Genomic DNA, 70,599 nt, shown 5'->3' on the forward strand with positions numbered 1-70,599 from the left:
CTCCAAAATATGCAAGCATCATTAGCAATTTAAAGTCAACTTGCACAACAAGCGCCAGAGGTGGTGTAAAAAACTTCCTTCACCATTTTACAGCAACAGTTGGCATTTCCACCTACGATCCTCCACTATTCTAAAATGTGGTACTTTAACCTAAACTATTTTCCACCTTTGCCCCAAAACCCCAGGAAAAAAGCAGAGAATGAGAAACCAGGAAATTATAAAATATGGAAATGCATGATTAGGCCATATTTTTGGAAATTTACCAGCAGTTAATTTCATTAGCTCCTCATCTACTTCCCTTTCATGTGCTAGCACATGTGCCTGCACACACCTTTTTGCTACAGAATTCACAACGAATTATAGATTAGGAATCATGTCATGATCACATTTTGGTTACATGAATCAGAATTGCTGAAAAATTTGGTGGCTTGTATATCGGAGATTGTAAATGTGGTCATCTCCCACCCTCAACTGTGCAAAATCCCCAATGAATCTGCTCACTGTCACCTTTCGTCTACCCTACTCACCTTTGGAGGTCACAGAAGCTACTAAAAAAAGAAAAACCTGTGTGCTGTACTTACTAAGAAACAATAGTACTACTGCATTTTTTTTTTTTCCTAACAGGAGTAGAAAAAAACTCAGGCAAATCAGAATTAACTTTCTTAAAGTCACAGAACTGAAAAGTTAAGTCGTCATGGGAAATATCTGCCAATCTACTTTCCGGCATAAACATTTGGAAGGCATGGCGACAGCAGGAGAAAAGAGCATCATACTATTTAGTGAACTTCTCCCCATTTCCTCTAAAGTGTAATTATATAAAATATGCTTTTAATTACTTATACTGGCTTATAACCTTCCTTTGTTTTAAATATTTAAAAGTCTACTCCCTCATTCTCTTAAAATGAACAAATGCAATATTCAGCATACACTTCCTCAAATCATTTATCTTCCTTTGAAATCCCAAAAGGGAGCAGTCCTCTATTACAACTAAATGAGTTCATGTTTGTTATGAAAACCTACAAGCAACAACTGAAAATAGCGCAGTCAGCACAGGGAATTCCTGGAAGGATGATGGTGCATCAAAAAGCTAGAAAGAAACTCTGTTCTGACAGAATAAAAACCATTTAAAGGACTGTAAATTCAGCATCAATGGCGTTTCCGGTAGGAAAACATTTCTAAAATTCCACCTCCAGTTTATTTCTTCAATGACATAGACCAAAAGACCTCCTATCTAGATAGTTGTCTTTTGAAATAGTTCATACAAAACAGAAATCCACCCCTAGGATTAAAAAGAGATAATTCATTTATTTTCTGCTTAGAATAAGCAGTTTCTTTTTTTTTTTTTTTTTTTGGAGAAAAACGTTAATTAGGAAGCAAAAAAGGAAAAATGTGTTCCATTGTTCCAAAAGCAAACTTAAAATTTTTGGCAATCTTCTGCGAGCACGTTTATTTCATAAGTGCTAATGAACATAAATTGTAAAACATTGCACAATGCTAGTCTTTACACTGAAAAATATCCCACAACAGTCTAGCGTGTCTCGTGTATTTTAAGCCCATCATGCTGCCAAAAGTTCCCATTGTATTTTCAGCAAAAAGAAAACATCTGTACCACTAAGACTACTGTAAAATATTAAAGCCACCTTAGCTTAAATGGAGTGCTCGATAACATTCTTTCAAATGGTCCTGACCAATTGAGGAAATGAGACTAGGAATGGGAAATCTGATTAAGAGTTAAAATTACCATTGAGTTCTTTAAAATGTACTAATGAATAATTAATAACAAATGCAGTTCTTAGGTTTCTCTTACAACATTATTCTCAAATAGGACTGAAAGTAGTATCTGCAGTAAAATCCGTCATCTACATTATAGGCACAGGTGTACAGAAGTATTACATAGGGAGGCATTATGGAAACATACACGCTAATATGGGATATAAGATAGGTTAGGGCATGGATTAAAAAAAAAAAAATCAGCATTCGAAATTTTAGATCAGGATTTACAACATTCACAAATTAATACCAAACCAAATCTCCACACAAACTAGCTTAAAAAGTCAAAGGCATTAAAGAAATCCTTTGTTCCTATGATACTGCCTCCTTCTACCCTAACTGGATTCCAGCTTTTCCCTTTGTGACACGGAATTTTATTGATCTCCAACATGTTCACATTCAGAAATTAGTTGCCAGCCACAGCTCACGGGACGGCCAGCCACCTAGAAAACACACATCATACACACATTTGAAAAAAAAAAAAAAAAAAAAAAAAAAAAAAAGCTTTGAAAAACATCACTATTTTTGATCAGCAACATCAAGTGAGGTTAACCAAGCTCTCTTCTACACGAACTTTTCAGTAAAAACACCAGATCTCCTAAACAAAATGTTTGACGAGTTAATAAACGTATGAAGGCACACATCCAACCTAAGATTTCCACCCTCCGTAGCTACTCACTCATTCAACAACTGAGCGCCTAAGTGACCTATTTTCAGGTTACTTTCCTCACACCAGCCAGGTCACTGTCCTGATTGAGAAACTTCTTGGTGAAGCAGTTAATTTTTAGTGCCTCCTAACTGTCCCGGGTGTTTGCATTCAATTTGAAATCTGTTACTTGTTAGACACTGTTCGGTCCTAGATCTTTCAGAGAATTGCGAGTTTATGGCGCAGCGAGGGGAGGGGGCACGGATCTCTGAGAGCCTCCTTTTATTCGGAAATGAGGAGATGTGAAAGGTGGAAAACAGGGCAAATAAATAAATAAATCGGGTTTGCAGCCGGAGCGTTTGCCGGCCGGTGCGAGCACCCTTTGTAATGCAGGCCTCCCGGGGCGATCGCCTGCGCTAATTGCTCCAGGGCGCTTTCCAAGTTCAAAAGTTCACCTTTTACGACCTCACAAAAGCTCCTAACACGTTACCAATAAAAACATTCCGCGGCAAACACCGAGGGGGAAAATATCAAACAGATACAAATAAAACACCCCGCAGGAGGAGGGAGCGGGGGGAGGAGGGCGAGGAAGCCTGGAGGAACCTGAAGACCTGGTCCGGGAGAGGAGCGAGCTGTAGGAAGGGCCGGGCCAGGTGAGGGATTCTCAGCGCCCAGGGTCCCGGATCGGGACAAGGAAGAGGAGAACTGAGACCAAGAGGTGGGGACGGGGACCTGCCGGGCAGAAACCGGGAGTAGGCAGGTGTCCGAGGCCCGGGGACGGGCTGGAGCCCTCGGCCAGGGAAAGCCTTTGCCTTTCGGAGAGAGGGGCCGAGCAGGGGCGGAGGCCGACCAGAGAGCGCGGGGCGTTGGGGAAGGTGAGGCGCGAGGCGGTCCGAAAAAGAAAACTACTGGGAGATGTCTAGCGAACAGGGTTTCGGCAGAGGCGGGGGACTCCTAGTATTCAAGAGGGCACGCGCGGGGCTGCGGAGGAGGAAAACGCTCTATGAAGCTGAACGGTACCAGGGTGCTGTGGAGTCGGGTCGGCAGAGTGAGAAGGGAGCGCCCTCGGTGGGACGAGGAACCCCGGTGAGGGAAAAGAGAGGCTGTGCGCGAAGGGGACCCGAGTAAGAGGGGATGCCCCCACTGACGGACCGCGGGGGGGACTTCCACGCTGAGGGGGTACGGGAGGAGGAGAGGGTTCGATGCTGGGAAGACAAGGGGAGGGGACCCGGGGGGAGGAGCGAAGATTGGTGCTGAGGGGACGGGGGGAGGGGAGGTCTGTGCGGAGGGGACGGGGGGAGGGGGAAATGAAGCTCGGTGCCCAGGGACCCAGGCAGGGGGAGGGTCCGCGCGGAAGGGAACGGGGACGAAGGGGGAGGGTCCAGCCTGAGCGAGACGGGGGAGGAGAGGAAGAGTGCGCCGAGGGGGACGGGGGTGAAGGTCCACGCTAAGGGGCTGAGGGGCCGCGGGGCCGCTGCGGCTTCCAGGGGCGAGGGTCGGCTGGGGGGGGGGGGGAATCCCTGGAGGAGGCTCAGGAGGCCGGTTCCTGTCTAGCTGGGCGTCGCAGGCCCCTCACCCACCATTGCGCGGCGGCGGAGGGAGCGCGGCGGGCGGCTCCAGGAACCCCGCCGAGCCCCCGCCGCCTCCCCCTCCGCTAGGCGGCCGTTCGTCCCGCTCCATGCGGTGGTGCCTAGGGTCCGCGCCGGGTTCGCTGCTCCGCCATGACCGGCGCCCTCGTCGCCGTGGTCGTCGTCCGCCGAGGGGAGGAGGCTGTCAGGGGCCCGCGGGCTCCCGGCCGCGGCGCTCTCTGGGCCCCTAGCCGCCCGGCTCCTCGCCGCTCCGCACCCCTCCGCGCCGCGCCCCCTCAGCACTGGCCAGCTCCCTCCCCTGACGTCACGCGCCGCTGCCGCGCACCGCCCGGCGGGGCACGCTGGGAGTTAGAGTCCGCTCAGCGAGGCCGGCCACGCCGACCTCACCAACTGGAGGGGTAGAAGGAGGGATAGGAAGGCCTGAGAAGGGAAAGCTAAAGTCTGTCAATATCAAGAACCATGAAAAAGGGTTTGATATCTATGTAGTAAGCGGATACTTCCGGGCCTTCTCTTGATTTTGATATGTCCGTGGTCAAAATTCTTTAAGAGTCCTCGTAACCCCCCACCCCAACAATGAGTCTTCCCAAGGAGGCGGATCGTGAGGGAGCCGGGTGAGCACGTGCAACGAAGCCCAGCCCTGTGGGCGGGGTCCTGGAGGTGGGGCTTGGAGATACTCACGAGGGCCTCTCGCTGCCGCTGCAGGACAAATTGGACCGGAGATTAAAGGACCGGAGTTTAACTGGAGGTGACTGCGTTCGTATGCAAATGGAATCTATAAAACTCTACTTTCCGGGGTAGCCTTTAAAGCCTTTTTACCTCCGGGTGGGCGGGAAAGACTAAAGTTTCCCCTCCTCCTCTTTCATTTTACCCCTGCCCATGGAACAGATGGGCAAACTAAGCTCCCGGCCGTTGGGGCCAATAAAGAAGGCCCTTGACGCCAGGTGTCTTGAAACCTTCTGTTTAAGAGGAATCCCTTACCCAGCCTTGTTCTCCTTCCCCTTTAGTCAGTTTCCCTATCTGTAAAAGAAGGTTGGAATAAGGACGGGGTCCAGCTGGAAGATCCCGAACCCCTGCACCTTGCACCTCAGTTTCCCAAAGCTTTCCGGAAGCAAAATCCCGAATTTTGCAGCGGCTCTGCGGCCCCCGGCAGAAGCCACCCGCTGCGGCCACCAGGTGGCGCGCGGCCACTGGTCACTGGGCCCGCCGAGGTGTCCGCCTTCGGCGACCCCTTCGGGAAAGGTCTTCGCGGCTGCCGCCCCGGGTCTAAACCCTACCTGGCCCGCTGGAAGACAAAGAACGAGAACGTTGGTGCTTTGCTCGCCTCTGCTTCGCCGGGTCATGCTGCAGCTTCCTCGCTGGCCGCTCATTCGCCCTCTCCGGTCTCCATCCGCCCCACACTAATCCCTTAGCTCTTTTATGTCATTTTTGCCTAATTTTAAGTCCTCGTCCTGGCATTCGCATCCCTGCTTGGCCTAACCCTTGCCCATATTTCTCACCACACACCTTCCCTCACCTGCTACGCAGGTTGCAGCTGCACTTGCGGACAGCTGGACCTTACCAACACTGGTGAACCTTTATTTCATTCTTACCCGTGCCCACCACTGTTCCGGGAGACTTACGCTAACGCTCTGCCGTTTAAACCCCATACTTCCTCTATGAGGCACCAACAATGTTGTCCCTATCCAACACTGATGAAGTCCACCAGGAGTGATGGGGATTCCAGCTCCATTTTGTCACACACCAGAACCTGAACCCTGTGCTTCTTCAAGCTGGAACGCGGCTGACTTCATCCGACCCACTCCCAAACTCCTATTCATCTTTCAAGATCCTGTTCAAATAATTCTTCAGTAGCGTTTTCCTTAATTCCTTCCACCAGGGGACAACTAGATCCCCTCTGCTAGGTAGCAGTGTTTCAGGAGCCAACCCTGTGACTAAGAGAGGATGGCCTGCCATTTCCTCAGCTGTGGGTTTTAAAATATGTCAGGACCGTCTGGCCTTTCTTGGGAACCCCCCTTTTTGTCACAGGCTCTGGAGGTGGTGAGTTCTGTCTCTGGAGATGCAATCGGAGTCTAAGTGGCACTGCAGGAACGTACAGCCCTGGACTTTCTGTAGTTGATGAAGATTCTAAGTCAACCCTCTTAGATGGGCAGAAGAGTTCAGCCAAATGCTCAACCCCTGGAAACAACTCCAATCCTTCAGACTACAGCTCTGTTGTCCCTTCCACAAACCTTCCCACAACCGCCTGACTAGTCACATCCCTTTATTCTCACTCATAACCCCAATTGCTGAATACCGATCTGGCACACAGTAGGCTCTCTATAAATAATTACTGACTAGGTGAAAGAATGAAGAAAAACAGATAACTGGCTGGGTGCAGTGGCTCACGCCTGTAATCCCAGCACTTTGGGGGGCCGAGGTGGGTGGGTCACGAGACCAGCCTGACCAACATGGAGAAACCCCATCTCTACCAAAAATGCAAACTTAGGCGGGCGTGGTGGCGGCATGCCTGTTATCCCAGCTACTCTGGAGGCTGAGGCAGGAGAATCACTTGAATCTGAAAGACGGAGGTTGCAGTGAGCCGAGATTGTGCCATTGTACTCCAGCTTGGGCAACAAGAGCGAAACTCAGTCTCAAAAACAACAAAAACAGCTAGCCTTGGGTGAGAGAATTCTGAGCGTCTATTTCCTGTTTTCTAAGAGGGGATGGTAATAATGATAGTTGCTACCTAGCAGGAATGCTATGAGAATTAAACGACGCGTGCAAAGCAATTAAAGGTCTGGCCTAATAAATGGAACCTGTTACTAATGTTATTTAAAGAGTGATCCTAAATCTCAGATGCATGTCTCTGAAAGCACCTCTGGGAAGAGTTAAGTACCACACAACTGAGAAAAGCACAGGAAATGACTGTGCTGAGACCCTAGCCACTGTCCTAACCATAGAGGGCCTACGAAGTAAGCACCCACTATGAGTCCAGCACCTGCCTTTTCTTTAATTTCTCTACATTTCTTCCAACAATCCTAAGAAATCAATACTTTCCCCCCAGTTTACAAATGTGGGCACAGGCTCAGAAAGACAGATGAAAAAGACTCTTCTACCACCTGCAGGACTCAAGGCAAAAGATCTGGATCCAAAGGAATGTATCTAAGGATAAGGAGGGATCTTAGGGGGCGTGGTCCTGAGGCCAGCAGCAGCAGACAGGACCAGACAGGGACAGCTAAGAACGAGGCAGGAATGGCCGGGCATGGTGGCTGACACCTGTAATCCTAGCACTTTGGGAGGCCACGAGACTTTCAGGTGGAAGGAATAGCATGTGCCAAGATCCCAAGGCGAGATCAGGGTTTGTCCCATTTGAGGAGCTGAGGCACCTGTGGTGACCAGAGTTCACTGAGGGAGAGAAGAGTGAGGAGGAGGCAGCCAGAGATCATCAGGTAATGTGGGGGAACGGCCAGCAGGGGGCAGAGTCCCTCTAGCGACAGTAGCCTTGCTCTTGTCCTCCCTAGAATCAGAGCCAGGCCGCATTCAGAGAAAGGGCTGGGGTAGGGAATCCCTACCTGCTTTGTTTAAGTACATTTTGTCTATTTTTTTGAATAGATAGGACACGCACATTACAAAATCCACAGGATGCAAACAAATACAGGCATTCAATGAAAACTCTTACTCCCTGGATCTCCTCCTTAGAACCACCATGCCGACTTCTTGCATTTTTTTCAGATAGTCTATGTCCATAAGAACATACACTTTTTTTTTTTTTCTTTTTTTTTTTTTTTTTTTTGAGATGGAGTCTCACTCTGTTGCCCGTACTGGAGTGCAATGACGTGATCTTGGCTCACTGCAATCTCTGCCTTCCAGGTTCAAGCAATTCTCCCTCCCCAGCCCCCCGAGTAGCTGGAACTACAGGCAAGTGCCACCACACCTAGCTAATTTTTGTATTTTTAGTAGAAACGGTTTCACCACGTTAGCCAGGATGGTCTCCATCTCCTGACCTCCTGATCCACCCACCTCAGCCTCCCAAAGTGCTGGGATTACAGGTGTGAGCCATTGAGCCCGGCCAAGAGTTGGCATTTCTAACAAGTTCTCAGGTGATGCGGAGGCTGCGGGTCCAAGGACCACACCTTGAGAACTGCTGAGCTCTATCAAGGAGAGAAACTAAGAATGTGCCCTGGGAAGTCATGCTCCAACACAAGGGAACATATCAACAAGAAAGACAGTCCCACTGAGTGACAAATTCTGTGAAGAAAATGAGACCAGGCATGGTGGTACACACTTAAAATCCCAACACTTTGAGAGCCCAGGTGGCTGGATTGCTTGAGCTCAGGAGTTTGAGACCAGCCTGGGCAACATAGGAGACCCCATCTCTACAAAAAATACAGAAATTAGCCAGCGTGGTGGCACGCATCTGTAGTCCCAGTTCCTCAGGAGTCTGAGGCAGAAGGATAGTTTGAGCTGGAGAGGTTGAGGCTGCAGTGAGACATATTTGCAACACTCCACTCAAGCCTGGGTGACGGAGGAAGACCCAATCACAAAAAAAGGGAAAGGCTGGGTAATCTCATGCCTGTAATTTCAACACTTTGGGAGGCCAAGGTGGGAGGATTGCTTGAGCCCAGGAGTTCCAGACTAGTCTAGGCAACAGAGTGAGACCCCCGTCTCTCCGGAAATGGTGGTATAGGACAGCGCAAAGGCTCACATGCCTTGAGAACATCCATCTCTCATGCGAACTTTGCCACCACTCCAAAAGGAAAGCACAAGTCCCCCATCTTACAGATGAGGAAGCTGAGGCACACAGAGGTAGAGGGACACGCCCAAGGTCCCACGGCTGTCGGAACAGGACCTGCGTCCATGCGGGGAGCTCACACGCCTCCCCCTGGCCCTGCTCCTGCGGGAGCAGGAGATCCTCCCTGGGGCGCGGGCAGGGGTACCGTTCGGAGAGTCACCCGACGGCGGGAAGGCCCAGCGGACGGCGGGCGGGGTGGGGCGGGTTGCACCCCCCGCCCTAGCTCCGCCCCCGGCGGCGCTGGAGGGGGCGCGAGGCGGGCAGCAGGGGGCAGGCAGGGGGCTCGGGGCAGGCAGAGCGGGCGGTGGCGCTGAGCTCGCAGTGTGGCCCGAGCTTCCCAGCGTCCGTGCCCGCCGTCCCCGTGGCGCCATGGCCGCGTCCGCCCTCCCGCCCCGGCCGCTGCTCCTGCTGCCGCTGCTGCCGCTGCTGCTGCTGAGCGCCCGCCCCGCACGCGCCGACAGTAAGGTACGCGCGCCCCTCGAACCCGCGCGGCTCGACGGGGAGCGGGGCACGAGGGGGCGCTGTGGCGGGGTTGCGGCCGGGAAGGGGGCCCGGGGCCGGGGCGGAGGAGCCGGGAGCCGGGAGCCGGGAAGACCGGACCTGAGACTTATCACGGAAGCCGCAGTGGCAGGGGCTGGGAGAGAGGAGCGCGTGGGGGAAGAAGCGCTGGAAATGTAGGGATGCTGCGGACGGGGCCTCGGGAAGGGGCGCTGGGACCGGGTCTGATTCCCGGAGGGGCCGGGGGATTCCCCAGAGTGCTGGCCAGACTTGAGGTTCGTGGGGGGAGGCCCCTGGCAACTGTTACCCAGAGACTCCCAGGCTTGCAGCAGGCCTGCGCCACGGCTTTCAGGGCCGGCTGGGGACTCAGAGTCCTCTATGCCCCACGAATGCAGCGGGGTTGGCCACTCGCCGGGCCTCTGATGTTCTTGCCAGGGACCAGGTGCACCCCCTGGAGGACTAGGTAGCTCCAGAAGTGACCTGAGCTGTTCTCTGCCGTGCTCTGGTGTCAAGCCGACCTGATTCAATCTCACATCCACTTCGCGGCCGGTGCCATCACCTCTCTGAGCCTCCATCTATTCACCTGTAGATACAGGAAGAATCCTGGGACCCACTCCCTGCAGTTCATGCCTATAAAATACTTAGCACCACAGCACTTGGGGTGTTCTGGAAGTAACTCCCTGATGGCCAGGCGCGGTGGCTCACATCTGTATTCCCAGCACTGTGGGAGGCCGAGGCGGGTAGATCACGTGAAGTCAGGAATTTAGGACCAGCCTGGCCAATACGGTGAAACCCGGTAGCCAGCCTGGTGGCACGCGCCTGTAGTCCCAGTTACTCTAAATAACTCTAGTAAAAGTACAAAAATTAGCTGGGCGCCGTGGCAGGCACCTGTAATCCCAGCTACTGGGGAGGCTGAGGCAGGAGAATCACTTGAACCCAGGAGGCGGAGTTTGCAGTGAGACAAGATTTCGCCAAAAAAAGAAATGACTCCCTGAAGGCAGGCCTCTGGGAGAGTGAGGAGCAGTATGAGAGCCCTGGTCACAGAGCATCAGGGCAAAAGAGAGGCTTCTTCCGATATCTCTGCAGCCTCTTTCCTAGTGCAACATGCGTGTCCTGCCCATGAGCAGTTAAAAGACAGAAGCCAGTAGCCACATGGTGAGTATATGAGCAATGGGCACTGGCCAACCCTCTGCCTGATTCAGCTCAGGGTATGAAAGCACCCACGTGCAATGCTGGCCGTGTACTCCAGAGACAAGGAGGGAATGAGTATTGTTTCACTTTACAGGTGGGAAAATGAGGGTTTAGAGGCAGCTGGCTTACAGTCTGGCCTTCCTCTGCTATTGTTTTGCTGTGTGACCTTGGGAAAATCACTGTCTGTCTCTGGGCTTCAGTTTCTTCATCTGAGAAATGTCTCCCCAACCTTCCTTCCATATTGGGGCCCTCTGGGATTCCCTGATCTGGCTCAGGTACAAGGACAAGTGAGCAGAAAATCCCAGATAACCTGATTGGTGCCTTGTGACCGCTGGGATCTCTGGCTGGGAGGGATATTTGGTCTTGGGCATCCTCTGTGCAGAGAGCTGTAGAGCTTGTGGGGGAGGGCTCACATTCAAAACAAAGCAAAGACAAAGAAAACCCAACACCCTGTTTATGTAGTGAGTCAGCCAAACACTTGCTAGATTGTGTGTGTGTTTGGTGGGGTGGGGGGTGTAGTGTTTAACTGTCCTCGGACAAGCTGGGGCTGGTGGGGTGGAGAGACACAACCTAGAGCTTGGAGGATGAACAGCTGGGGGCCTCAGCACAGCCCTCCCCCAGACACCTCCCACTCCCACACCATTGCAGCCAGCTGGGAAAAATAAAAATCAAGTGATGGGTGAATTTACTCTGCATTCCTTAGCTCAGCCAGACTCCTGCTGGCTCTACAGAGAGAGCTGTTTTCATTATCACCCGCTCCCTCCCCCTGTCACACCCCCTCCCTTCCTCTCCAAGCTCATTCCGTTTTCCCTGGGGTGGAGGATGAGCCCTTCAGAGAGCCAGCCTGGGACCTGAAGTCAATGTAGGGCCCCAAAGGGTTAATTGGCCCCTCCTCAGGCTTCCTGTTCCTGGGGGCTCCAGTCTTCCCTGTGGCCCAGTACATCTAGGGACCCAGGGCAGCTCACCCCCAGGACTCTGTCGGTCTCCTCAGCCAGCTCCTTGCTCAACGTGTGTTCATTTCATGTTTATAACTAGGTCTCTCCTAAACTGGATTTTGAGTTTCCATCTAAGGAAGTGCTTTCTCAGGGCTGGGAGTAGGAGGGGGGCCCCACAGCTTCCCTGGTATTTCTGAAGGGCTGCCCAGCACAGAGATTGGAATGGACGGACAGGTAACCACATGACACCCAGGCAGGGCACCACAGACTTCTGGGAGGCTGCTTCTTGCTGTGCGTTCTTAGAATGTGGCTGAGAATTTTCCATCTCTACCTCAGTTTCCCCATCTGTGAAAAGGTTGCTAGTGCCTCACTTCCTCTAGTATCAAGGGGTGGGAAGGAGGTCTTTGGTCAGCCTGCTGATCAGGGGCCCAAGGACAGAGGGAAGGCCAAGGGTGTGGGAACACAGCCAGGGGAGCAGGAGGGGCTAGAGCAGGCAGGCGGTGGTGTCCGGGGCTGGATCAGATGTTCCAGGCCAGGCCAGGCCAGTCCCGGGGGTTTAGGTGTTGCTTCGCCTCCGCTCCGGGAGTTTCCGCCTGTGGGTGTAATTGGAAACAGGCTCTCAGGCAGGCGAGGGCTACATAGTAATGGAGTCCTCCTACACATCACGACTGTGAGGCCAGGACAAGCCCCACTGGGTCTCTCTGCAAGGAAGGTCTCAAACCAGCACTCCCTTTGGCTGGGGCATCTGGGGCAGAGCCTTGAGGAGCATCGTGTGTGCCAAGCCATGTGTCAAGCACTTACATGCAGAATCTTACACATCCCTTCTGCCAACACTCTGAGGCTTCAGTGGCCCCTCCCCATTTGATGGTCGTGAACACTGAGGCTCAAAGAGTCGGACTGGGGCTTGTTCAAAAATCCTAGACAGAGAGAGCCTGAGTAGTTGGAACTCTGGAGCCTCTAGGAAGCATCCAAGTAGCCTGGGGAGCCAGAAGCCGTCTGAATCATAGGGTTGGAGGAGGGCCCAGGCACCTGCAGCTCCCAGGTACACCCCCAGGCAATGCTGAAGCATGGCCCCCTGTCCAGAACTCGTCCAGGTAATGGGGATCCATGGACGTTTGTGGAGCAAAAGTAACGTAGATTACCAAAGAGGAGCTTTTGGGAGATTCATCCAACAGATGAAGCTGCTATATTGTCCAGGCAGCAGTTAATGTGGCCTCAACTTGGGCTGTGGCTGTAGAGTGGAGAGCAGGAGGCAAAGGTCAGAGACATTTAGGATGAAGGGTCAGAAGAGCACGACTACTGTCCAGGGTAAGAGGGAGGCTCAGAGATCCAGGTTAGGCAGGAAGGTAGGTGACATGGGGCTGGGAGAAGATGCTGGGTCCGGTCTTGCATGGATTGAGTTTGGGGTACCTCTGGGCATCCAAGGGGAGGTGCCCAAGTGGCACTGTGCTCTCAGGGAGGTCTTTGCCTCATGGTGAGTCTGGGCTGGCTGTGAGGAAAGAGGGCAGACCTAACCTCAAGATGACACAAGATGGCCAGGCATGGTGGCTCACGCCTGTAATCCCAGCACTTTGGGAGGCTGAGGCAGGCGGATCACCTGAGGTCAGGAGTTTGAGACCAGCCTGGCCAACATGGTGAAACCCCATCTCTACTAAAAATAAAAGAATTAGTCAGGCATGCTGGCGGGCGCCTGTAATCCCAGCTACTCGGGAGGCTGAGGCAAGAGAATCACTTGAACCCTGGAGAACGAGGTTGCAGTGAGCTGAGATCGCGCCATTACACTCCAGCCTGGGCGACACAGCAAGAGTCCGTCTCAAAAAAAAAAAAAAAAGTGACACAAGTTCACAAGTTGAGCCTGTTCAGTTGCTGGAACATTTCACAGCTTGAATGCCCTCTCCTCCACTCCAGCCAGACTCATCCATCTCTCTGCAGAAAAATCTCGAGTACACCTTCATCTCACTGTGGAATTTCCTTGCAAATACCTGGGTACTTTTTTAAGCACAAACCACTCCTAGTTCTGGGGGCTTTGGCATCCGTGTGTGCTGAGCAAGGCTGCAGGGAGAGATGAGGGCCGAGGCAGGTACTTTCCTGCTTGGCACAACTCCAGCCTTCATGGCAAGGTCAGGGTGGGCTGGGCCCAGTAGGAGCCCCAGGTTCTAAACCCCCCAGGGCCCAGTCCAGGGTCCCCTCTGTAGAGACTCATCTGTTCCAGCTCAGTTGCTCAGGAGGAGCCCCTACCTGGTGACTGTGGGTGGGCATGGGAGGGGCAACATGTAAACCAAGTTTTGGAGTCGGGCCATGCTGTGTGACCCTGGGCAAGCCCCTAGTCTTTTCTGATGCTCAGCTTTCTTCTCTCTAAGATGGGGTCATGATGAGTGCACAGAGAGGTAGAAAATAATGAGCAAATGGCAGGGAGTGTTATCAGCATTGATTTTGATGGCAGGTACCCCTTAGAGAGCAGCTGTTCTGTGCCAGGTTCCATGCGAAGGCCCTACATGCATTGTCTCTGTTCAGACTCACCATGAGCTTATGACCAAGGGACTGTGGTTCTCCTATTTTACCAAGGAGGAAGCTGAGGCTCAGAGGGATCAAGGCCAAGCAGGGAGGAGGTGTGGGAGCTGGGACTTGAGCCTGGGTCTAGCTCTTCCCCCTGGTGCTCTGCTGCTCTCCAGCCAAGCACTGGATGTAGCAGTCACAGGAAGGAGGACCTTGCGTGGGTGCCTGGCAGCCAGCGCTGGGAGTACAGGCCTTATTCCAACTCCTGGCCCATGTCAGGGCCTTGGCTGCCCCCATCAGGAGGTAGCACCTCATCTGAGGAGGGAAGGAATGTCACAGTCCGATGTGGAGGCAGTTGCTGGTATGGGTGGGTGTTGGGAGTATGGGTGGCTCCCCAGGAGGAGGCTTCCTTGGCCTGGCCACACAGAACACACCCACATCTTCTTGCTAGGCTCTTGACCCCATCTGGGGGAGTGGGTAGAGTGGCAAGGGGTCCCAGCAGAGCAGGGAAGGGAACCCAGGAGTGTTGAAGGACAGGCAGAGTTAGGGCGCTAACAGAGGCCAAGGAATGTACAGGACCCTGAGCCTGACTGTCGGTGTTCACAGGCAGAGGGGAAATGGCCCAGAGTACACTTCACCCACTGAGAGCCCAGGACACAGCCTCCACCCAGAGCCACTCTCCTCCCACCCTCCCCACCCTTCCCACCTCTCACTTTCCCCTGTGCCTCCACAGACTGCAGAAAAAGCAGTGGGGGCAGGCACAGTAACTCACACTGGTAATCCCAGCACTTTGGGAGGCTAAGGTGGGAGGATCGCTTGAGCCCAGGAGTTTGAGACCACCCTGACCAACATGGTGAAACCCCATCTTTACAAAAAATACAAAATTAGCTGGATATGGTAGCAAATGCCTGTAGTCTCAGCTACTTGGGAGGCTGAGGCGGGAGGATCGCCTAATCCCAGGAGGTCAAGGCTGCAGTGGCTGTGATGAGGCCACTGTACTCCAGCCTGGGTAACAGAGCAAGACCCTGTCTCAAAATAATAATAATAATAGTTCATGCTTAAGGTGCATTCAATATGTGCTGGGCCCTGTTCTTTATTTGTATCAACCCATTTAATCTTTACAACAACCTCATGATTCCGAAGCCCATTTTACAGATGAGGAAACAGAGGCACAGAAATATTAAGTTGCCTACAGTCTCATTGAGGCTCCAGATGCCATGCTCTTAACCTTGTGCTCTAGCATGTTTGCAAAATGCAGGCTCATTTATTCAACAGATATTTACAGAGCACCTACTGCAGGCCAGGCAGGCACTATTATGAAGATATAGGAGGAAACTAGACAAAGTCCCTCCCTCTAGTGATACCTGTGGCATGGGAGAGACAGAATGTACACAAAAACAGGTCTCACGTTTCAGGTGGTAATAGATGCAGTAAAGAAAACCAGGCTACTAAATGAATGGATAAAGAGTAACAGGAGGTGGGCAGTCAGGGCAGGCTTCTCAGAGGAGGTGACATGTGAGCAGAGAACTAAGTGATATAAGGGAGTGAGCCATGGAAATCTCAGGGGTTAGGAGTTTCTGGGGAGGGTATGGCATATGCAAAAACCCTGAGGCTGGAGTGGAGAGAGTCACTGACAGGGAAGGGCATTAAGGAGCAGTTCAAGGGAGAGTATTGACTCACATGAGCCTTGAAGGCCATGATAAAGGCTTTGAAGGTCATAACACCTCCCTAACACACACACAGAGGTAGTTTTTTCTTCTTCTTCTTCTTCTTCTTTTCTTTTTTCCTGAAACAGAGTCTTGCTCTGTTACCCAGGCTAGAGTGCAGTGGCACGATCTCCACTCACTGCCATCTCCGCCTCCCGGGTTCAAGCGATTCTCTTGCCTCCCGAGTAGCTGGGACTGCAGGCGCCCACCACCACACTCAGCTAATTTTTGTATTTTTAGTAGAGATGAGAGTTCACTATGTTGGCCAGGCGGGCCTCGAACTCCTGACCTCAGGTGATCTACCCACCTCGGCCTCCCAAAGTGCTGGGATTACAGGTGTGGGTCACTGCTCCCGGCCAGAGGTATCATTTAAAAGTATAATGCATGTGAAACCTGGGATGTAGGTGCTCAATAAAAGGTCTTCATAATTTTTATCATAGTAAAACAAACATAACAAAAATTATTAATTTTAAGTATACACTTCAGTGTCATTAGTATATTCACAGTATCATGCAACCATCACTACTATCTATTAATAATTCCAGAACATCTTTGTCACCCCAGAAGGAAACCACATGCCATCTAAGCAGCACACCCCATTTCCCTCTCCCTCTAACTCCGGGAAGCCCCTAGTCTGTTTGCTGTCTCTATGGACTTGCCTCTCCTGCATACAGCGTTTCATATCAATAGAATCATACAATATGTGGCCTTCTGTGTCTGGCTTCTCTCACTTAACATATATTTCAAGATTTATCCATGTTGTACCATGAATCAGTACTGCATTCTTTTTTTTTTTTTTTTTTTTTTTGAGTTGGAGTCTCACTCTGTCACCCAGGCTGGAGTGCAGTGGCACAATCTCGGCTCACTGCAACCTCTGCCTCCCAGGTTCAAGTGATTCTCCTGTCTCAGCCTCCCAAATAGTTGGGATTACAGGCATGTGCCACCACACCCACCTAATTTTTGTATTTTTAGGAGAGATGTGGTTTCACCTTTTTGGCCAGGCTGGTCTTGAACTCCTGACCTCAAGTGATCTGCCCACCTCAGCCTCCCAAAGTGCTGGAATTACAGGCATGAGCCACCATGCCCAGCCCTACATTCCTTTTTGTGGCTGTATAATATTTTTCTATTCAGCTGATGCACATTTGGGTTGTTTCTACCTCGTGGCTACCTCGAATAATGCTGCTATGCACATTCATTTCCAAGTCTTTGTTTGGTTACCCGTTTTCCATTCTCTTGCGTATATACCCAGGAGTAGGATTACTGGATCTTCTGGGAATTTTATGTTTAACTTATTGAGGAATCTCCAAACTTTTTCATAGGGCCATTAATATTTAAATTGCCAAGCCAGGTGAGGCTGCTCATATTGTAATCCCAGAACTTGCTCTTTTGCCTAGGCAGGAGGATCACTTGTGGCCAGGAGTTCAAGACCAGCCTGGGCAACATAGTGAGACCACATTTCTACAAAAAATTTAAAAATTAGCTGAGGGTGGTGTTATGCACCTATAATCTCAGCTACCTGGGAGGCTGATGTGGGAGGATTGCTTGAGCCCAGGAGTTTGAGGTTACAGTGAGCTATAATCCCACCACATTGTTCCAACTTGGGCAAAACAGCAAGACCCTCTGTCTACAAAAAAAAACAAGTCAAAACAAAAAGATGGCATAGTGGCTCATGCCTGTAATCCTAGCACTTTGGGAAATGGAAAGGGGAGAATCACTTGAGCCCAGGAGCTCAAGACTAACCTGAGAAACCCCATCTTTACGAAATTATATGGACATGGTGGTGCATGCCTGTAGTCCTGGCTACTAGGGAGGCTAAGGTGGGAGGGTCACTTAAGCCTGGGAGGTCAAGGCTGCAGTGAGCCATGATCAGGCCACTGCACTCCAGCCTGGGCAATAGAGAGAGACCCTGTCTTTAAAAATACACACACCCGCACACACACACACAGAGTTATTATTATAAGGCCTCCACCACCTCTAATTGCACCCCCTCCCACCCACCAAACACCCTCATCCAAAGGCTGGCTGGCTAGCTGGCTTCTGCCATCTCTCCCTTCCTCCCTGCCATAGGACTACCCAGCAACTCACTGGAGCCCCCTTGCCACCCCCAACAGGTGTTTGGGGACCTGGACCAGGTGAGGATGACCTCGGAGGGCTCTGACTGCCGCTGCAAGTGCATCATGCGGCCCCTGAGCAAGGACGCGTGCAGCCGGGTGCGCAGCGGGCGGGCGCGCGTGGAGGACTTCTACACGGTGGAGACCGTGAGCTCGGGCACTGACTGCCGCTGCTCCTGTACTGCACCTCCCTCCTCGCTCAACCCCTGTGAGAACGAGTGGAAGATGGAGAAACTCAAAAAGCAGGCGCCCGAACTCCTCAAGGTAGATATGGTGGGGTGATGGAGGGAGTAAGGGCCGATCATGAGCTGGAGACTGCTGTCCTGCCAATGAAAATTCCACATACTTGGTGAGGCGGGTGCTGTGACCACCCCATTTCACAGGTAAGGAAGCTGAGGCTCTCTGAGGGGAAGCCACTTCTTGCCAGTGACAGAGGCAGGATTTTTCTGCTAGTTTATCACCTATTCCAGTCTCCTTTATTTTACCTAAACCAATTCAACCGTCGACACCTAGCTGTATTTTAAATTTAAATTTTGTGGCAGTACTTTGTTTTGATTTTATTTTGTTTTTTTAATTTATTTTTGAGACAGAATCTCACTCTGTTGCCCAGTCTGGAGTGAAGTGGCACAATCTCAGCTCACTGCTACCTCTGCCCCCCCCCACAGGGTTCAAGCAATTCTCCTGCCCCAGCCTCCCGAGTGGCTGGGACTACAGACATGCACCACCACACCCAGCTAACTTTCTTTGTATTTTTAGTAGAGACAGGGTTTCATCATATTGGCCAGGCTGATCTTGAACTCCTGACCTCAAGTGACCCACCCACCTTGGCCTCCCAAAGTGCTAGGATTACAAGTGTGACCCACCATGCCTGGCTTTCTCTGAGTTCTTTTTGTTTTTTTCTCTTTGAGACTTGCTCTGTCTCCCAGACTGGAGTGCGATCTCAGCTCACTGTAACCTCCACATCCCGAATTAAGGTGATTCTCCTGCCTCAGCCTCCCGAGTAGCTGGGACTACAGGTGCCAACCACCACACCTGGCTAATTTTTTTTTGTATTTTTAGTAGAGATGGGGTTTCACCATATTGGCCAGGCTGGTCTCGAACTACTGACCTTGTGTTCCACCCGCCTCGGCCTCCCAGAGTGCTGGGATTATAGGCGAGAGCCACCACGCCTGGCCTTCTCTGAGTTCTGAAACCATTCTGTGAAATATAGGATCATCTCCTCATGGGGAGGTGAGAAAACTGAAGCTGCTAGAACTTAGGTAACTTACCCAACCTCACATAATGACAGGCACCCTCCAATCTATGCCATACTTTTGGGCAAATTAGAAACCCTCAGCCAGGCGTGGTGGCTCACACCCATAATCCCAGCACTTTGGGAGGCTGAGGCAGGTGGATCACCCAAGGTCAGGAGTTTGACACCAGCCTGGCCAACATGGTAAAACCCTGTCTCTACTAAAAATACAAACAAGTATCTAGGTGTGGTAGCAGGTACCTATAATCCCAGCTACTCAGGAAGCCGAGGCAGGAGAATTGCTTGAACCTGGGAGGCAGAAGTTGCAGTGAGCTGAGATCGTGCCACTGCACTCCAGCCTGGACAGCAGAGCAAGACTTGGTCTCAAAAAACAAACAAACAAACAAACAAAACAAGAGGGTCTGGGCATAGTGGCTCATGCCTGTAACCCCAGCACTTGGGAGGCCGAGGCAGGTAGATCACGAAGTCAAGTGATCGAGCCCATGCTGGTCAACATGGTGAAACCCCACCTCTATTAAAAATACAAAAATTAGCTGGTTATGGTGGCGTGTGCCTGTAGTCCCAGCTACTCGGGAGGCTGAGGCAGGAGAATTGCTTAAACCCAGGAGGCAGAGGTTGCAGTGAGCCAGGATCGTGCCATTGCACTCCAGCCTGGGCAACAAGAGCAAAACTCCATCTCAAAAAAACAAAAAAAGGAAATAAGAAACCCTCAGCCCCCCCCCATAGGAAGATGAGAAGAGGTACTATCTCTGAGCAACACACACCCATACTGGGGCCCCCACCAGGACCCATGCCTTGGTCTCAAAAAAAAAAAAAAAGAAAACAAGAAACTCTCAGTCCCCCATAGGAAGATGAGAAGAGGCACCACCTCTGGGCAAAACATCCCCATACCAGGGCCTCCCTACCAGGACCCATGGCTTGGTCAGACATGTCTGGGATAGACCTCAGTCCCCACAGCCAGTGGGCACCTTCATGCCATTTGTACTATGCTCAGCTAGGTGCTCAGTGGGTCTGGTGGAGCTAAGATTTGAACCCAGGTCCTGGGTGTCCAGAGCATGAGTTCTAAACCACCTTGCTTTCCTGCCTTCCTTTTTGTAAAGAACCAGATTATTTGGTGTCTTTTTGTTTTGGGTATTTTTTTTTTTTTTTTTTTTTTGAGGCAGGGTCTTGCTCTGTTACCCAGGCTGGAGTGCAGTGGTGCAAACACAGCTCACTGCAACCTCAACCTCCTAGGCTCAAGCAATCCTCCCACCTCAGCCTCCCAAGTAGCTGGGACTGCAGGTGCACACCACCAGACTCAGCTAATTTTAAAAATTTTTGTAGAGATGGAGCCGTGCTGTGTTGTTCAGGCTGATCTCAAACTCCTGGGCTCAGGCAATCCTCCCACCTCAGCCTCCCAAAATGCTGGGGTTACAGGAGTGAGCAACTGCACCTTTCCAGTTTGGTGTCTTTTGAAAATATGTTTTTCTTTTATAACTTCTCCCAAACTATATATATTTTGCCTGTTTGGTGTCAGAAACTGTGAAAGGTCTGAAATCTTACCCTACTTGTAAGGTAACAAGTTAGCCTTCCAGTTTAATGGAAGCTGGCAGAAGATGTAGCCTCCTGGTTCAAAGACAAACGACTTTATTACAGCAAATCTACATTTTCTTACACTGGTTTTCCCGGCTCCAATTGCCATGGGCTAATGCAGTGAGGGAGAGATAACACCTGCATGTATAATAAGGTGTATTACAGTGAGGAGCCCCGAGGTTAGAGAATCTGAGGTGTTTTTTTTTTTTTTTTTTTTTTTGAGACAGTCTCACTCTGCCACTCAGACTGGAGTGCAGTGGCATGATCTCAGCTCACTGCAACCTCCGCCTCCCATATTCAAAGAATTCTCCCGCCTCAGCCTCCCAGGTAGCTGGAATTACAGGCACACACCGCCATACCCAGCTTATTTTTGTATTTTTAGTAGAAACGGGGTTTCACCATGTTGGCCAGGCTAGTCTCAAGCTCCTGACCTCGTGATCTGCCTGCCTCAGCCTCCCAAAGTAATGGGATTATAGGCGTGAGCCACTGCGACTGGAGAGAATATCTGAGTCTTTTATAATGGGCACCAAGCATGCCTGCCCTTTCCTCTGGAAGGAAATGGTATCTCTGTTTTCTAAAGCTCTTCATTGTGCAGCTAGATGGCTCAGCGCAGAGGCAATCAATGCTTTTGCAGCAAGTCACCCAGAAAAGCAAGACATCCATGAAGAACTGTCTCCCAACATTTGGCTAAAAATGTTTTCTTTAAATTCAACTTTAGTTTGGTTTTTGTAACGCCTGAATGGATGCCAAGTTCTCAAAACTGGGCAGGGAGTTAGGGGAATGAATTTTAAGCAAAGTGGCATCTTGATAGCTTGGCAGTCCCTGGATCACTCTGTCTCCCTGGGTCTCACTTAGGACCCTGCAGATTCAAGGCACCCAGGCCCATGGCCAGTCTTCAGTTACAGAAACAAACACAATTTCTGTTCAAGTCAACTTCTCGATAACTGAATTATACACATGCTTGACGCGAGGACACGCAAAGCTATTCATATACTCTGACTAATTTAATTCTTGGCTAATTGAATCCTTGCTACACCCCTCTGGAGAGGGGACGTATGCTACCAGCTTTACTAGTGGGAGAATCTGAGGCCCAAAGAGGGGCTGTGACTTGCCTAAGATGATACAGCTTCTAAGCAGTACTAAGATTTTTTTTTTTTTTTAAGACAGTCTCGCTTTTTCGCCCAGGCTGGAGTGCAATGGCATGATCTCAGGGCAACCTCTGCCCTGCTTCCCCTTTCAGGTGATTCTCATCTCAGCCTCCTGAGCAGCTGGAATTACAGGTGCCCGCCACCATGCCCGGGTAATTTTTTTTTGAATTTTTAGTAGAGACAGGGTTTCATCACGTTGGCCAGGCTGGTTTCAAACTCCTGACCTCAAGTGATCCACCTGCCTTGGCCTCCCAAAGTGCTGGGATTTCAGGCATGAGCCACGTATTAAGATTTGAACCCAGGAATTCTCTACTTTGTCCCTTGCCCACTGAAGGGTCATGAGACCGCTTTCTCAGCCAGGAGCCCACAGTCCCTTGGGCCTTCTCAGCGCACAGCTGCCATGGGGCTCTGGATCTGCCAAACGGGGGGAGGGTGATGGGGGATTGACCTGGCAGGTGGGGCTGGAGGAGGAAGAGAGGATATGCTGCCTCACTGATACCCCAGGGGTAGGAGTGGGTACACTTTCAGAGATCCCCAAGAGGAGCAGGCGGCAGAGGCAGTAGGAGACAGGGCTGGGGGTTCCTGTTCAGCTTGGCTCCCCCTCTCTCAGCAGGACAAACTCTGTAAACATCCCCCAAGGGAGGAGGTTAAGGGGAGCCCACGGGATGGGGCTGGGGCACCTACCCCATATACCACCCCTGTCTCTATCCCAGCCTTTCCCTCAAGCTAATAACTCCAGCTGCTGCTTGTCCTCAGCAGCATGACTGCAGTAGGAAAGACCACACTTTGAGTCATCTGACTACTGTCCCTATTTTGGCTGGGGGTTGGAGGGTGCCTGTTACTTCCCCACTCCTTTTTCTTCCTGATGGGACCAGACATGGCTCCTGCCTCGAGGGGCCCCCAGGCTTGTGAGGACACAGCTGCTGACCCCAGTAATGGCAGTGTGATCAGTGCTGGGCCAGGGGACATCCCAGGGATTGTGGGAGCCCCAAGGAGGGGATAGAAGGATAGAGCTGGGCCTTGAAGGATGTGTAGGAGTCCCTCAGGCAGAGAGGAAAGGGGGGCATTTCTGGGTGATGGCAAGTGGGGTAGGTGTGGCACCAGCCTTCTCTCTTCTCTGGCCACACCAGCACCTGTGACTTCCTGTAGCACAGCAATTCTCAAGCTACCTGTCAGGGAGGCCAGTTTTTTAAAGATTATAGGTCTGGGCCGGCTGCAGTGGCTCACAACTGTAATCCCAGCACTTGGGAGGCTGAGGTGGGCAGAAAACAAGGTCAAGAGATAGAGGTCATCCTGCCCAACATGGTGAAACCCCATCTCTACTAAAAATCCAAAAAAAATTAGCTGGCGTGGTGGTACCTGCCTATAGTCCCAGCTACTCGGGAGGCTGAGGCAGGAACATTGCTTGAAACTGGGAGGTGGAGGTTGTAGTGAGCTGAGATTGAGCCACTCCACTCCAGCCTGGGTGACAGAGTGAGACTCTGTCTCAAGAAGAAGAAAAAAAAGATTGAAGGTCTGTCAAGAACCAATACTTTTGTAAAATGCTATACAAATGAATTATTAGAAAAATGAAATGAGGCAGGCCAGGCTCAGTAACCCCAGCACTTTGGGAGGCCGAGGCAGGTGGATCACCTGAGATCAGGAGTTTGAGACCAGCCTGGCCAGCATGGTGAAACCCTGTCCCTACTAAAAATATAAAAAACTAGCCAGGCATGGTGGCAGGCACCTGTAATCCCAACAACTTGGGAGGCTGAGGCGGGAGAATTGCTTGAACCTGGGAGGTGGAGGTCGCAGTGAGTGGAGATCGTGCTATTGCACTTCAGCCTGGGCAACATGGTAAAAGACTCTGTCCAAAAAAAAAAAAAAAAAAAGGAAGGGAGAGAGGAAGAAAGGAAGCAGGAAGGAAGGGAGGGAGGAAAGAAGGAAGGCAGGCGAGAAGGCAAGCCAGGCTGGGTGGGGTGGCTCACACCTGTAATCCTAGCACTTTGGGAAGCAGGCAGATCACGAGGTCAGGAAATCAAGACCATCCTGGCTAGCATGGTGAAACTCCGTCTTTACTAAAAATATAAAAAATAGCCAGGCGTGGTGGCATGCCTGGGAGTAGCTGGGAGATGGAGGTTGTAGTAAGCTGAGATCGAGCCACTCCACTCCAACCTGGGTGACAGAGTGAGACTCTGTCTCAAGAAAAAAAAAAAAGATTGAAGGTCTGTCAAGAACCAATACTTTTGTAAAATGTATTACAAAATAGTCCCAGCTACTTGGGAGGCTGAGGCAAGAGAATTGCTTGAACCTGGGAGGTGGAGGCTGCGGTGAGCCCAGATCATGCCATTGCACTCCAGCCTGGGCAACAAGAATGAAACGCCATCTCAAAAAAAAATTAAATTAAAAAAAGCAAGCCAGAAAGAAAGAGAGAGAGCAAGCCGGACATGCACAGATAAATCTAGTGTTTTATTGTGAGGGTCAACAGATACAAAATTGCTCTGTCAAGGGGCTATAAAAGTTCCTGAAAACCTACTCCCACTTTCTGTAATGATTGTATCGCAGGCTGGTATTAAGCAGTGTCCGGTCAGCAGATCACACGTTGAGTGGCATGGCTGGAAACGCCACGTTTCTCCGCTCCTCCTGTTCACAGCACAGGCTGCTCTCTTTACTCGGCATGTCCTTTTCTGGGCATCTTTGCCTAATTAGTGCTCCTCCTACAGAGCTCCGCCCAAACAAAACTTCCTCCTAGCATTCTTTCCTGATCCACACCTGTGCCCAGAAAAGATCAGCACCCATCACTAATGATCTGGGCACCTGTGTGTCACTACCTGTGCCCCTGATTCTGGACCTAGGTGTCACTGTGTGTCGTCGGCAGCCTGTGAGGGACTGGGGTACCCCACGTTGTCTTGCTCATCATTGTCCTCAGTGCCTAGCTGAATAAGCACCTGCTGGCCTGGAGGAGGCTGGCAGGGGCAGATCACAGAGGGGTCCGATGCCAGCCTCAGGAGATGAGAAGCCACATGTGGGCAGTGGGGAGTCACAGGGGGTCATCTTGAGGGAGACGGAACCTTGCCAAAGCTAGTGTTGGTGGCCATGAAGGCAGGAGCATGAAGCTGGGAAATTCCCGCATAGCCCCTGGGAGGAGCAGTCAGTGCTGCTGGGCTTCATGAAGCCCTCTCTGTGTCTATGCAGTGCTGAGCTCTGGCCAGACACTACTGCTCCTTACCACGGCCCTATTGCCCCATTTCTCAGTGAAGAAAGCTGAGGCACAGAAGCGTGTGTATGGTTCTCAAACTGTGTTCCATAGAGCCCTAGGGGTCCCATCCAGACCCTCGGGACCAAAGCAAGGTTGTGGGACAGCAGAGAAGCCTCTGAGCCTATCTTTGCTTCCAGCAGAGCCTCCCACCACCACCACCACCACCCCACCCCACCCACCATCTCTGTTTTAGAGATCAGCTTCTGCTCAAAGAAAAGCTCCCTGGCTTAAAACAGTTTGAGTACCCTCTGGGAAGGTGGGAGTAAAACTGTTTTGGAAATAGCCGGCCAGGGCCAGACAGGAGCACTGGCCTCTGCAGTCCCTGGGAAATGCCGGAAGGCTCAGGCTGGGGCTGAACGGGAGGGTAGGCCCGAGAAACTGCCCTTCCGAAGAAGCCAGGAAAGGCTGGTTTCCCAACCAGCCCCTTGTGCCAACATCTCCCTGACACTGGCATTTTGGCCATCTGGAGGGAGTGTCATATCCTGATGAGGCATGACAGAGATGAGAGGGGGAGTGGTGGCTGAAGGGCAGAGCCCTGGGCTGGGCCAGGGAGACCCGGCGGCTGCTCCAGGTCCTGCTGCTGACCTGTTGTGCAAGGCCCTCCCCGTCTCTTGGCTGCTGTTTCCCCATCTGACCATGAGACAGGAGCCATAAAGCATGATAGGAAAGAGACAGCGATCGTTGTATCTCCCCTGTCGGGTAAGTGTTGGGAAAGAGATGTGGATTTATATGAATTCAGGTTCTGCTCCTGGTTCCTCCACTGAACAGCTGGGTGGCCTTGGGCAAGTCACTTCCCCACCTCTAAACTTCGGCTTCTCCATCTGTAAAATGAGGGCGAAAGTTGTCCATACCTGGTGTTAGTTTGGGCCACTAGAGGCAGGCTCTGAAGCCAGAGATTCATGTGCAAGTAATTTATTTTGAAAATACTCCTGGGCTGGGCCTGGTGGCTCATCCCTCTAATCCCGGTGCTTTGGGAGGCTGAGGCAGGAGGATCACATGAGGCCAAGGTGGGAAGATCATTGTTCAAGACCAGCTGGCATAACATAGAAAGATCTCATCTCTACAAAAAATAAACAACTTAGCCAGGCATGGTGGTGCGCACCTGTAGTCCTAGCTACTCCAGGGGATGAGGCAGGAAGATCGCTTGAGCTCAGGAGTTTGAGACTGCAGTGAGCTATGATTGTGCCACTGCACTCTTGCCTGGGTGACAGTCTCTGAAAAAACAAACAAGGCCGGGCACAGTGGCTCACACCTGTAATCCCAGCACTTTGGGAGGCCGAGGTGGGCGAATCACGAGGTCAGGAGTTCAAGACCAGCCTGGCCTAGATGGTAAAACCCTGTATCTACTAAAAATAAAAAATTAGCTGGGCGTGGTGGTGCACACTTGTAATGTCAGCTACTCAGGAGGCTGAGGCAGAGAATTGCTTGAACCCAGGAGGTGGAGGTTACAGTGAGCCAAGATCATGTGACTACACTCCAGCCTGGGTGACAGAGTGAGACTCTGTCTCAAAAACAAACAAAAAAAGAAAATACTCCCCAGAGAAACTGGCAATGAAGTGGGAGAAGCAGGGTGAGGAGAAGAGGGTATGCAAGTGAGAGTGTGGCCTTGGGCAAAGTGCCAGCCTCAGTCACATCCCCAGAGGAGCTCTGGAGGAGGGACAATGGCTCAGTTCATCTCCACTGGGGCTAGTGAGCCACGAGTATAGATGTCCATGCCAGTAGGTCGTTGCCTCAGGGCAGCTGTAGAAAGATGGGTACTCCCTGGCACTTTGGGGGCAAAGCAACTCTGAAGAGAGTCACAGATGGACAGCAGGCACATGGAGGCCAGGGATGGGCACAAAAACCAGTAAGAAGGATCTCAAAAGATCCGGGCCAGCTCCACCAGTGCTCACTACACACTTCATGAGACTGTTACAACGATTAATTGGCATAACTCATTAAAGCCCACAGCACAGTACCTGGCACGTGGTAAGGCTCAGAAGATGGACCTGTGGCTTTTCTTGTGGTTATTAGCAGGCTGGGGCTGGTGAGTGCTCAGGGCCCATGCCAGCCACTCTGAGGCTCTGGGCTTCTGGAGTTCTTTCTTATTTTATTTTATTTTACTTTTGGAAGAGAGCCTCACTCTGTCACCCAGGCTGGAGTGCAGAGGCATGATCTCAGCTCACTCAACGTCTGCCTCCTAGGTTCAAGCGATTTTCCTGCCTCAGCCTTCCGAGTAGCTGGAACTACAGGTGCACACCACCACGCCCGGCTAATTTTTGTATTTTTATGGAGACGGTGTTTCACCATGTTGGCCAGGCTGGTCTTGAACTTCTGACCTCAGGTGATCCTCCTACCTCGGCCTCCCAAAGTGCTGGGATTACAGGCGTGAGCCACCGTGCCTGGCCCAGGTTCTGGAGTTCTTAATTGCAGCAGAGTTCCTTTTACCCTCTGTGCCTAGCTGGCCATGTGCTGCACTCTCTAACCATCCCCCTTCCCCGGGCAGCTGCAGTCCATGGTGGATCTCCTGGAGGGCACCCTGTACAGCATGGACCTGATGAAGGTGCACGCCTACGTTCACAAGGTGGCCTCCCAGATGAACACACTGGAAGAGGTAAGGGCGGGGCTGCCGCCAGAGGCCAGGCTAGTGTGGTGCTGGGGGCTGAGGGCACTGTCCAAAGAGGGCCCAGGAAATCCAGACTTCACCCTGGTGACCATGGGAAGCTGGCCTCCAGCCAGGAACTGGGGGAGGGAAACGCGGGCCACAGGGGCCAGCCTCTGGGGAAGAGGTCTAGCTGGCTCAAGGGCCTCCAGGAAGCTGAAGTCTGGGTGGAGAAACTGAGGCACCTGCTGGTTGTATGAAAGGGGTGTGGAGGGAGCAGGAACTTGCAGTTGGCCTCAGTGCACCAAGATCAGCACCCAAAATTCTGGGGGTACCATTCAAACAAGATTCTTTGGTGGCTGGGCATGGTGGCTCAGTGGCCAGGTGCAGTGGCTCACACCTGTAATCCTGGCACTTTGAGAGGCTGAGGCAGGCGAATCACTTGAGGCCAGAAGTTTGAGATCAGCCTGGCCAACATGGCGAAACCCCGTCTCTACTAAAAATACAAAAATTAGGCATGTTGAGGCACGCTTGCAGTCCCAGCTACTCAGTGGCCGGGTGCCGTAGCTCACACCTGTAATACCAGCCACCCAGGCTGAGGCAGGAGGATTGCTTGAACCTGAGAGGCAGAGGTTGCAGTGAGCTGAGATCGTGCCACAGCCTGGGCAACAGAGCAAGACTGTCTCAAAATAAAAAATAAGATACCTTGTTAGAGTGCCCCCTGGGTTGGTACAACATGGCAGGACTGACCAAACCCACTAGGCCAGTGCCCAGCTGCTGTGGAGGCAGAGGTGCAACGCATCCTGCCCTGGCCAGGGTGAATGTGCTATAGGACTGGGCAGGGGACCAGGACTGCCCTTGGGGACAAGGACAGAGTGGGGTGAGCACAGGGGTCCAAGCTGCAGGTTTGAGGTTTGCATCTCTGCTGGCACAGCCTCACCTCCGCCTGTTTCCTGTATCCGGCCTCTGCTGGGAGCCACTGGGAGCCTCGCGACATACAGCTGCCAGGAGCGGGTGTGGGGGCTTCCTTTCCCAGCTTCCTTTTCAGGGGGAGGGGGCACCTGGGCATCCTGTGCCCCAGGGTGGGAGATTAACCCCTTCCTCCCCACAGAGTTGGGATCACAGTGGCTTTAAGTAATTCAAACAGTATTTGATACGTACCTACTATCGGCCAGGCCCCGGGCGGCAGCGGAGAAAGCTGACACTTGGTGAATTTCTTCTGTGCGCCAGTATTTCCTGGGCAGCTGGTACATGCCAGGCTCTCCTGTTGCTGGCTCTGAAGTTATTCTCCTTTGATCTTTCCTCATGTCACCTCAGGAAATGTTAACCCACTTCATGTAACTCTGAGCCAAGCGATCTGGAGGGTACATCTGCTCGGCCTGAAACAAACCAGAGAGTTTCCACAGCCACAGAGAAATGACTTTGTAATTATCCTCTGTTTCGAGTCATCTGTGCTATGCTCCTGTTAACCATGGTTTACTAAGTGATAACCTTATGTAAAAATTAAAAACAAAAAAATCTTTTGCTCACCCTGGGAGGAGGTGGAGAGAACAGCCTCACTCAGGAGAGGCTGGCTTTCTCTGCCAAAGGGAAGAAACTCCTGGGGGTCAGCTGCAACTCGGTGTCTCGGCTTCCCTCTGCTCCCCTCCCTGACACCAGCAGTTTTCAACCAGGCATGATTTTGCCCCCAGGGGAAAGCTGGCAATAGCTGGAGACATTTTTAGTTGTCACAACTTAGGCAGGGGACAGGATGGATGCTACTGGGCTTCTACTGGTTAGAGATTCTGCTGAACACCCTGCCATACACAGAACAGTCCCCAAAAGCCAACCGCTGTGTGGCAGATGTCAGTAGTGAAGAGGCTGAGCAAATCAGTCATACCCTTTGACTTCTGTCATCACTGGAATCAAGTTTTTTTTGTTTTGTTTGTGTTGTTTTTTGTTTTTTGTGGTTTTTTTGTTTGTTTGATTTTTTGAAACAGGGTCTCGCTCTGTAGGCCAGGGTAGAGTGCAGCCTCAACCCCCCAGGCTCAACTGATCCTCCCACCACAGCCTCCCAAGTAGTTGGGACTGCAGGTACACACCACCACACCCAGCTATTTTTTTTTTTTTTTTTTTTTTTCTGGAGATGGGGCTTTACCATGTTGCTCATGATGGTCTTAAATTCCTGGGCTCAAGCAATCCTCCCGCCTCAGCCTCCCAAAGTGCTGGGATTACAGGCATGAGCCACTGCACCTGACCTCTGGAATCTAGTTTAAAATGCACTTTCATATTCCATAGGCTTTCTGGTCCTCACAGTGACCCTGCCATTTAGCCCATTTTACAGGCAGGGAAACTGAGGCTCGCAGAAGTAGTTACTAGCCCAAAGTTGCCCACCCAGGAAGTAGAGAGCAAGGATTTGAACTCAAGCATATCCGATTCCTGCCTGCTGCCTCTTGGTCCCTGAACCTGAGTCACCCAGGGCTGACTGGATGTCACTCACTTTTAGGTTATCTTTTCCTCCATAATAATTTCTACAAATGAAATTCTGGACCCATAATTCTGTTGCTCTGCAGCTTCTCACCAAACTGGTGCTTTCTGCCTCTGACTCCTGTCTCTCCTGCTTTAGCTGAAAAGTACACTCAGATGAAAGAATCCCAGATCCATTGGAGCTTTGGGGACCTGGTACTGATACCTGCCAGGCCCCCCAGGTTTCCAAGTCCTCAAGGAGACCGCCAGACAGCAGGAGGTTCACAGAGCAGGAGGCATTGTGGTTCTAAGCAGTCTGTCTGCTCCTAGCAGGATTCAGAACCAGGAGTAGATCCAGGAGCTGGTGTGGGAGCTGCTAAAGGTAGGCAGGGAGCCAGAGCCCCAGCAAAGGGAGATGAGGCAGGGAAGGAAAACATGCCTGGGAGTATAGGCAGGGCTCAGTCCCGGGAGAGGAGCCTACACTGCCCAGAAGAGAAGTTGGAGACTTGGAGGGAGCAGAGATTCACCCTCCGCAAAACTCCAAAGGGCTTCACTCCGTCTACATTGGTTGAAGATTTTACAAACAGAAAGTATTTATGTATTATGTATACAATTATTTTAAAGTGGCCAAAGATTGGAAGCAACTTAAGTAACTATCAATAAGGGGTAGGAACAGTGGCTCACACCTGTAATCCCAGCACTTTGTAGGACTGGGGCGGGCAGATCACTTGAGGTCAGGAGTTCGAGACCAGCCTGGCCAACATGGCGAAACCCCTCTCCACTAAAAATGCAAACATTAGCCAGGCGTGGAGGCACATGCCTGTAGTCCCAGCTACTCAGGAGCCTGAGGCAGGAGAATCCTTGAGCCCGGGAGGAAGAGGTTGTTGCAGTTCGTCGAGATCACACCACTGCCTTCCAGCTCTGGGCAACAGAGTAAGACTCCGTCGCAAAAAGAAAAAAGAAAAAGTAACCATCAATAAGGGACTGGGTGGCCGGGCACGGTGGCTCACACCTGTAACCCCAGCACTTTGAGAGGCCAAGGTGGGCAGATCACTTGAGGCCAGGAGTTCAAGACCAGCCTGGCCAACATGGTGAAACCCCGACTCCATTAAAAATACAAAAAATTAGCCGGGCATGGTGGTGGGTACCTGTAGTGGCAGCTACTCAAAAATAAATAAATAAATAAATAAAAAATAAGGGACTGGGTAAATAAACTATAGCCTCTCAAGTGATGGCGTACTGTGTGGCCATGAGAAGGCATGGGACCACTACATATGCAGATATGCGTCGGATCCCAGAATAGGCTGTTCAGCAAAAAAGCAAAGTGTTAAAAACGTGTGTATGTACACATGTGTCCCTCTACATATACAGACTCTCTTTAGAAGGATACGCAAGAAACCTATACTAACTGTTGGCACTGAGAAATAAAGGTGGGAGGGTGACATTTTTATAGCTGTTTATATCTTTCTAATTTAGTACCATGCACATGTATTCTCTATTTTTTTTATTCCTTCGCGTTTTAAATTTTAAAAGTTCATAAATACAGGGTCTCTTGGAGCCTATTTTTTCCGGCCCATACTTGATGGGGCCACCCTCGGCCCATTCAGGGGACTGGGCAGCAAAGCCTAATGACCAAAGCAGGGGTGTCCCTCCAGCCTGGGGCTTCAGAGGAAGCTGGCCCAGGAAAGACCTCCAATCCTGCCCCTCCACAGAGCATCAGGGCCAACCTGAGCCGGGAGAATGAGGTGGTGAAGGAGAGCGTGCGCCACCTCAGCGAGCAGTTGAGGCACTATGAGAACCACTCCGCCATCATGCTGGGCATCAAGAAGGAGCTGTCCCGCCTGGGCCTCCAGCTGCTGCAGAAGGATGCCGCCGCCGCTGCCGCCCCCGACACCCCTGCCACAGGCTCTGCTAGCAAGGCCCAGGTGAGTCCCCAGCTCTGATCACGGGGCCAGAGCTGACTGGGCTTGGAAGCTCCATGTGCCAGGACGTTGGCCCTGAGGGCCAGCTCGTTGGGGTTTGGGGCTGCAGGATGGGTTGAGGGCTGGCACAGCCGGAGAGTCCCTGGCAGGGTGAGGGGCAGGAGATACCTGCTGTGCAGTGAGCACATTCAGCATAGGGAATGGTGACAGACCTGGAGATCCTGCCAAGGGGGCCGGTCCCTAAGCCAGGTATTTGGCAACCTTCTCATTCCCAAGTTTGAAACTAGTGGGGACAAGTTTGTGGAGACAGTACTCTCTGCCTGGCCCTTAGAGACCAGGTTGGCTGCAGCAAACCCGCTTCTAGCCTCTCCTGCTGTGGCTGGGCCCTTGGCTGGGTTGAGCCTGCTCAGGGGGAGATGGGCAATGCCTCGGGGACCCCTGCCGACTGATACCCATTCACCCGACCTGCTCTGGGGTAGAGAACTCCTGCAGCCAACACCCAGACGCTCCACCTCCAAGCTCAGAGCACAGTGAGCAGAGCCACTGCTTCCGTCACTAGGCAGAGCCACACATGACAGATGACACACCTGTGTGCAAATGTGATCAACGTCCTCCCTGTAGGCAGACGAACTGCAAAGCTGGCTCTCCCTCTGACCAGGTGAATGAGAAAGAACAACCACGTTTGGGTAGGCCAGTGGCACAGAGGCTCCTGCCTATGCTGGACATACACCATGGCGTGTGGCTTGGCAAATGGAGTGCAGACTGGATTCAACCCCATTCAGGCCCCTCCAGCCAGTCGCCCCTGGGAAAGACACAAGCCACACCATTGTTCACAGTGGCCTTGTTTTTTGGTGAGTGGCTGAAGAAGGGAGCTGGTATTTGTGGAATTCCTACTTTAAACTTGACTTTCTCACAGACATTGTCAGTGAAACCCATAGTTACCTGAGAGGAGGGGTGAACCCTGCCCATTTGGCAGATGCACAGAGAGGGGTCACGTGGAGAGGGCGTGGCGGAGCTGGGACTGGCAGCCAGGTCTGCGTGACTGCTGAGGCCACCCTTTTCCTCTCTTCCTCTCCACGTCTTGGCCTCCTTTGCGGACATTGTGATAATAGGGCCATTTGTGTCTGCAACTGGAACCGCCTAGATGCCGATAAAGCCGCTAGGAAGCCTGTGCCTTGGCCCCCAACTGGCTTCCTGCCCATTCCTGTGCCAATTCCACAGGCGAGAATGAAGCGTGTTTTGGCAATGGTGCAGAAGGCGCCCAGCTACTGTACTTGCCGTATCTGCTGGAGCTTCTGCCTAACAATGGGTGATGTCACAGGCCCTGTGTTCTCATGCCAAGCCAGCATCAGAGGCATTTCAATAGGAAGTGAAAATAACAAAACACAGAACATTAGAAACGGCATAGCCTGGAGGTTGGGTGTAGACCTCAAGCCTACAAGGGAGCTAGAGAGCTGTAGAGGAAACTGAAGCAAATCAGTCATGGATGTAGCCACCATGGCGGGCGGGGTAAAGGAAAGCTGTGACTTCATGAGCGCTTGGGACGCAGGGTCTGGGGCAACATGACCACCTCCAGCCTCCACGTGCTGAGCCCCCAGGACTCCCCACAATATCCCTTCTACTGTCCTTCAAGTCTGAGACTTCTCTTCCCTCCCAGGACACAGCTGGAGGAAAAAGCAAGGACATCAGCAAGTATGGCAGCATGCAGAAGAATTTTGCAGACAGAGGCCTCCCAAAACCGCCCAAGGAGAAGCTGCTGCAGGTGGAGAAGCTGAGGAAGGAGAGCGGCAAGGGCAGGTTCCTCCAGCCCACAGCCAAGCCCCGTGCCCTTGCCCAGCAGCAGGCTGTGATCCGGGGCTTCACCTACTACAAGGCGGGCAGGCAGGAGGTAACAGAGGCAGTGGCAGGTGAGTAGGGGGGAATGGGGACCCTGGGAAGTGGGGGATGGATGCCTCCTATGAATCCCCTCATCTTCTCTGCAGTCAGACCACCCCAGATACAGTTCCACCCCTTGATGACCTGTTGGGTGCTCTCTGCTTATCCCCATGTGGGAATAACACCCTACTCAGGGGGCTGTTGGGATGAAATCACAGAACCAACCTGAGGGCCACTGGATTGCTTTCCAGTATTTACAGCTGTCTTCACCGTCACTGGACTTTGCTTTTTGCATCTGAAGATGAGCTGAAGGCCCACTCCGACCAGGTGACAGGGAATGGCAGAGACACAGCCCCTGCCCCCACAGATCTCATAGTCTAGTGGGAAAAAATCCCTGTGACCAGGCAGCTGCCACAGGAGGGGCAGGAGAATACAGGGTTCCTGGGAAGTGACCAGGGCTTTTGGGGCTCCTCTCATTTCTTCTCCAGCTCCTCTCTCTTCTTAGATCCCCAAGGAAGAGCCCCTAGACTCTTGTATTTTTCCTGCAGCTCCCTGCTGGATCACAGAGAAGGGTGACGAAGTAACTGGCAAACAAGAGGCAAAAGTTTCAAGACACCCCAAATTTCTGAGCTGTCTCTATGGGTTGTGGTTCCTGATTTCCCTCACTAACACCCTCCCCAGATACCTGCTCTCTTCCGATGTCCCAGAGGGGTGTCCCAAACCTGCTCTTCCCTTCCTGGGTCCTGCTGAACCACCTCCTCCTGCAAAGCCCTCCTTTCAGTCTGTGTGTAAGGGGTACAAGGAGGTGAAAGAGCCAGGGACCAGGCTCATTTGAGATCCCTCTTGTTTCTTGGCCTCTCAGGACTCAGGGATCTCTTCCCCTGGTGCCTGGTCCCAGCTGCTGGCCCAAGCCCTGCCAGCTTGGCCTGGACACGGCACAGAGCCTCTGACCCCTGGCTGGGGCACTGCCTGAAAACAGCTGCAGGCATCTGATTCTGCCAGCAAGGCCTGTGGGAACAGGCACCCTCCCCTGGCAGGCTGCCGAGGCCAGGCCTCCCTGTGGTCCTCCCTGACCAGGGGGATAACCCCGTCCCCACCAGGGCTCCTTTGAGAGCCCTCTTGTTTCTCCAGGCTGCCCACAGCAGGACCTATGCAAAGAGGAAGGCCCAAACGGAGAATAAATGAAGTCAGGTTATTGTCCTCAAGTCAAGGGGTCTCTGAGCCCCTTCCCCAGCTTGCCAGGTGGTCCCCTGGTCCCCGGACCATCATAGTAATAACAGCACCACTCCTTTGTCTCCCTGGTGTCACAGTTTTTTTTTTTTTTTTTTTTGAGATGGAGTTTCCTTCTTGTCACCCAGGCTGGAGAGCAATGGTGCAATCTCAGTTCACTGCAACCTCCGCCCCCTAGATACAAGCAATTCTCCTGCCTCAGCCTCCCAAGTAGCTGGGATTACAGGCACATGCCACCATGCCCGGCTAATTTTTGTATTTTTAGTAGAGCCAGGGTTTCATCATGTTGGCCAGGCTAGCCTCGAACGCCTGACCTCAGGTGATCCACCCACCTCAGCATCCCAAAGTTCTGGGATTACAGAGGTGAGCCACCACGCCCAGCTGGTGTCAGAATTTTCTAAACACTTTTTTTTTTTTCTTTTGAGATAGGGTCTCACTCTGTCACTCAGGCTGGAGTGCAGTGGCACGATCATGACTCACTGCCGTCTTGACTTTCCGGGCTCAAGTGATCCTCCTGCCTCAGTCTCCCTAGTAGCTGGGACTACAGGCACCCATCACCACACCTGGCTAATTTTTTCTATCTTTTAGTAGAGAGAGGGTTTTGCCATGTTAGCCAAGCTGGTCTTGAACTCTAGGGCTCAAGTGATCCACCTGCCTCAGCCTCCCAAAGTCCTGGGGTTACAGGCACCAGCCACTGTGCCCAGCCCTCTGAGCACTTTGATTCATGCCTTTGCATTTGATCCTGGCAGCAGCTGCATTTTCTACGGCAGAGGAATAGAAGCAGGCCTGTGAAATGGGAACAAGAGCTTCTCTCTAGAATTGAATCTAAGGAAATGAGAGAACTGGTAAAACTGCCTGACGCGTAGGAAAGAAAGGGATCTCCTTTTTGGCACCCCATAGTTGCTGGGATCTGTGCACAAGTTTTATGTACATTTTTCTGACATCAACACCACAGTCCCGCATGGTGGGCTCATGACTCTCAGTTCACAGAGGTGGCCCAGCAAGGCAGGGGAACTTGGCTGAGGCCACTCTGCTGAGTTTAGAGCCCTGACTATGAAGTCCTGCCTGCCTCCCACTTTGAAACCTTTCACCCCCTCCACTCCCTGAAGGTCCCTGAGCTGCTGGGAGCCTAGCCGGCCTGAGGGAGACCCACACTGCAGCAGGTGGTGCTGGGATGTGAGCATGGGGTCTTCTCTCTGCAGACAACGCCCTTCAGGGCACTTCCTGGTTGGAGCAAGTGCCGCCCAAGGTAGAGGGCGAGCCCAACTCCGCAGAGCAGGACGAGGCTGAGCCCAGGTCCTCAGAGGGAGTAGACTTGGCTCCTGGCACTCCCACCTCAGTCCCTGCCACCACCACCACTGCCGCCACCCTGACTCCCACCACCAGTCTCCTGCCTACTGAGCCACCTTCAGGTCCAGAAATCTCCAGCCAAGGTGAGTGAGCCTCACAGGGGTCAGCAAACTGTCGCCTGTACCCAAATCTTTTTTGTGCAGCCCTCAAGATAAGAAATGCTTTTTACAGCTGAGCGTGGTAGCTCACACCTGTAATACCAGCACTGTGGGAGGCTGAGACAGGTGGATCATCTGATGTTAGGAGTTTGAGACCAGCCTGGCCAACATGGAAAAACCCCCTCTCTACTAAAAATATGAAAATTAGCCAGGCGTGGTGGTGGGCACCTGTAATCCCAGCTACTCGAGAGGCTGAGGCAAGAGAATCATTTGAACCTGGGAGGCAGAGGTTACAGTGAGCTGAGATCATACCACTGCCCTCCAGCCTGGGCAACAAAATTTTTTTTTTTTTTTTGAGACAGAGTCTCACTCTGTCACCCAGGCTGGAGTGCAATGGTATGTTCTTGGCTCACTACAACCTCCACCCACTGGGTTCAAACGACTCTCCTCAGCCTCCCGAGTAGCTGGGATTACAGACGTGCACTATCACGCCTGGCTAATTTTTGTATTTTTAGTGGAGACGGGGTTTCACCATGTTGGCCAGGCTGGTCTCTGACTCCTGAGATCAGGTGATCTCCCCATCTCAGCCTCCCAAAGTGCTGGGATTACAGGTGTGAGCCACAGTACCCGGCCCAGGTAGTATTTTCAACCAATTCTTCTTAAAACGTCACCTAGAATGCCATCATCAAATCCAGCAACTATTTCTATCTCTTTATTTCCTGTGTCCAATCACTGGCCCTGTTTTGATGCCAGCATTTATAGTTTTGATTTGTGTCCATGGTAGAAGTCTTCCTTATGAAGTCATTGATCCCATCCTTCCGAAGGGATCTTGGCTCTCTGTGGTGACAATCCTTCAAACCCTGTCCCGCTTTGGTCCAAGTGCATTCCACTTCTAGGAATCTTTCCTGAAGGATTCACCAGCAGTGGGAACGACAGCTGCAGCTTAATGGTTGGATCAGGGCCTTATTTCTAATGTCAGAGAACTGGAAATAACCCGAAGGGCTGACATGGAAGGACTGGTGACATACCCGCAGGGCACAGCTGTCCACCACCCTGGCAGAACCTTGAAAGCACATCATTAAAAGGCTATTTAATGATGAGAGAAATTGCTCAATGGAGGCTAAAAACAGGATACACAAAACTGTATACTCACAGCTTTTTAAAGTATGTCTGCATGACTGTACATTGCAAAGAAAAAAGAAAAGGAAGGAAATGTCACATATTTACATTTTTCTTTGGACGGGAGAAGGGTGGGAGGGGTAAGGGATAAAAGACCACATACTGGCTATAGAGTGTATGCTGCTCAGGTGACAGATACATCAAAATCTCAGAAATCACCACTGAAGAACTCACCCACTTAACCAAAAACCACCTGTTCCCCAAAAACTATTGAAATAAAATTTTATTATTATTATTGTTATCGGGCTTTGTTTTGTTTTGTTTTGAGACAAACAAAAGAGTCTGACTCTGTTGCCCAGGCCATAGTACAGTAGTGTGATCGCAGCTCACTGCAACCTCCGCCTCCTGAGTTCAAGCGATTCTCCTGCCTCAGCCTCCGACCAGGCATGGACCACTACGTCTGGCTAATTTTCGTATTTTTAGTAGAGACAGTGTTTCGCCATGTTGACCAGGCTGATTACTCCCGACATCAAGTGATCTATGAAATATAATTTTTAAAAAGAGAATAAAAGAACAGAAAAAAGTTTTTCTTTGGATAATGGAAACTTTTAGGTTTTTAATTTTTTATTTTATATTTTAAGAGTTTAAAATTTTTTAATTTTTTAAAAAGTAAAATCAAAAAGATTAAACAAATTAAAAATTTTAAATGTTTTTGTTGACAAATAAAAATTGTATGTATTCATTTGTTTGGCACACTGCAGAAAGAAAATTTTTTTAATGTATGTATTTATGATTTACAACATGATGTTTTGATATGTGTACACAATGTGAAATGGCTAAACCAAGCTAATTAGCATATATATTACCTCACATTACTTATCTTTTTTTTTTGAAAGAGCGCTTAAAATCTACTCTTTTTTTTTTGTGTGTGTGAGATGGACTCTCGTGCCATCACCCAGGCTGGAGTGCAATTGTGTGATCTCGGCTCACTGCAGTCTCCGCCTCCCGGGTTTCAGTGATTCTCCTGCCTCAGCCTCCTGAGTAGCTGGGATTACAGGCATGCACCACTACGCCTGTAGTGTAACTTTTGTATTTTTAGTAGAGACAGGGTTTCACTATGCTGGTCAGGCTGATCTTGAACTCCTGACCTCAAATGATCCACCTGCCTCAGCCTCCCAAAGTGCTGGGATTACTGGCATGAGCCATCATACCCAGCCTGAAAATCTACTCTTTTAGCAATATTCAGGTATACAATATGTTGAACTTATTTCCATTAGCTAAATGAAATTTCAGATCCTTTAAGCAACGTCTCCTTAATCCCCCCACCCTCTAGTAACCACTTTTCTACTCTCTGCTTTTATGAGTTTGCCTTTTTTTTTTTCTTCTTTTTGTTTTCTGAGTTTGACTTTTTAACTTTTTTAATTTTTAATTTTTTTTTTTTTTTTTTGAGGCAGGGCTTTGCTCTGTTGCCCAGGCTGGAGTGCAGTGGTGTGATCATAGCTCACTGCCACCTCAACATCCCAGGTTCAAGCAATCCTCCCACCTCGGCCTCCCTAGTAGCTGGGACACACCACTATGCTCACCTAATTTTTTTTATTTTTTTATTTTTTTGTAGAGACAAGGTCTTGCTATGTTGCCCAGGCTGGTCTCAAACTCTTGAGCTCAACTGATCCTCCCACCTCAGCGTCCCAAAGTGCTGGGATTACAGATGTGAGTCAGTACACCTGGCCAAGTTTGACTATCTTTCTTTCTTTCTTTCTTTCTTTTTTTTTTTTTTTTTTTTGAGACAGAATTTCACTCTTGTTGCCTGGGCTGGAGTGCAGTGGTATGATCTCTGCTCACTGCAACCTCTGCCTCCCCAGGTCAGGCGATTCTCCTGTCTCAGCTTCCTGAGTAGCTGGGATTACAGGTGCCCCTACCACGCCCAGCTAATTTTTGTGTTTTTAGTAGAGACAGGGTTTCACCATGTGGCCCAGGCTGGTCTTGAACTCCTGACCTCAGGTGATCCCCCTCCTCTGCCTCCCAAAGTGCTGGGATTACAAGCATGAGCCACCGTGCCCGGTCTCCATTCTCTTTTCTGAATGTTTTATGTTTTCAGTAATGATTAGGTATTGCTTTGATGATGAGGATTGGGGAAAGAAGGCCACAAACAAAATATCAGGAGGGATTGAAGTTAGACCCAGATAACATTCCCAGCCCATTGCTCTGGCTGGGGGCTTTGGGGGTCTGTGTACTGATGCTGCCTGCCCTCCTCCCCACAGGCAGAGATTCAAGCTGTGAGGGCACCCTCCGGGCCGTGGACCCCCCCGTGAGACACCACAGCTATGGGCGCCATGAGGGAGCCTGGATGAAGGACCCTGCAGCTCGAGACGACAGGATCTATGTCACCAACTACTACTATGGAAACAGCCTGGTGGAGTTCCGCAACCTAGAAAACTTCAAGCAAGGTCAGGGAGCCCTGAGGTGGAGACGGGGCGGGTATGGACAGCCTGGGGAGGGGTCCTCTTGGAGACTTGGCCTTCCTTGCCTTGTGGGTTTCTATTGTACAGCCTGGCTGAGCTCCAGATTACCAGCCACCCCAAGGAGGGGGGTCTGGGCTGAGGGCGCTGGGCTGGGGTCCCAGTCAGACCCCATGGCACCCCCATGTGCTAGCACCGTGCCAGGAACCAGAATGCAGTGGCAAACAGGATGGACGGGGTCCTGCCCTCACAAGTGTGACTTACCTTCAAGGGGCCAATACTGAGTTTCCATTTGTTGAGTGCCTACCCTGTGCTGATCACCCCCTGTGTGTCAGCTCATGGCAGCCACATACCTCCAGAAGGTGGGGTTATCACCTGTTTTATAGGTGAGCAGGGCCTCAGGCCTTAGAAGAGCTGCAGGTCTGGGCAGGGGCCAGGATGGAGCTGACAGCACAGGGAAGGGCAGAAATCTGGTTATCAGATCTGGGGCGTGATGTGGGGAAGGGGTCATTTAGATCTAGCCTGCCCTCCGGAAATGCACAGTCTGGTGGGGGAGGCAAAGGTTTAAAGAGACAATTTCAGTACAGCATTAGAGGGAGCACTGAGGGGGCTATGGGAACCCAGCCTAGAGATCAGGGAAGACATCCCCAGGGAGGTGATGCTGAGCTGGGACCCGGAAGAAGAGTAGGAGTAAGCCATGCAGAAAAGAGAGGTAAGGGTATTCCAGGCAGAAGGCTCAGCACAGGCAAAGGCCTGGCAATGAGAAGAAGCGTGATGGCCTGGGGTTGGGGGTTAGTGAATAAGAAAGCTAAGGCAGGCCTCATGAGCCACGTAAAGGAGTTTGGACTTAACCCTGAGAGCTGTGGAGTCAGAACTAAAGGCCTGGAACAGGCCGGGTGCCGTGGCTCATACCTGTAATACTGGCACTTTGGAAGGCTGAGATGGGCGGATCACTTAAGGTCAGGAGTTCAAAACCAGCCTGGCCAACATGGTGAAACCCCATCTCTACTAAAAAATTAAAACAAAAATTAGCTGGGCATGGTGGCGAGCACCTGTAATCCCAGCTACTCGGGAGGCTGAGGCAGGAGAATCACTTGAACCCGGAAGGCAGAGGTTGCAGTGAGCTGAGATTGTACCACTACGCTCCAGCCTGGGTGACAGAGCGAGACTCCATCTCGAAAAAGTAAAAAAATAAAGGCCTGGAACAACGAAAATCCTTCCTCCACTAGCTCAGAATTGGCAAGCTGTCTGCTCAATCAGCTCACAGGCCGGTGGAGGAAGCCAGTGATAAGCATCAAGGTGAAAGCCTCTGTCCGATGGCTACAGATGTGCCCTGGGGAGAAAAAAAAGACAAAGCTATGGGAGGTTAGAGGAGGGGCCCCTCACTCAGGCTAGGGAGGTCAGTGAAGGTTTAAGGTTTCCTAGAGGAGGTGACATTGGCCTGGGGCTCTGAAAGATGGGCAGGCATTCCCTAAGCTGATGACCTGGGGAACAGCAGTCCTAACTAAGGAACAGCAGGGACAAAGGCCTGGAGACAAAGAACAGGGCTGATGTCACTCTGTGTCTCAATCCTAGCTGTGCCACTCCAGGGCTGGGTAATCTTGACTCCTCTGAGCCTGTTTCCTCTTAAGCAGGTGGGATGATGATAGACCTCGTTCCGGAGATGCTTGTGCCGTAATAAGATGTCAGCCCAGCTCCAGGCACACTGTACATGCTTGGTATCAGTTGCCTACTGGGCCACTGAGAGTCCTTGGTGATCTCGGGGGATGTGGGTGGGCTGGGGTTGCTTGGGAGGTCTGGGGTGACCATCGCCCTCCGCCTGCAGGCCGCTGGAGTAACATGTACAAGCTGCCCTACAACTGGATCGGCACGGGCCACGTGGTGTACCAGGGTGCCTTCTACTACAACCGCGCCTTCACTAAGAACATCATCAAGTACGACCTGCGTCAGCGCTTTGTGGCCTCCTGGGCTCTGCTGCCCGATGTGGTATATGAGGACACCACACCCTGGAAGTGGCGTGGCCACTCGGACATTGACTTCGCCGTGGACGAGAGTGGCCTGTGGGTCATCTACCCTGCTGTGGATGACCGTGATGAGGCCCAGCCCGAAGTGATCGTGCTGAGCCGCTTGGACCCCAGCGACCTCTCGGTGCACCGGGAGACCACGTGGAAGACGCGGCTGCAGCGGAACTCCTACGGGAACTGCTTCCTGGTGTGCGGCATCCTGTACGCCGTGGACACCTACAACCAGCAGGAAGGCCAGGTCGCCTACGCCTTCGACACGCACACGGGCACCGATGCACGCCCCCAGCTGCCCTTCCTCAATGAGTACGCCTACACCACCCAGATCGACTACAACCCCAAGGAGCGTGTGCTGTACGCCTGGGACAATGGCCATCAGCTCACCTACACCCTCCACTTCGTGGTCTGAGTGGAGACCGGTGTCCCCTGGAGAGGGGCAGCAGTGCAGGGCAGGTTCCCCACACCAGCTCCTGCAACTGACCCAATCCACAAATATTTATTGGAGGCCAGCCCAGGGCTGGGACTGAGCATGAGGTGGTCACCAGGTTGAGCTTCCTCAGCACCCAGTGGGTAATACTTGCTTCTACTTGCAGAGCACTGTGCCAAGCACTTTCCGCTCACTTACCCATTGATTCTCCCAGCACCTCCTTGGAGGTAGAGATCATGAACCCACTTAACAGATGAGGAAACAGAGGCTCAGAGAGGCACCATCCCTTGCCTAACACCTCAGTTGTGATCAGGCAGGCTGTGCTGTCACGACAGCCCCATTTTACAAATGAGGAGACTTTACCACGCCCTCCCCTCCCTGCCCTTCCCATCTCCCCTGGTCTCCCTTGTTCTCTAAACCCTGTCTCCCTTCCCAGGGCCACTCAGAATCAGAGGCCTTGGGGGCCAGTCCACTGGTGTGGGGTGGGTGGAGGCCCCGGCTCTGCCTGCCATCCCAGGGCCCTGTCCTGGCTGAGCTGTTGGTGGTTCTGGGCTTTGGGCCCCTTGCCCAATGTCCTTGCCTCTTGCCTTTGGCCAGCCCCCCCAGCCCAGCCCACCCCACCCGCTGTCCGGCCGCATTCCAAACCTCTACCGTCACCTAGCTGCCGAGCAGAAACCGCACCCCGAGAGAAAATCCCAGCCTCTGTTCCAAGGCCCCTCTCTGCTCCATGCTCATTTTTGTTTTTTCTTATTCTTCATCAGTGCTCTCATTTGTTTCTGCAGCAGCAGCTGAGAAGGCAGCAGGCAACTCAGGGTGGGGAGCTCAGCTGAGGCTCCCTCTCCACCCAGAAGCACTGGTGTTGGTCACATAGTCAGGCCTTGAGTCCCCTCCCTGGTTCATCCCAGAGCCTTTGGGCCTGGAGTCCACCTTGTCCTTTTTCTCTGGGCTTTCAAACCCACAACCTTTACACACTCAGGGATACCTCCAGGTCTGCCATGAATAAGACCCTAGGCCCAAGGCTGGTGTGGTGCCAGGATGGCACAGGTTCCTTCTTCCTTGCCAGCCCTGACCTGGTCACTGGGGAGGCTGACTCAGCAGCCTGGGGGCTACAGAAGACACGGTGTGAGTAGTTGGGTCCAGGGGAGGCATCAGGCATTCTTCTGGTTGCAGGAGAGAGCCAGAGGGTGGAAGTGGAGAGGGAAGAACTGGGGGTCTGCAGACTGGACTTATCCTGGCTTCAGAGACATTGTTGCCAGGGCTGCCCCAAGCCCAGGACTTCAGTTGAGGATGCACAGCTGGGCGACCTCACCCGGGGCCACTGATGGCTCCCTGGAGTCTCAGACCCACACAGCCCAGAGGACAAGGCCTTCAAGCCTCTCCCTCTTCTGCTTTTTTAGACAATATTTTTAGTGCTGGAAAGAAATTCTCTAGCCCAACTCCCTGTTTCATGAAAGAGAAAATAGGCTCAGAAACGTTTGGAGAGCAGCTCAGAGTCGCAGTGGAGCTGGGCACAGCTGACCTCCTTCCAGAAGGGCTCTGTCTGTCTCCTTTATTCTCCCCATATGGAGGCTGCCCTACCTGGGAAGGCACCCCAGCCACCCCAGCACCTATGAAGGGCATTTACTGCTCATCCCCACCCACCCCCTGGCCCTTGCTGCCTTCGTTCTGTCCAGTGCCAGGTCCAGCAATGTCTGTATGTTTGAATACCAGTTGCCATGTTAGGAAAGTCAGCTGCACAGCTAAGAGTGTAAGGAAATGCTTTTTTTTTTTTTTTGAGATGGAGTTTTGCTCTTGTTGTCCAGGCTGGAGTGCAGTGGTGCGATCTTGGCTCACTACAATCTCCACCTCCTGGGTTCAAGCAATTCTCCTGCCTCAGCCTCCCTAGTAACTGGGATTACAGGCGCTTGCCACCACACCAAGCTAATTTTTATATTTTTAGTAGAGACAGGAGTTTCACCATGTCGGCCAGGCTGGTCTCCAACACCTCACCTTAGGTGATCCGCCCCCCTCGGCCTCCCAAAGTGCTGTGATTACAGGCATGAGCCACCGTGCCCAGCTAGGAAAAGCTTTTTGTGCAGAATACACTTTTTTCGGGCATTGTCAGGTGACGTTTTGTTTAAGCTCTTAACTCACCCCTGGGATACAGGGGAATGATGACACCCAGCCCAGCCAGGCCTGACTCATCATGGTCACATCCAGCCCCCACCCCCAGCCAACCAACCGCTGCAGGCTCCTCTTACAGACGCATCAGGGGGCTACAAGGCCCGGCATCTCCCTTGGCCCTGGGTGTGGGTTTCACGAGACTGTGTCTTTTGTGACATCATAGCCCAACCATGTGAGAAGAAAGAGAAGGCCTCCCCTTTCTTCATTAATCTAAAAAAAGGAAAATGAGAATAGGCTGATTTCTAAAAGTTACAGGACAAGCAGCATTGCATTCTGGGGGAACAATGCTGGCCACAGCCCCCAAACATTCACTACGCCTCTTCTATTTTCAGACCCTTATAAGTGGGTTATGTGGTGGATATTGTCAGTTTTTTGTTTTTCTTTTCTTTTCTTGAGGCAGTTTTGCTCTTGTTGCCCAGGCCAGAGTGCAGTGGCGTGATCTCGGCTCACTGCAACCTCTCCCTTCCAGGCTCAAGAGGTTCTCCTGCCTCAGCCTCCTGAGTGGCTGGGATTACAGATGCCCACCACTGTGCCTGGCTCATTTTTTCTATTTTTAGTAGAGAGAGGGTTTCACCATGTTGGCCAGGCTGGTCTTGAACTCCTGACCTCAGGTAATCCACCCATCTTGGCCTCCCAAAGTGTTGGGATTACAGGCGTGAGCCACTGCGCCCGGACAGTTTCTTCATTTTACACATGGTCACACTGGAGCCTAGAACAGTGAAGTCACTTGTCACATAGTCAGTTGAGTAGAGAACCAGGTTTTAAAATCAGGTGAGAAAACCATCATTGTTAACTGAGCACCACCTGTGCTAAGCCTGCCACGGGCACGTCCTTGCAGCCTCATAACAGTGGAAGGTCTATATCCTGAATGTGCCCATTTTATAGATAAGGACACTGAGGAGAACAGACTTATCCAGGCTAACACAACAGCTCAGCCCGTTGCAGGCGCTGGTCAGTGCGTGTTCTTTGCCACCAGCCTGTCACTCCAGTAGCCGCTCCAGAAACGGTGGCTGTGGCTTTTATCCACAAACTGGCATCCACAGAAAAGCCCCAGGAAGGAGGTTGGGGCCAGCTCATAAAAAGCCTCAATGCCAAGCCAAAGAGTGAATACCTCCAGCCATTTTTTAGAACAAAGTCATGTATAAATTTACAGAGAAAATATTCGAAGACAGTTGGATGTTGTCCTGTTGGTGAGGAAAGGAAGGGAAAGGTTTTTGTTTTGGGGAAATGGAACCAGCCCACAACTGCACACGTGAGCTCTCATGGAAACCTGACCCCCAACAGCTTTTGAGGGTTCTTGATTTTTTTTTTTAATCTGTCTTGGGCTTTATTATTTTTGGCAAAAGGTACTTCAAACAAGGGAGGGCCTGGACAGAGGAGGGCCAGGTCTTCTTACTGACCTAGTCCACAAAGGCAAAGGAGGCTGTCTCGGGTGTTCCTGAACGGCGTGACACATGAAGGGGCTTTGGCTACCCCTTGGGTTCCTCCCTAGAGACTTGCAGCTCTTAAATTTAATCTGCTCTGTCGGGGGCAGGGCAGGTGTAGAGAATGGAGCTCCTGCCTTGGGGGCAGTGCTAAAAGTGGGGCTTCAGGATTTTCCTGGGAATGATTTGAGGGCTCCTGAAAGGCCGTGTGTTCCCAGGTGCCTTTTCCTCTGGGACAGCATGGGAAGCTGCTGTCAGGGCAGAGCACGGCACGGATGGCTGGCAGAGAGCCCTGGCTCGGAGTCAGGGTGCCCTGGTCGGAATCCAGCCCCACCTTTCATGCCACAGGTTTGCTCAAGTTCTCTCCCCTTCAGGGTAGGGCTGTGAAGTCCCTCTTACAGCTAAGAACATGCACTTAGTAAGGATGAGACCCACCTAGAGCTTTACCACTAATCCCCTCTTCCGCCGGAGCCCCAGGGCCGGCATTATTTCTCCCCACTACAGGTGATGAGCCTCAAGTTCAGAGCGCTTCAGCAACCTGCTCAGGGTCACGTCTCTAACAGGCAGTAGACTCAAGGTATAAACCAGATCTGCTTCTGTACCAAAGTCCCAAACTAACTGTTGGTAGGAATCTTGTAACCAGCCATGTTTTCTTACTTGCTTTGGCCGTTGGGAAGCTCAAAGTCAAATTTGAGACCCTTTTTTTAACAATTGTGCTGAGTCTACTACTAGATGCACTTCATTCTAGCTTTCTGCTTTTACCTTTGCCCTAATCTTTTTATTTTTATTCTGTTGTACTTTATCTACTATCTATTTTTGTAAGTTGCCAAGATACCTGTTTTGCAACAAGATGTGATATATCTAAATAAAGACATGTTCAAAGGTTTGATCTAAAAGGCTGGGCTAATGCTGTGGTCCATATCCTTATCACAACACATACATTTAATAACTTTTAAAATAAATCGTTTGCCTGCCGGGCACCATGGCTCACACCTGTAATCCCAGCATTTTGGGAGGCCAAGGCGGGCAGATCACCTGAGGTCGGGAGTTCGAGACCAGCCTGGCCAACATGGGGAACTTTGTCTCTACTAAAAAATACAAAAATTAGCTGCGCATGGTGGCGCACACCTGTAGTTCCAGCTACTTGGGCGGCTGAGGCAGGATAATTGCTTGAACCCGGGAAGCGGAGGTTTCAGGGAGCCGAGATCATGCCACTGCACTCCAGCCTGGCGCCTGGTGACAGAGTAAGACTCTGTCTCAAAAAACAAACAACAACAAAAAAAATTAGAGGACACTTTATAAGTTGGTAGCAAAAAAAACAACAAATCCGGCTTTTTTCGGGTTTTTTGTTTGTTTGGTTTTGGTTTTTGTTTTTTTTGAGACAGAGTCTCATTGTGTCGCCTAGGTTGGAGTACAGTGGTGTGATCTTGGCTCACTGCAGCCTGCACCTCACAGATCCAAGCAATTCTTCTGCCTCAGCCTTCTGAGCAGCTGGAATTACAGACACGCACACCACGCCCAGCTAATTTTTGTATTTTTAGTAGAGACAGAGTTTCACCATGTTGGTCAGGCTGGTCTCAAACGCCTGACCTCATGATCCTCCTGCCTCGGCCTCCCAAAGTACTGGAATTACAGGAGTGAGCCACTGCACCAGGCCAAAAAAAACACTTTTAAACAAATGTTTAAGGAGGAACCTGTGTATTACAACAGTAAAAAGGAAGCCATTGGCAATGACCACAAGCTGGGATACTACATTGATAATGGGCACCACTGGTGCCTTCTGATAGAGGCTTTATCTGCTGGGCCTCAGGCCCCATAGCCCTTTGTTAAAAAAGAAGATTAGAGGCTGGGGATGGTGGCTCACACCTGTAATTCCAGCATTTTAGTAGGCTGAGATGGACGGATCGCCTGAGGTCAGGAGTTTGAGACCAGCCTGGTCAACACAGCGAAACCCCATGTCTACTAAAAATACAAAAATTAGCCGGGTGTGGTGGTACATGTCTGTGATCCCAGGTACTTGGGAGGCTGAGGCAGGAGAATCTCTTGAACTCAGGAGGCAGAGGTTATAGTGAGCCAATATCTCGCCACTGCACAGCCTGGGTAACAGACCAAGACTCCATCTCAAAAAAAAAAAACGGAAGACCAGCAAGTGTTTAGGGGACATCAAGGGTACAGTGGACAGAAAGGGGCAGCACATGCACATTGTCCTCGATATACTCAAAGAGATAGGATGGAAAGGGAACAGCTTTCTCCCGTAAGATTCAGGCCGTCACATGGCAGCTTAGGTACCACGGAGGAGCTGTCTCAACTACCCATGGGTAGACTTGGATTATGGGCAACTCCACCCCCACATACACAGACACACAGATGCCCACAGACACACTCACTCAGCCAGGCCTCCCTCCCCAGCCTCCCTCAGCGGGAGACCAGATTTGGCAAACCTGGGCATTATCCCTGTAGCCCCTGGCAATGATAGGGGTCCTGCTCTACACAGACCAACCAGAAACGCAACAGCAACGCCACTCCACCACAGCCGTGCCCAGTGGAGCCACACCCCTCTCACACCGCACACACCCCTGGGGCCGTCTCTAGTCCCATGCAAGCCAAATGGCTGGGCTTTGGGTGACCTGGATCATGGCAACTCTCCCTGAGCCCTTCACCGGCCCATCTGCTCCCCACTACTCCACCTTTCCTGGCTTAAGACCCCAGCCAGAGGCCCGGCATGGTGGCTCACACTGGTAATCCCAGCATTTTGGGGGGCCAAAGCTGAAGGATCACTTGAGCCTAGGAATTTTAGATCAGTCTGGACAACAGAGTGAAACCCTGTCTCTGCAAAATATTAAAAAATTAGCTGGGCATGGTGGTGCGTACCTATAGTCCCAGCTACTCAGGAGGCTAAGGTGGGAAGATCACATGAGCCTGGGAAGTCAAGGATGCAGTGAGCCCAGACTGTGCCACTGCACTCCAGCCTGGAAAACAGAGCAAGACTCTGTCTTTTTTTTTTCTGAGATGGAGTCTTGCTCTGTTGCCAGGATGGAGTGCAATGGCACGATCTTAGCTCACTGCAACCTCCACCTCCCAGGTTGAAGTGATTCCTCTGCCTCAGTCTCCCAAGTAGCTGGGACTACAGATGCGCACCATCACACCTGGCTAATTTTTTGCAAGACCCCATCTTAAAACAACAACAACACAAAACTCCAGCCAGCAGGGTCCCTCTCCCTGGTACACGAGTACCTGCACCTACGCATGGCGACCTCCCTATCAGCACTCAGGTCCCTGCTAAAATGTCCCCGCCCACGCTAAAGTTGGCCCCAGTCCCATGCTGTCACGTCTCCTTTCACTAATTACTATTAACTTTTTTTTTTTTTTGAGATGGAGTGTTGCTCTTGTCGCCCAGGCCAGAGTACAGTGGTGTGATCTCAGCTCATCGCAATCTCTGCCTCCTGAGTTCAACAGATTCTCCTGCCTCAGCCTTCTGAGTAGCTGGGATTACGGGCATCCAACACCATGCCTGGCTAATTTTTGTATTTTTAATAGAGACAGATTTTCACCATGTTGGCCAGGCTGGTCTTGAACTCCTGACCTCAGAGGGTCCACCTGCCTCAGCCCAAAGTGCTGGGATTACAAGCATGAGCCACCATGCTGGCCACTAATTACTATTAATTTATGAGTTTACCTGTGTCACACCCATCTCCCCTCGGTGGAATCTGAGTGCTCTGTGACAACAGACCTTGTTCCCCACTGCATCAGCACCCAGGAGACTCTCAACAAATGTCCTCAAATAACCACCTGATGTATGTTCAGACCTTGGGCAAGTTCATACATGACCTCCTGAGCCAGCCACCCTTGGCTCTGAAGCCATGGCTGCTGCCCAAGCTACACTTCTTTCATTTATTGGTGCAGCAATATTTGTTAAGTCAGGTTCCACACAGAAATATCTAGAATGCCATCTCAGATCATGGAGGCTGGAGAGCAGGCAGGATATTACCAGTGACTCTCTTCATCTTGCAGTTGTAGAAAAATGAGAAAACCCATCCTCAGAGAAAACACCTGCCTGAAACCCCCTACCCTGGTCTGTAACCAGGGGCTTGAATGGCAAAAAAAGAAAAAGCTGTGGCCTTTCTCTTGTCTGTGGCAATAACACAGCACGGGGTACAGCAGGCACGTGGCTGTGTCCTGATCCACTGTTCAAGGCAACTCTGTGGCCCACAGAAGCTGAAGCCATAGAGCTCTGTGGGCTTGGGGGCTGGACGGGCTTTCTCTGACCTTTATCAGCTTGGTGGACAACATCACATGCCAGAAAGAGCAGTCACCAGGTGATTGTGTGTAAGCTCTTAGCCTGAGGTCCAGTGCGTGGTGGGCGTTCAGCAAGCGGTGGCTACTCTCAGGGTTGTGACCAGGTAGTTCCCAGCTCAGAGAATCTGCTGGCTGTCCTGACAGGTCTGCATGTCATGCACCGTGGGCTGTGCGCCATAACCCATACCTTCCATGTGCCAGGCTCAGAGGCAACAAATTCAGTAAGACCCATCCCTGCCCTTGAGAGCCTGCTGGGAGTGGGGAAGCCACACTCGATGACACCCTCTTGGTGAGCTTACTGCTGGAAAAGTGGAGAGCCAGGGGCCTCCACTTGTCTTGCTAAGGAGTGTGGGCTGCTCCTGGAGCCACAGGAGCCACGGAGCGGCCCACACCTCCCAACCAGCTTCCAGATCTGGGCAAGGGAGCCTCCCTGGTCACCTCGAGTGGTACAGTCCTCGAGAGGGACCTCTTTAGACATTTTTCCTGGGACTTCAAGGCCCTAAATCTCCCTGTGGCCAGGGTGGGAAAGGAATGAATAGGAACCATCCGCAGGAGCTACATGGACTGAGCCTTTGCTCCGAGCCAGGTGTGGTGGAGTCTTTATGGCACTACCTCGTTAAATCCACCCAGTAACCCTATGAAATAGGTACTGTTGTTGCCCACGTCTCACAAGTGAGGAAACTGAGGCACAGGCTGCTACAGTGCTCAAGGCCACACAGCTGGAAGTGGCTGAGATGCATTGCCACCCTCTCAAAACACTGTGTCAATGGTCCCCAACCTCAGCTCACATAGGCTCATGTCAGAATCACTGGAGAATGTCAAAAGGTGCTGGTGCTCGGATGCCACCCTGGACTATATGCCAGTCCGTGGGAGCAAGGACTGAAATTTGGAGGGTTTTATTTTGTTTATTTTTATTTATGGGTGTATTCATTTTGAGAATGATTCTCACTCTGTTGCCCAGGCCGGAGTGCAGTGGTATAATCATGGCTCACTGTAGCCTTGACCTCCCAGGCTCAGGCTATCCTCCAGCCTCAGCCTCCCACGTAGCTGGGACAACAGGCGCACACCACCATTCCCAGCTAAGTTTTTTTATAATTTTTTTTTATAGAGATGAGGTCTCACTATGCTGCCCAGGCTGGTCGAAAACTCCTGACTTCAAGTTATCCTCCTGCTTGGTCTCCCAATGTGCCGGAATTACAGGCGTGAGCCACCATGCCCAGCCATTTTGGATGGGATTGATTGATTGATTGATTGATTTTGAGACGGAGTCTCACTCTGTTGCCAGGCTGGAGTGCAGTGGCACAATCTCAGCTCACTGCAACCTCTGCCTCCTGGGTTCAAGCCATTCTCCTGCCTCAGCCTCCCAAGTAGCTGGAAGTACAGGTGCCTGCCATCAAACAGCTAATTTCTGTATTTTTGGTAGAGATGGGGTTTCACTATGCTGGCCACACTGGTCTTGAACTCCTGACCTCAGGTGATTTGCCCACCTTGGCCTCCCAAAGTGCTGGGATTACAGGTATGAGCCACCACACCCAGCCTGCTTTGGGTGGGTTTTAAAAGCTCCCCAGGAGATTGCGCCATGCATTCTGGGTAGAGCCTGCCTGCCCTTCACCGTCCTGCAACCCAGAAGGAGCACCCCGTAGCTCATATGAACCTGACATGGCAGGGCAGTTCTGGGAGCTATTGCATGCACCACAGAAGGTCAGAGAAAGAAGAGGCCTGTCAGACGCCAGGCACACCAGTAAAGCATCTTCTGGCTTGGCTGCTGCAGGAGAAGGAACCAAGAGCAGGCCCTAGCCGGGCGTGATGGCCTTTCCCACCATGGGTGTCTGTATGAGTGAGGGTGTTCCCAAGACACAGAGCACAAAGGCTCCCTCTGGCCCCAGGCGGTGCCCAGACACTACCCTGCCCACCCAGCCAGCCTGAAGTCAGCCTACATCCGGGGCCAGACCCTTAACCCCCCACATTCCTGCAGGGACCCCGTGAGGCAGGAACAGACAGGGCTTTCAGAATGTGCGCCGCTGGTGGGATGAATTATCACCGAGAATTATCTGCCATGAGAGCCGGCTGGCATTTCACGTGCCAAAGGTTGGCTGGCCCCTCCCTGGCCCAGGCTGCTTGGCTCCAGGGCCCTCATTCCAATTTTGCAAGGACAGAAACTTTATTCTCTTCCACGAGAGGCCTCCGCCCCTCACCATCTGTGCAAATCTTCCCTCTCCCAGCTGCCCCGACCCCCATCCAGGGCCAGAGCCTTCCCTCCTCATGGCTCAGCACCAGAGCAGATTAGAAAAGGGCGATTCAAAAGTCAAGTTTCCCAGGTCTGTTTCAGCCACAGACTTTATAGACGGGGAAAGTCACTGCTACTAACAAGTCCACCCCTAATCTGTGGTAGCTCTTCTGCAAGAGTCCCTGCAACCTGCTGTTGCAGCCTGGCAAGCTCGTTTCGGAAGGAACTTATCTGAGTTTCTTGGAGCCCAACAGCCTTCAGTCTGAATCCTGGTCCTGTCACCTACCACCTGTGGAACTTGTCCTTGCTCTGCTTGGTGTCTCTAATCTCAGTTTCCTTTTTAATTTTAATTTTAATTTTTATTTTTTTTAGACAGCATCTTGCTCTGTCTTCCAGGTGGGAATGCAGTGGCGTGATCTAGGCTCACTGCAGCCTCCGCTCCCCTGGCTCAAGTGATTCTCCTGCTTCAGCCTCCCGAGTAGCTGGGATGACAGGTGCCAGCCACCACACTTGGCTAATTTTTGTAATTTTAGTAGAGATGGGGTTTTGCGTTGTTTGCCAAGCTGATCTTGAACTCCTGACCTCAAGTGATCCATCTGCCTAGACCTCCCAAAGTGCTGGGATTACAGGCATGAGCCACTGCGCAAAACCAGATTCTTCATTTGTCAAATGGGCATGACAACCTTGATCTCCCAGGAACATTGTAAGGTTAAAATGAGGTCATGGACATGAAAAAAGTCCATAAATGGGAACATGGAGGGCACTTAGAAAACTGAGGCAGGGTGCAACATACATGATATCAAAGACCGACTTAGGGTATCACCCTCAGTCTGACCTACAGGATCTCAGGTTGGGGCAGACCCAGAGTGAATTGTTAGCAAGAACAGGCACATCCCCGCAAGTGATGCCTCTCCTTGCCTTATCTAACAGAAAACAGAAAGGGCAAATTTCATTCATCCACGTGTCTACTCAGGTTGATTAGTAGTGACTGTCTATGTGAGCTGCCCAGTGCAAGCAAGGACTCAGCGATTAACAATGTCTGTTGAGAAGAAGTTAGGGTGGTGGAATGTATGCTACGTTTTGCCATTTCTATTCTAGGACAAGATCTAAATGATACGCTCACTCTAGCTCTTACCTGGATTTGTGTGACGGCCTCCACACTGATCTCTCTGTTCCTTATATCTTCCCATCCTTTGATCCTCCACTTCCGATGCTAGAGTGAATTTTCTGAAATAGCAATCTGACCAAGCCTGACACAGTGACTCATGCCTATAAGCCCAGCACTTTAGGAGGCTGAGGTGGGAGGATTGCTTGAGGCCAGGAGTTCAAAACCAGCCCAGACAACAGAGCAAGACTCCAAAAAAACAAGGCTGGGCGTGGTGGCTCATGCCTGCAATCCCAGTACTTTGGGAGGCCAAGGCAGGTGGATCATGAAGTCAGGAGATCGAGACATCCTGGCCAACATGGTGAAACCCAACTCTACTAAAATACAAAAAATTTGCTGGGCGTGGTGGCAGGTGCCTGTAGTCCCAGCTACTCAGGAGGCTGAGGCAGGGGAATTGCCTGAACCCGGAGGCAAAGATTGTAGTCAGCCGAGATCACGCTATTGCACTCCAGCCTGGGTGACAGAGCGAGACTCCATCTCAAAAAAAAAAAAAATTAGGCCGGGCGCGGTGGCTCACGCCTGTAATCCCAGCACTTTGGGAGGCCGAGGCGGGTGGATCACGAGGTCAAGAGATTGAGACCATCCTGGTCAGCACGGTGAAACCCCGTCTCTACTAAAAAAAATACAAAAATTCAGCTGGGCATGGTGGCGCGTGCCTGTAATCCCAGCTACTCAGGAGGCTGAGGCAGGAGAATTGCCTGAACCCAGGAGGCGGAGGTTGCGGTGAGCCGAGATCGCGCCATTGCACTCCAGCCTGGGTAACAAGAGCGAAACTCCGTCTCAAAAAAAAAAAAAAAAAATTAACTGAGTGTGGTGGCAAACACCTGTAGTCCCAGTTGTTTGGAAGGCTAAGGTGGGAGGATTGCTTGAGCCCAGAAAGTTGAGATCGCACTGAGCTATGACTCCAACATTGTACTCCAGCCTGGATGACAGAGTGAGACCCTATCTCCTAGAAAAAGAAAAAAAAAAAAAAATCTGGGCTGGACACAGTGGCTCAGGCCTGTAATCCCAGCACTTTGGGAGGCTGAGGTGGGTGGATCATTTGAGATCAGGAGTTCGAGATCAGCCTGGCCAATAAGGTGAAGCCCTATCACTACTAAAAATACAAAAATTATCTGGGGGTGGTGGCACATGCCTGTAGTCCCAGCTACTCAGGAGGCTGAGGCAGGAGAATTGCTTGAAGCCGGGAGGCAGAGGCTGCAGTGAACTGAGATCACGCCACCGCATTCCAGCCTGGGTCACAGAGAGATTCCATCTCAAAAAGAAAAAAAATCTGATCCTTTGTATTCGTCTCTTCTCAGGTTGCTGTAAACAAATACCCGGCCAGGCATGGTGTCTCACGCCTGTAATCCCAGCACTTTGGGAGGCCAAGGAGGGTGAATCACTTGAGATCAAAGAGTTCAAGACCAGCCTGGGCAACATGGTGAAATCCCGTTTCTACTAAAAATACAAAAATTAGCCAGGCATCATGGTGCACACCTGTAATCCCAGCTGCTTGGGAGGCTGAGGCAGGAGAATCACTCGAACCTGGGAAGCAGAGGTTGCAGTGAGATCGTGCCCCTGCCCTCCAGCCTGGGCAACAGAGCAAGACTCCACTTGGGGGTAAAAAAAAGGCCGGGTGCAGTGGCTCATGCCTGTAATCCTAACACTTTTCCAGGCCGAGGCAGGTGGATCACCAGCGGAGGTCAGGAGTTTGAGACCAGCCTGGCCAGCATGGCAAAACCCCATCTCTACTAAAAATACAAAAATTAGCCAGGTGTAGTGCTGGGTGCCTGTAATCCCAGCTACTGGGGAGGCTGAAGCAGGTCAATCACTTGAACCTGGGAGGCAGAGGTTGCAGTGAGCCGAGATCGCTCCACTGAACTCCAGCCTGGGCAACAGAGTGAGTGAGACTCTACCTCAAAAAAAAAAAAAAAGAACTCATTCACCATCATGAGGACAGTACCCAGGGAATGGTACTGAACCACTCATGAGAAATCTACCCCCATAATCCAATCGCCTCCCACCAGGCCCCGCCTCCAGTACTGAGGATTACAACTCAATGTGAGATTTGGGCAGGGATATGGATCCAAACCATATCGCCTTTTACTCCATGACCTGTCACCACCCCAGGGCTCCCCCCATTGCTCTGAGGATCAAATCCATGCTCTCGTGGGTGTAATGCAAGGCCTCCATTCACCTTCTCAGTCTCATTTGTGTCTACTCACTTCCAAACATCTGATCCTCAAACCCCATTAATCTAAGGATCTTCAAGAACCAAGATGTAAGGATTGGAAGCAGCTGGGAAAGTCAAACTGCAAACCCCGTTCCTGACGCACAAGACCGGATCAGGATCAGAGGAGCAGCAGAGAAGAGACCTCGCTTCGTCTGCTACCAGTGAGTTTCACAAACCAGAAGGGAGACTTTTTTTTCTTTAAGACAGTCTTGCTCTGTCACCTATGCTGAAGTCCACTGGTGCTGTACTCGGCTCGCTGCAACCTCCACCTCCCAGGTTCAAGCAATTCTCCTGTCTTAGCCTCCCGAGTAGCTGGGATTACAGGCACCTGCCACCACGCCTGGCTAATTTTTGTATTTTTAGTCGAGACAGGGTTTCACCATGTTGGCCAGGCTGGCCTCAAACTTCTGACCTCAGGTGATCTGCCCACCTCAGCCTCCCAAAGTGCTGGGATTACAGGCGTGAGCCACTGTGCCCAGCCTACTATTTATTTTAGAGACAGCATCTCGCCCTGTCACCCAGGCTGAAGTGCAGTGGGGCAGTCATAGCTCACTGCTGCCTACAACTCCTGGGCTCAGGTGATCCTCCCACCTCAGCCTTCCAAGTAGCTGGGACTACAGGCGCGCACCACCATACCCAGCCTGATAGCTGCTTTAACGAAAACTATCCAAACAGCCTTTTGGGGTTTTTTTGTTTGTTTAACTTTTTACTTTGACATAATGTCAGTAATAGAAACGGTCCAAGAATAGTACAAGGGGCTCCCCTAGTCTCTTCCCCAGGTTGACCAGTTATGCACTATTTGCTGTATTTGCTTTGTCATTCTTTTTTCTGAACCATTTGAGGGTAGGTTGCAGATATGATGACGCTTTGCCCCTAAATACTTCAGGTGCATTTCCTAAGAACGTGGACATTAATCACAGCGCAATTAGCAAAATCAAGAACTTCAGCATTGATGGGGCCGGGCGTGGTGTCTCACACCTGTAATCCCAGCACTTTGGGAGGCCGAGGTGGGTGGATCACTTGAGGTCAGGAATTTGAGACCAGCCTGGCCAACATGGCAAAACCTCGTCTCTACTAAAAATACAAAAATTAGCCGGGCATGGTGGTGCACGCCTGTAGTCTCAGGTACTCAGAAGGCTAAGGCAGGAGAATTGCTTGAATCTGGGAGGCAAAGGTTGCAGTGAGCCGAGATCGCACCACTGCACTCCAGCCTGGGCAATAGAGAGACTCTGTCTTGAAAAAAAAAACAGAACTTTAACATTGAGGTAATATATTAGTCTTAATTTACAACAGATCTTATTCAGATTTGGCTGTCTGTCTCAATAATGCCTTGTTTTTGTTTTTGAGACAGTGTCACTCTGTCGCCCAGGCTGGAGTGCACTGGTGTGATCGTGGCTCATTGCAACCTCCACCTCCCGGGTTCAAGCGATTCCCATGTCTCAGCCTCCCGAGTAGCTGGGATTACAGGCACCTGCCACCACGCCCGGCTAATTTTTGTATTATTAGTAGAGATGGGATTTCGCCATGTTGGCCAGGCTGGTCTCAAACTCCTGACCTCAAGTGATCCACCCGCCTTGGCCTTTCAAAGCATTGGGCTTACAGATGTGAGCCACCACGTCCAACTTCAATAATGCCTTTAGAGCAATTTTTTTCTTTGTTCAGGATCCAATCTGAAACAGCACATTGCATATGACTGTCATGTCTCTTTACTCTCCCTTAACTCTGAAACAGTTCCTCAGCCTTTGTCATTCATGACATTGCCATTTTTGGAGCCCACACGCCCACCATTTTTTTTTTTTTTTTTTTTTTTTTTTGACAAGGAGTCTTGCTCTGTCATCCAGGCTATAGTGTAATGATGTGATCTCGGCTCACTGCAACCTCTGCCTCCTGGGTTCAAGCGATTCTCCTGCCTCAGCTTCCCGAGTGGCTGGGATTACAGGCATCTGCCACCAAGCCTGACTAATTTTGGTATTTTTAGTAGAAACTGGGTTTCACCATGTTGGCCAGGCTGGTCTCGAACTCCTGGCGTTGTGATCTGCCCACCTCGGCCTCCCAAAGTGGTGGGATTACAAAGCCATGTATTTTTTAGAATAGTCCTTGATTTTCATTTGTCAGATACTTCCTCGAGATTAGATTCAGGTTATGTATTTTTCATGGGGAAACCGCAGAAGTGACATTAGGTCCTTCTCAGTGCATGATATGAAGGAGTACGTAATCTCAGTGTGTTCTATCCTTGGCAATGGCTTACCTTGATCACTTGGTTGCAGTGGTGTCTGCCAGCCTTTATTTATTTTTTTGAGACACAGTCTTACTTTGCCGCCCAGGCTGGAATGCAGTGGCGTGATCTTGGCTCACTGCAACCTCCACTTCCCAAGCTCAAGCCATCTTCCCACCTCAACCTCCCAAGTAGCTGGGACTACAGGTGCACACTAACATGCCTGGATACTTTTGGCATTTTTTTGTAGAGATGGGGTTTTGCCATGTTGCCCAGGCTGGTCTTGAACTCTTGGGCTTAAGTGATCTGCTTGTCTCGGCCTCCCAAAGTGTTGAGATTACAGACATGAACCACCACGCCTGACCTTACCAGTCTTATGTACTGTAAAATTACTTTTTTCTCTTTATAAATAGTAAGTCATTTGTTGGGGAGCACATTGAGACTATATTGATATTCTATTTCTCATCTTTCATCCTCTAATTTTAGCATCTATTGGTGATTGCTGTCTATGTTAATTATTACTCTGATGTAACAAAGTTGTGATTTTTGACTGGGCATGATGGCTCAAGTCTGTAATCCCAGCACTTTGGGAGGCTGAGGCAGGAGGATTGCTTGAGCCAGGAACTTTAAGACCAGCCTGGGCAACATGGTGAAACCTAGTCTCTACAAAAAAGATACAAAAAATTGCCATGTGTGTGGTGTCCACCTGTAGTCTCAACTACTTGGGAGGCTCAGGTGGGAGGATTGCTTGAGCCTGGGAAGTAGAGGCTGCAAAAAGATATGTTATTTAAAATTTATAAATACGGAGATGCTTCATTTGAAATTTTAGCTTGTTTTAGTTCTCCTGGAAATAACAGGTAAGCACATTTTCTTTTTCTCCACTCTCAGTTGTCTTGTTGTCATTTCCTTTGTTTCAATGAAGAAAATTAACCCGTTTATATATAGTAGGGCTAGTATATTTGGGCATTTTCTAGGCATCTTGCTTATGTTTATTTGTTTGTCTCCTTAATACGAATGGAGCAGAATTAGGAGCCCTTTTATCTGCCAATGCCTGACATCTGATCTGGGGCATAGTAAATGCTCACCAAATGTTTGTAGAAAACTGACTGACAGCTCAACAAATGGCTTTACCTTGTTGCTGGATAGATAGACACAGGGTCTTGACTTCACTGCAATTATAATGATAACTATCACAGGAGTTACCATTAAGTTGAATAATTATGAATAGTCTTAGCAAAGGGCCTGGATATGGTAATCCCTGAATAAATTGTGCCTGTTATTTATCAAGCATTGACTAAGACCCAAGCATGCTGCTATACAATCTTATTTAATCCTCACAAGAACCCTATTGTACAAGGCTGGGTGTGGTGGCTAACACCTGTAATCCCAGCAGTTTGGGAGACTGAGGCAGGAGGATCATTTGAGGTCAGGAGTTTAAGACAAGCCTGGCCATCATGGTGAAACCCCATCCCTATTAAAAATTCAAAAATTAGCTGGGTGTGGTGGCGTGCACCTGTAGTTCCAGCTACTTGGGAGTCTGAGGCAGGAGAATTGCTTGAGTCCGGTAAGCAGAGGTCGCACTGAGCCAAGACTGCGCCACTGCACTCCAGCCTGGGTGACGGAGTGAGACTTTGTCTCAAAAAAGAAAGAAAGAAAGAAAGAAAAAGAATCTATTGTACAGATGGGGAATCCTGGAGCTATGAGACGTTCTTGCGAGAAAGCAGTTGAGTTGGGATTTGAGTCTAGATCTGACTTCAAAATCCATCCTTATCTGCTATATGCCCCTACCTCCACATATTGTCTTCATGAGCAGCAGGGGAGTTTTAGAACCTCTGAAGCACTTGCTCACAAGGTCAAGGTTGCAGGACCCAGCTGCCAGGTGGGTACCTGGAAATCCATGGCCAGAATGGAGGCTGATCCTGGGAGTCAGGTTCACTGCGGGGATAAGGAAGTCTCCTTTGATGGCCAAGAAGTCTACCATGATATTATGTCTCCCTCATCAAAAGTAGCTTGGGGCCGGGCACCACCGTGGCTCACGCCTATAATCTAGCACTTTGGAAAGCTGAGACGGGTGGATCACCTGAGGTCAGGAGTTCGAGACCAGCCTTGGCAACGTGGTGAAACCCGGTCTCTACTAAAAATACAAAAAATTAGCCAGGCATGGTGGTGGATGCCTGTAATCCCAGCTACTTGGGAGGCTGAGGCAGGAGAATCGCTTGAACCCAGGAGGCAGAGGTTACAGTGAACCGAATTCGTGCCACTGTACTCGTGGGCAATAAGAGTGAAACCCAATCTCAAAAAAAAGAAGTAATTTGGATTTAAAAGATTTGACCAAAGTGTGGGGAAGTCAACATGCTCGTGCCCTGCTGGTGGGATCACAAATAATGACAGGCAATGTTGATAAGAGCTTATTCTGGGCCAGGCCTATAACACCCAGGTGTCTCAACCTCAGCACTATTGACCTTTGGGGCCAAACCATTTGCTGTGGGGGCTGTCCAGTGCACTGCAGGGTGTTTAGCAGCACCCCTGGCTGCTACACACTAGGTATAGTAGTATCTCATTCTGGTTGTGACACCCAAAAATGTCTCTAGGAACTGTCAAATGTCCCCTTAGGGGGCAAAATGGCACCCAGTTGAGAACCACTGCTTAAGTGTATCATGCTAATTTAATTCTCACAGCAGCTCTAGGAGATTGGTACTTTCATTATCCCCATTCTACAGATTAGGAAACTGAGGCACAGAGGGGTTAAGATCCTGCTGTTAATAAGCAGTAGAGAAGGGGTTAAAACCTAAGTAGCTCGAGTCAGAGGTCACAATGCTTTATGGTCGCAGACAGACTTTTTTTTTTTGAGATGGAGCCTCATTCTGTAGCCCAGGCTGGAGTGCAGTGGTGCGATCTCGGCTCACTGCAACCTCCACCTCCAGGGTCCCAGTTCAAGCAATTCTCCTACCTCAGCCTCCCAAGTAGCTGGTATTACAGGCATGCGCCACCACACCCAGCTAATTTTTGTAATTTTTAGTAGAGATGAGGTTTCACCATGTTGGCCAGCCTTGTCTTGAACTCCTGACCTCGTGATCTGCCTGCCTCGGCCTCCCAAAGTGCTGGGATTATAGGCATGAGCCACCGTGCCTGGCTGACAGGCTTTTTTTAGATGTTTTATTTTTATTTTAGTTTTATGTAGAGATGGGGTTTTTATTTAGTTTTATGTAGAGATGGGGTCTCTCTTGAGACCGGCTGGTCTTGAACTCCTGGCCTCAAGTGATCTGCCCACCTTGTCCTCCCAAAGTGCTGGAGTTACAGGCATGAGCCACCATGCTTGGCCCAGACTTTCTGATTTGACTTTTCCACATTTGGTATAATTTGGCAGAATGTTAAATTAAAAAAAAAGGGGGGGGAACATGCTTACTATTTGGCCCACAGTCCCATATCTAGAACTTTAAGAAAAGTGTATGTTCAAAGACATTCATCTCGTCATCATTTGTACCCATGAAAACCAGAAATGGGCTGGCCATGGTGGCTCAAGCCTGTAATCCCAGCACTTTGGGAGGCCAAGGCAGGTGGATCACCTGAAGTCAGGAGTTCAAGACCAGCCTGGCCAACACGGTGAACCCCCATCTCTGCTAAAATTACAAAAATAAGCTGGGCATAGTGGTGGGCGCCTGTAATCCCAGCTACTCAGGAGACTGAGGCAGGAGAATTGCTTGAATGAAGGAGGTAGAGGTTGCATTGAACAGAGATCTCGCCATTGCACTCCAGCCTGGGTGACGGAGCAAGACTCCATCTAAAAAGGAAAGCAAGAAAGCAAGAAGGAAGGAAGGGCCGGGCGCGGTGGCTCAAGCCTGTAATCCCAGCACTTTGGGAGGCCGAGGCGGGTGGATCACGAGGTCAAGAGATCGAGACCATCCTGGTCAACATGGTGAAACCCCGTCTCTACTAAAAATACAAAAAATTAGCTGGGCATGGTGGCGCGTGCCTGTAATCCTAGCTACTCAGGAAGTTGAGGCAGGAGAATTGCCTGAACCCAGGAGGCGGAGGTTGCGGTGAGCCGAGATCGTGCCATTGCACTCCAGCCTGGGTAACAAGAGCGAAACTCTGTCTCCCCTGCCTAAAAAAAAAAAAAAAGAAAAAAAAAAAAAGAAGAAGGAAGGAAGGAGGGATGGATGGAAGGATGGAAGGAGAAAAGAAAAATTTAAAGGCACATGTAGAGTGTGTAGGGCATAGTTTTATTTCTATGAAATCGTATGTATATGTAGTGAGGGAGGGAAATGTTATTTTAAACAGGAGTGATTGCAGGAGCTCTTGCACCTGCTTAGAATATTGCTTGATAGGATTCGTGGTGCAAGGAAGGCAGTCACAACAGGGCACGTATTGAATGATATCATATATACTAAATGTCAGAACAGGCAAATCCAGAGAGACAGAAAGATTCATGGTTTCCAAGGGCTGAGGGGATGAGAAGTAACTGCTCGTGGATATGGAGATTTTCTTTCTTTCCTTCCTTCCTTCCTTTTCTTCCTTTCTTTTTCTTTTTTCTTTCTCTTTCTGTCTTTCCTTCTTTCTTCCTTCTCTCTTTCTCTTTTTCCTTCCTTCCTTCTTTCTTTCCTTTTTTCCTTCCTTCCTTCCCTCCCTCCCTCTCTTCCTCTTTCTCTCTTCCTCTCTCTTTTTCTCTTTCTTTCTTTCCTTTTCCTTTCCTTTCTTTTTTTCTTTTCTTTTCTTCCTCCCTCCCAGGCTGGGAGCATGATCAGGGCTTTGATTCATGTCTGTCCCTTGAAGACAGCTCCACCCTTCCTCCCCAGGATCCAGGCAGAGCCTGGCACAGAGTAGACCCTCAATAAATAGTTATTGACGAGACAGAAGATTTAGTTCCTTAAAAGAGGCAGATGAGAGCTCTGGAAGATGACATCAAGAGCTTTCTCTGGGTGGTGTGAGTTTTTATTCAAGTATAGCATGATAGCAGAGTGCTCACATCTTAGGCGTAGCTCAGTGACCACACAAACGTACTTGCGTAAGCAGCTGGGAGGTGTGATATGGAGTAATTTTATTTTCCTCTTGGTCCCTTCTGGCTGGTTTAAATCTTTTTCAATGATGTAATGAGCATCACTTATAAGGGTCTGTGGCATTTTTACAAAAAGGCTTTTTCAAATGAAGAAAAATCATCCATGTTCAATTATTTGGGATGTGGAAGGAACCCATGGGGTGATAAGAATTTCTTCCTTCCCTTGTTTTCTTTTCCCTCCCTTCCTCTCCTGACCCCAGCAGGAGCAGGCTTCTGGTGTTTTAGGTACCCACTTTCTCCCTCCAGGGGTGGTTCGGAGTTTGTTACAAAGAACCTAAAGTGTATGCTGAGTTTAGAATTAAAATGGGGGTAAACAAAGTAAATCTCTATGAGAAAAGTACACAGATGTTTGTGTTTGACTTTTCCTTTTATCCAAAGGCAGGAATCTGGGGTATTTGGAATATCTGGCTTTTTAAATAGAGTCTTGAAATCTATTCTCAAAGATATGCCCAACTTAATAATTTGTATGTGATGAAAATTCATTCATTCATTCATGTTTATTCCTGTGCTCATTCATGGCTGTCTGCCACCGTGCCAGGCCCATTCTGAGCGTAGGGAATAAAGACATGGATCACATCTAGTCCCTGTCCCCAAAGAGACAGACATGGTCACAACAGCCCCTTCAAACCACAATTGGTGATTTAATGAGAGCTGGGTGGGTAAAATATGGAGCAGAGGCTGACTGTCATCTAAGAGAAGGAGCATTTGTGGTGGATTTTGAGGAATATATAGAAGTTTTCCATGCAGATAGAGGTGGAAAGTCATTCCAGACCGAAGGAACAGCTGTGCTAAGGCACAAAGACTGAGATAGCATAGAGCATTGAGCGCTGTGGTCATGAGCATCCATGCCTGGCCAGGCTGCCTGGGTCTGAGTCCTGCCTTACGCATCTCTTAGCTGTATGATCCAGAGCAAGTTTTCACTCTCTCTGTGCCTCAGTTTCTTCACCTATGAAGTAGAGGTAATGACAACACCTATGCCATAGAGTTGCTAAGGGTTAATTCAGATACCAAATCAAGCACTCGGCCAGACGGGCCCTGCACAGGACAGGCATTTGGTAAATTGACAGCTCCTAGTTTGGGTGTGGTGAGTTCTAGGAAACAGGTGCCTTCATTGAGATGGAGCAGGCATGAGGGCAGAAAAGGGTGGATTGTTTCACGCTCTTGGGAGACATCCTGATATGAAATCTGCGGGGGTAGGTGCCCGGCAGGCAGGTTCCTGTGAGCCTGGAGGTCAAGGCTGGGCACCAGGTCCAGCCCCTACTGCTTCTGTCTCCTGCTCCAGGGACTTTGAAGATTCACCCCCAGGAGCTGTGGGCCTGCCAGCTCCAGGCACCAGTGACAGATACTGTCACACCCAGCCCCCAGCGCAGCCTGTGTGGGGCACAGCCAGCTGGGCATTGCCTCAGCGTGAGAAAATGGAAGGAAGTAAAGCCTAGTCAAGGGCAGGACCCAGAGAGAGGGCCAAGGGCAATGGCCTTCCAGGAAAACAGTCTGGTTACCAGGATTCAGCTCATCACCTTGCAGCTGGCTGGCCTGAAGTCGCAGTTTGCTTGAGCACACTGGGGTCATTTGGCTCCTTTTTCACTCCCAATGCCACCATGCCCCGTTACCCCGGGATTTCATGCTTCCTCAGGGCATCCTGCTAAAGACTTCACATTTGGGCTTACAAAGGAGAAAATGTTTACCTCCCCTTTACAGATAAGGTGAAGGTGAGGTTCAGAGAGATGAAGTGACTCCTCTGAGGACACACAGCTCGCCAGACAAGCCTGCCTGCCCCCAGACCTGAGCTCCTACCCACTCTGATGGCAGTCTTCATTCCAAGTATCCTTTCAAAGCGGACTCGGGTGACCCACATTTAAATTTAACAGTAACATTTGGAAAGCATAGAGATTACATAAAGAGAGGTAATTTCTGAACATGAGGTTCTGAGTTTTATGGTAGAGACTTTTTTTAAGGAGGTTGTAGACTTCGTCTGCTAAAAATATTTATGTAAAAACTTGGAAGCTTGTGGAGGCAGGAAATGGTAATTACCACAAAGCACTTGGTCGTACAAACGCCTGCCGATTCCCAAGCTATGTGGGGAGCCCAGGCCCTGCCCCAGGGTGACCCTTGGGGAGCCCCCCACCTCCTCAGGGGTCCTGGCCAAAGCCACTTCCTTGGACTCAGCCCGAGCTCTGAGCCGGCCTGGAAGCTGGCTGGCTTCCCAGCTGCGGTTTTTGCCCTGATGTGCTGGGAGCCATCCCACGGTCTGAGTTCTGGTCTTGGCTGGCTCCTTGCCTCCTGGAGGAAGGCTGGGGAAGAAACTGGGGGCTGGATACATCAGGTTCCAGGTTCGAATCCCATCTCTACCTCCTAGAGATCCACCAGACTTGAGTGGAGGCTGTGGAGCCAGGCCCGGGGTTAGAACCTGAACTCAACCACTTTCCAGCTCTGTGGCCTTGGGCAAAGCTGCCCTGCGAGCTTTGGTTTCCTCACCTCTCAGGTAGGGATTAGAATGGTCTTGCCCTCGCAGGCACGCAGGGAGCATTCAATGACCCACTTTGTTAATGTGCTTACAGGCCGAGTGTGGTGGCTCATGCCTGTAATCCCAGCATTTTGGGAGGCTGAGGTGGGCAGATCACTTGAGGTCAGGAGTCTGAGACCAGCCTGGTCAACATGGTGAAACCTGGTCTCTACTAAAATATAAAAATTAGCCAGGCATGGTGGTGGGCGCCTGTAACCCCAGTTACTCGGGAGGCTGAGGCAGGAGAATTGCTTGAACCAGGGAGGCGGATGTTGCAGTGAGCTGAGATATCACCACTGCACTCCAGCCTGGATGAGAGAACAAGACTCCGTCTCAAAAAAAAAAAAAAAATAGGCCGGGTGCGGTGGCTTACTGTGTAATCCCAGCACTTTGAGAGGCTGAAGTGGGCAGATCATTTGAGATCAGGAGTTTGAGACCAGCCTGACCAACATGGTGAAACCCCGTCTCTACTAAAATACAAAAATTAGCCGGGCGTGGTGGCAGGTGACTGTAACCCCAGCTACTCGGGAGGCTGAGGCAGGAGGAGTGCTTGAACCCAGGAAGCGGAGGTCGCAGTGAGGCGAGATCATGCCACTGCATTCTAGCCTGGGCAACAGAGCAAGACTCCCTCTAAAAAAAAAAAACAAAATAAAGAAAGTGCTTACAGCAGTCTGACGTAAACTAAGTGCCCAGTAAGTGTGGGGTGTTACTGCCACAGGTCTTTGAGCAAGGCCCCATCCCCCCTTGAGCCTCAGTTTCTCCATCTGTAGAATGGGAACGACACAGGACCCTAGCTCAGAGTGCTGAGGATGTAAGATGGTGCATGGAAGGGGCTTTGCACAGTGCCTGGCAGCTAGTGGATGGTTCACAAGTTACTAACAATTATTTTTACATCCTAAAGCCCTTCTGGGAGCCTCACACTCTGGGGAAAAAAAAAAAAATGGCCTGAGAAGGTTAAAATATTAAATTGGCCGGGCACAGTGGATCATGCCTGTAATCCCAGCACTTTTGGAGGCCAAGGTGGAAGGCTGGCTTGAAATCAGAAGTTCAAGACCAGCCTGGGCAATGTGGTGAGACCCTGTCTCTACAAAAAAAAAAAAAAAAAAAAAAAAAAAAAAAATTTAATTTTTTATTTTTTGAAAGAAAAAAAAGAGAAAAAGAAAGAAAAATAAATTTTTTAAAAATGAAGGAGAGGAAGAAAGAGGAAGAGGAAGAGAGGAAGAGGGGGAGAGAATGGAAGTGTTGCTTTATTGCCCAGGCTAGAATGCAGTCTAAAAATGAGTATTGAAAACCTCTTTTATACCAATAATTGTGTTTAATAATGGAGACAGGAAAAATATGAGGGAAGAAAATAACAAACAAGCAGCCAGCCAATATTTCATTTAAACCTGTGAGTAGGTGTGATGTGGTGCTAATAAGAGTGTATATTTTGTGTATTTAAGGTGGGGAGTTCTATAAATGTTTATTAAGTTTACTTGTTCCAGATCTGAGTTCAAGTCCTGGATATCCTTGTTAATTTTCTGTCTCGTTGATCTGTCTAATATTGATGTTGAAGTTTCCCACTATTATTGTGTAGGAGTCTAAGTCTCTTTATAAGTCTTATGTATCTGGGTGTTCCTGTATTGGGTGCGTATATATTTAGGATCTTTAGCTCTTTTTGTTGCATTGATCCTTTTACCATTATGTAATGTCCTTCTTTGCCTCTTTTGATCTTTGTTGCTTTAAAGTTTATTTTATCAGAGGTGAGAATTGCAACTCCTGCTTTTTATTTATTTATTTATTTTTGCTCTCTATTTGGTTGGTAAATCTTTCTCCATCCCTTTGTTTTGAGTCTTTGTGTATCCTTGCATGTGAGATGGGCTGGATGTAGCATACCGATGGGTTTTGGCTGTGTCTTTTGATTGGGGGATTTAGTCGATTTAAATTTAGGATTAATAATAATATATGTGCGTTTAATACTGCCATTTGATGCTAGCTGGCTGTCTTACCCATTAGTTGATGTAAATTCTTCATTATGTTGATGCTCTTTACTTTTTGGTATATTTTTGGAAAGGCTGATACTGGTTGTTCCTTTCTTTTTTTTTTTTTGAGACGGAGTTTCGCTCTTGTTACCCAGGCTGGAGTGCAATGGCGCGATCTCGGCTCACCGCAACCTCCGCCTCCTGGGTTCAGGCAATTCTCCTGCCTCAACCTCCCGAGTAGCTGGGATTACAGGCACGCGCCACCATGCCCAGCTAATTTTTTGTAGTTTTAGTAGAGACGGGGTTTCACCATGTTGACCAGGATGGTCTCGATCTCTTGACCTCGTGATCCACCCGCCTTGGCCTCCCAAAGTGCTGGGATTACAGGCTTGAGCCACCGCGCCCGGCTGGTTGTTCCTTTCTATGTGTAGTGGTTCTTTCAGAAGCTCTTGTAAAGCAGGCCTGGTGGTGATGAAATCTCTGAGTACCTGCTTGTTCACAAAAGATTTTATTTTTCCTTCACTTATGAAACTTAGTTTGGCTGGATATAAAATTCTGGGTTGAAAGTTCTGTTAAGGATGTTGAATATTGGCCCCCCCCCTCTCTTCTGGCTAATAGGGTCTCTGCTGAAAGATCTGCTGTGAGTCTGATAGGCTTCCCTTTGTGGGTAACCTGACCTTTCTATCTGGCTGCCCTTAGTATTTTCTCCTTCATTTCAACCCTGATGAATCTGACAGTTATGTGCCTTGAGGTTGGTCTTCTTGAGGGATATCTTTGTGGTGTTCTCTGTATTACCTGGAGTTGAATATTGTCCTGCCTTGCTAGGTTGGGAAAGTTTTTCTGAATAATATCCTGAAGAGTATCTTCCAGCTTGGATTGATTCTCTTTGTCACATTCAGGTACACCTATCAAACGTAGATTAGGTCTTTTCACATAGTCCCATATTTCTTGGAGACTTTGCTCGTTCCTTTTTATCCTTTTTTCTCTAATCTTGTCTTCTCTTTTTTTTTTTTTTTTTTTTTTTTTTGAGACGGAGTTTCGCTCTTGTTACCCAGGCTGGAGTGCAATGGCGCGATCTCGGCTCACTGCAACCTCCGCCTCCTGGGTTCAGGCAATTCTCCTGCCTCAGCCTCCTGAGTAGCTAGGATTACAGGCACGTGCCACCATGCCCAGCTAATTTTTTGTATTTTTAGTAGAGACGGGGTTTCACCATGTTGACCAGGATGGTCTCGATCTCTTGACCTCGTGATCCACCCGCCTCGGCCTCCCAAAGTGCTGGGATTACAGGCTTGAGCCACCGCGCCCGGCCTTAATCTTGTCTTCTCGTTTTATTTCATTAAGTTGGTCTTCGACCTCTGATATCCTTTCTTCTGCTTGATCAATTCGGCTGTTAAAACTTGTGCATACTTCACGAAGTTCTCGTGTTGTGTTTTTCAGCTCCATTAATTCACTTATATTCCTCTCTAAATTGTCTATTCTCGTTAGCATTTCGTCAAACCTTTTTTTAAAGTTCTTAGTTTCTTTCCATTGGGTTAGAACAAGTTCTTTTAACTCACAGAAGTTTCTTATCATCCACTTTTTAAAGCCTGCTTCTCATAATGGAACACACTCGTTCTCCATCAGGCCTTGTTCCGTTGCTGATGAGGAACTGTGATCCCCTGTAGAGGGAGAGGCGTTCTGATTTTGGGTATTCTCAGCCTTTTTAGGTTGGTTTCTTCCCTTCGTTATGAATTTATCCATCTGTCTTCTTTGTAATTACCGACTTTCTAATTAGGTTTCTGAGTGGATGTCCAACTTGTTGATTCCCAGTGCCGGAATCGGAGCAACCCACTGCACCGCGGCATTAAGATTGATGGTGCTTTTCTGACCCTGCACCAAGAACCGCTGTGCCGAGGCGCCGGTAGTTTCCGTGCTGGCGACCCGAGGGACTCCTCCGCTGGGAATCTCCTGGTCTGTAAGCAACAAAAATTCGTCTGAAAGTGTGGTGTCCTCTCATTCTCTGCACTTTCACTGGGAGCTGCAGTCCTGAGCTGCTAGTGATCAGCTATCTTGGATCTCTCCTCTATAAAAAATTTTAACAATTAGCCAGGCATGGTGATGTGCATCTGTGGTCCCAGCTACCTGGGAAGCTGAGGCGAGAGAATCCCTTGAGTCCAAGAGGTCGAAGCTGCAGTGAGCCATGATTGCACATGGACTCCAGCCTAGGCAACAGAGTGAGATGGTCTCAAAAACAAACAAAAGCCAATTTCTAGATGGAGGGAGACCAGCAGCTTTGAGGCGCTATGATAGCCTTTGTAAGTGGCATTCGATGGGCACAGCGACAGGGAACCAGGGAGGGGCTAGAAAGCAGCTTGTTCTGCTGCAGAGGCTGGAATCCAGCAGCAGGGAGTTATAGGAGAGGACACGGCTGGGAGTGTGTCACTTTCGGGGCTGGGGCGCCGGGTTGGGACGGGGCAGACTGCCGAGGCTGAGGGTGGGGCAGGGTGTGACAGTCTGGAATCTGAGCTGGGTGGGACAGGGGCAGGGTTCCAATTCAGCCATGAGCTCAGGCCAGTCCCTGCCCCTCTGGGCCACACTCTCATCTGTCAAATGGGGCCAATGACACATCCGATGACTCAAAGAACACTTGCACTAATGAGGCTGTCAAGAGCCTCCCGAGGTGCAGCCAGGTGTAGGGGAGAAGCTGCTTCTGGACCCACCTGACTGCATCTGAAACAGAACCCCAGGCAGTGCCAGAGGGTGGGGGACCACCTGAGCCTGGCATTTATGGGATCTTGTCTCCCTCTGATGCAGAGCAGACCCGAGCCAGTTCCCACGGGTCCTAAGCATGTTTCCCAGCCTAGGGATGGGCATGGCCCTGGTGCCAGTGGCAGTGCAGAGGGGACCCCTGTAAGTGAGGCTGCCCTCCCAGGCAGCTTATCTAC

The 70,599-nt window shown here is 50.5% G+C and overlaps 1 protein-coding gene across 2 annotated transcripts; it reads left to right on the forward strand.

Moving 5' to 3' along the window:
* The first annotated feature begins 9,052 nt into the window (after nucleotides 1-9,052).
* On the forward strand, nucleotides 9,053-46,927 carry OLFML2A (olfactomedin like 2A). 2 transcript variants are annotated; one of them, XM_032251574.1, is made up of 8 exons: nucleotides 9,053-9,241; nucleotides 17,714-17,977; nucleotides 27,409-27,516; nucleotides 31,662-31,874; nucleotides 33,529-33,778; nucleotides 36,179-36,409; nucleotides 39,805-39,990; nucleotides 41,828-46,927. In XM_032251574.1, the coding sequence occupies exons 1-8, from the start codon at nucleotides 9,146-9,148 to the stop codon at nucleotides 42,430-42,432; spliced, it is 1,953 nt and encodes a 650-aa protein (XP_032107465.1). In that variant the 5' UTR covers nucleotides 9,053-9,145; the 3' UTR covers nucleotides 42,433-46,927. The 2 variants fall into 2 exon arrangements, with proteins under 2 accessions (XP_032107465.1, XP_032107466.1); XM_032251575.1 differs by lacking the exons at nucleotides 9,053-9,241; nucleotides 17,714-17,977; nucleotides 27,409-27,516; nucleotides 31,662-31,874 and adding an exon at nucleotides 32,241-33,380.
* The last annotated feature ends 23,672 nt before the right edge of the window (nucleotides 46,928-70,599 follow it).

This window comes from Sapajus apella, unplaced genomic scaffold (genome assembly GCF_009761245.1).
Source record: "Sapajus apella isolate SASKATOON/1434 unplaced genomic scaffold, GSC_monkey_1.0 scaffold76, whole genome shotgun sequence".
NCBI lineage: Eukaryota > Metazoa > Chordata > Mammalia > Primates > Cebidae > Sapajus > Sapajus apella.

Bases quoted from the DNA above. Each gene is read 5' to 3' on its own strand.
- OLFML2A (XM_032251574.1), top strand. From the start codon at position 9,146: ATGGCCGCGTCCGCCCTCCCGCCCCGGCCGCTGCTCCTGCTGCCGCTG. The intron at 31,875-33,528 runs GTGAGTCCCCAG...CTTCCCTCCCAG, and splicing joins GCTCTGCTAGCAAGGCCCAG to GACACAGCTGGAGGAAAAAG. The intron at 39,991-41,827 runs GTCAGGGAGCCC...CTCCGCCTGCAG, and splicing joins CCTAGAAAACTTCAAGCAAG to GCCGCTGGAGTAACATGTAC.